This window comes from Mytilus edulis, chromosome 6 (genome assembly GCF_963676685.1).
Source record: "Mytilus edulis chromosome 6, xbMytEdul2.2, whole genome shotgun sequence".
In the NCBI taxonomy this organism is placed as follows: domain Eukaryota; kingdom Metazoa; phylum Mollusca; class Bivalvia; order Mytilida; family Mytilidae; genus Mytilus; species Mytilus edulis.
In genome coordinates, this window is record NC_092349.1 from 68216114 (window position 1) to 68272821 (window position 56708).

Genomic DNA, 56708 nt, shown 5'->3' on the forward strand with positions numbered 1-56708 from the left:
TGTCTACTGGATGTAGAGTACATCTTCTTCTTGGAAGCAGGACAAATAGCACCACACAAAATCACCACACTTTTTCACAAACTCTCCCCACTTTTAAAAAAATCAATTAAATTTCTGTAAATAAACGAATATCAGTTATTGAGGCCATGAGACATGGAGTATACTTCAATGAGACATATATCTGAATGCTGTGATTGAATGACTATCAGTCACTGGGACCATGAGACATGGAGCATACATCAATGGGACATCAATCTGAATGCTGTGATTGAATGACTATCAGTCACTGAGGCCACGAGACATGGAGCATACATCAAGACATCAATCTGAATGCTGTGATTGACTGACTTTCAGTCAATGAAACCATGAGATATGAAGCATACATCAATGATACATCAATTCAAATGATGTGATTTAATGACTATCAGTTACTGAGGCCATGAGATATGAAGCATACCTCAATGAGACATCCATCAAAATGATGTGATTTAATGACTATCAGTTTACTGAGGCCATGAGACATTGAGCATACATCAATGAGACATCAATCTGAATGATGTGATCAAATGACTTTCAGTCACCGAGGCAATGAGACATGGAGCACACATCAATGAGACATCAATCTGAATGCTGTGATTGAATGATTATCACTCACTGGGACCATGATACATGAAGCATACATCAATGATACATCAATTCAAATGCCGTAATTAAATGACTATCGGTCACAGTGGCCATGAGACATGGAACATACTTCAATGAGACATTAACCAAATGATGTCATTAAATGACTATTGGTAAATGGACCATGAGATATGGAGCATGCATCAATGATACATCAATCCAAATGCTGTCATTAAATTACTGTCAGTAACTATGGTCATGAGACATGGAGCATACATCAATGATCCATCAATCCTAATGCTGTGATTAAATGACTATCGGTCACAGTGGCCATGAGACATGGAGCATACTTCAATGAGACATCAATCCAAATGCTGTCATTAAATTACTGTCAGTAACTGTGGCTATGAGACACGGAGCATACTTTAATGAGACAGCAATCCAAATACTGTAATTAAAGGACTTTCAGTAACTGTGGCCATGAGACATGGAGCATACTTTAATGAGACATCAATCCAAATGCTGTCATTAAATGACTATTGGTAAATGGACCATGAGATATGGAGCATGCATCAATGATACATCAATCCAAATGCTGTCATTAAATTACTGTCAGTAACTATGGTCATGAGACATGGAGCATACATCAATGATACATCAATCCTAATGCTGTGATTAAATGACTATCGGTCACAGTGGCCATGAGACACGGAGCATACTTCAATGAGACATCAATCCAAATGCTGTCATTAAATTACTGTCAGTAACTGTGGCTATGAGACACGGGGCATACTTTTATGAGACAGCAATCCAAATACTGTAATTAAAGGACTTTCAGTAACTGTGGCCATGAGACATGGAGCATACTTTAATGAGACATCAATCCAAATACTGTAATTAAATGACTATCAGTCACTGAGACCATGAGACATGGAACATACTTCAATGAGACATTAACCAAATGATGTCATTAAATGACTATTGGTAAATGAACCATGAGATATGGAGCATGCATCAATGATACATCAATCCAAATGCTGTCATTAAATTACTGTCAGTAACTATGGTCATGAGACATGGAGCATACATCAATGATACAACAATCCTAATGCTGTGATTAAATGACCATCGGTCACAGTGGCCATGAGACACGGAGCATATTTCAATGAGACATCAATCCAAATGCTGTCATTAAATTACTGTCAGTAACTGTGGCTATGAGACACGGAGCATACTTTAATGAGACAGCAAACCAAATACTGTAATTAAAGGACTTTCAGTAACTGTGGCCATGAGACATGGAGCTGTGGCCATGAGACATGGAGCATACTTTAATGAGACATCAATCCAAATGCTGTCATTAAATGACTGTTGTTAATGAGACCATGAAACATGGAGTATGCATCAATGATACATCAATCCAAATGCTGTCATTAAACTACTGTCACTAACTGTGGCCATCAGACATGGAGCATACTTCAATGGGACATCAATCCAAATATTATAATTAAATTACTGTCATTAACTATGGCCATGAGACATGGAGCATATATCAATTCAAATACCGTCATTAAATGACTATTGGTCACAGTGGCCATCAGACATGGAGCATACTTCAATGAGACATCAATCCAAATATTGTAATTAAATTACTGTCATTAACTATGGCCATGAGACATGGAGCATACATCAATTCAAATGCCGTCATTAAATGACTATTGGTCACAGTGGCCATCAGAAATGGAGTATATTTCAATGAGACATCAATCCAAATGCTGTCATTAAATTACTATTGGTCAATGAGACCATGAGAGATGGGGTAAATGCTGTCATTAAATGACTATTGGTCAATGTGACAATGAGACATGAAGCATACATCAATCCAAATACTGTAATTAAATGACTATCAGTCACTGAGACCATGAGACATGGAGCATACACCAATGTGATATCAATCCAAATACTGTAATTAAAAGACTATCAGTCACTGAGACCATGAGACATGGAGCATACACCAATGTGATATCAATCCAAATACTGTAATTAAATGACTATCAGTCACTGAGACCATGAGACATTGAGCATCACTAGAAAAACCAAAGAGCTATCAAGCCCGCTTACTGCCTATGATGCCTGTTAACAGCTATTATTATTGACTAGATCGATTTTATAGACGTTCTACATTCTAAATAGCTGTCGTATTTCAAAATTGCTGTCAATCAGTTATTTTTGCCGTCTGCAGTTAAAATCGTCTTTCCGCTCGGCAGATTTGACCTTTACCTTTTAATCCCTCTGATACCATCAGATAACGACGGCCCTTTAACAGACGTCCGTTTAATTAATTAGAAGAAGTTAAATCTCGCGATCGATATCGTGAACGTTAACGTTGTTAAAGTTATTACAATAACTATATAAGTAATGTTTACATACATCAATGAGATATCAATCCAAATACTGTAATTAAATGACTATCAGTCACTGAGACCATGAGACATTGAGCATACATCAATGAGATATCAATCTAAATACTGTAATTAAATGACTATCAGTCACTGAGGCCAAGAGAAATGGAGTATACTTCAATGAGACATCAATCCAAATGCTGTGATTTATTTATAACTAATGTCTTGGGACAAGCCCATAAACATACAAGCGGCATTAGGTAGAAATTGACAACCAAACATATACATTTACATTATCAGAATTTTATTAATTTCTGAGGTTTAAGTGATATATATTGATGGCTGTGTTGTGTTTACTGTTCAGTTCATATAGTACTGATTATTATTTATCCCTTTCTACAAAGGAATTCGAAGACATAGATTCTATTGTAGCATCGAGTGTGATAAGATATACATTTGTAGCTGCACTTGAGACAGTTAAGTTTTTAAAATTTAAAACGTGAGGCTTGGATCATACATCCATGAGTCACAGATCTTCAAAAAGATGTGTTCTTTATAAGTGACGTCATCAGACATGGTTGCCTGTCTACATGACGTCATATGATAATAGAATATACAGAGGACAGCAGGAATATATGATATTATAACCAATATAATGGTAAGTATATTTTGGCCAACTAACAACTAAGATTGAACTCACAACAAGTTGATAATAAAAAATAATCAACAAGTCAGGAAAATAGAAATGATCTGCATATAAGATTTAGAGAAATATAGATTTTACCACATCACACTGATAATATTTATCAACTCAATGAAGTCAAATATTTCTTTTTGTAAATAAGATGATATGGTAACACCATAAAATCATATGACTACCAATGGTTTATTTGAGTTGTATGATGAATACTAAATTAAAAAGAAACCATTCTGTTGATTAATTCCAATTTTATCTGATGAGCTTTACCATAAAGAAACAAAAGCAATTGATTAAAGATAGGCAGTAACTAAAGGCTCAACTGGGTCTATGTGCATATCAAACAAAGGACACTCTCCAACATTGTAGACAAGAATATACTTCATGCCAAAAATCTTTATTTTTTTTTATCTTGTATTACTGATCTTGTAGTCTGTTTGGTTTCTCTCTATCTTCTTCAGTTTTTGCTCAAAAGACAAAAGAGGGTGAAAAAAATTCACATTTAAGAGTAATCACTCCTATGAAGAGTGACGAACGATGACAGACGACAATGGAAGCCAAGTGATGAGAAAAGCTCCCCTTTTGGGCCAGGTGAGATAAAAATGATTCCCACATCGTTCAAGTTTGGCACTCTAGTAAACCTTTGTATTTCATTTAGGAATGACTGTAATATTTATTCTGTCTATGAAGAAATAACGTAAAAAATTTGGTGCACACTGAATAACGCGTGTAGTGGGTTTCTTAACAGTGTGCACCACATTTTTTATGTTACCTCGAATAGACAGAAAAAATATTACAGTCATTTCTTATAATTTAATTCTAAATTCCATTTTAAACCGTAGAAAACCATGTAAAAACGTTGACAACGTCACGGTCACATGACTAAATTATGTCTACGGGCTGATAACAAAATAACGTCATTCAATCAGAAGACTGATTACCTCCAAAATTAAATTATATGAAGATAAAATGTATAAATAAACTAACAAAACAATTTATATTTTATTTTGTACATATAATTCATTAATTTTTACAATTCAAGTAAGAATATATAATGTATTAGATATGGATTATATATTTAAGTAGAACCATGACGTATTATCACCAGGCATATCCTACCTTCAACCATTAAAGTCTGATGTTTGACTTCAAAAACATTATACATATCTCCTCCTGTTGGTACATTGTATTAATATCTATAAAAATTGTAAAGACGAAAAATTACAAATAACAATGCATCAGACTTATATAAATATATCTTTTATTAGACCGCCAGTAAGAGAAAATTTTTTTGTTTTGTTTTTAAAGTGAATAAAGAAAAGTGTAAGGGAATAAGATATTCATTTATTAGTAAGATACAAGTTATCACTGCTGAAATCTGAAGGGACAAAGGTGCTTTTAGAATAAAGAGTATTTTAAAAACAACAACTATTAATGGTTTTTTGATTGACTCAACTCCAATGGACAAATTGCCCTATATGCAAGTACAGTTTTGAATTTTTCAAAACCAAAATGTGTAACCAGTAAATAATACATTCCATCAAAGGAACTCAAAATAATATTTCATATGTAAACAGTATCAATAAATACAAATCTGGTTTATAAAGCAACACTATGCAGATCGTTACACGTAAGCACTAATGATATATAATGCATTTTTAAACATGAGCCATTTACAAGAAATTCACTGTATTAATCTATCAAGAAAATTCTCTCACAGGAGAGGAAGCAGTTGAGAGTAACCCAGAAGTAACAAGAATGTGTCCATATTACAGCAGAATGCATTGAGCGTGTAGGCAAATTATGCTTCAAATAAAGAAAATGGTATATAACAAATGTTCAGACACAAAAAGTTGACTAAGGAATAAATAAGGCTCACTGCTACTCTTTTTCTAAACAGAATCCATACTTATAAATTTTTAAAGAAAAATTCACAATGCAACCTTACTATAATTTCTGATCAAAACACCCATTATGATAAATGACAAATTTAATTTTCATTTTATCTCAAGTTAGCAGCTTGTCTTAAATATGCATGAAATATTTTCAACTGGAGGTTAAGCAAGCAATCATTAAGTGAGTTGATACATGCCTTTCGATATTATAAAAAATTTATGACTTGGGTTAGCACTTTTTCTTACTTATGTCTCCCTTACAATAAATTTTTGACAAAGAATACGAAAACAGCCTTTTTTTAATATACCAGTGTGTATAATACTATAAATCAAAATTTAATTATTATCTCCCCTTTCTACCAAGAACACAAGCACGTACATTATTTCATTTGCATACTGTTAATGAAAATCATGATTAAATATGGCTCATGCTTAGAAAGATACAAATCGGTTTAAAAATATCAAAATAATATATATATATATAGCTTATTCAAAATAACATGTACAATTTAAAATTCTTGAACAGCTCTTTAGCATGTAAAATCTAAATTCTGCTACTGAAATTGACACATACAAAAACATTTAAAGTTATTACAACATAAATTACATTTTTTATTTCATGTCAGAATTGACTAGAACAAACTTGCATTGATAATAGTTTCTTATAAATATGACATAACAGTAAATCTAAATCAGAAACCAAATTTGAAACTGCATTTTAAGGTAGCACAATACAAAGATTTTATAACTCCAACTCCCAAGTTTTAAAATGCTGTAACTTTCTTAATAATGCTTGAAAATTTATAAAAGATGTAGTTTTAGATAGCTAACAGATTACTCTTTCAAATTAATGCAATGTTAGTATAATGCAACAATTATGTAACCAATTATAATGTTAACTGTGTCTAAAATATTTTTCTCCAAATTTCCACTTTCAAATGAAATTAGCTTCTGCATAGGTATCCCTAGAGGGTTGATTTTATTATATGTTGTTCCTATGGCCATTATCTACAAAAGGGTGTCTCAGATTTCAGATAGAATGTATAGAACAAATTTTACACCTAATTAAACATTATCTTCTTTTATGTGGTTAGGATGTTTACACTAATTAGAGATTTTTGAGAGAATGGAATACCATAGAGACAATCTGAGACACCCTTTTGAAGCCCATGATGTGTTGATTAAGATTTCGTTAAAATTTTCTATATAGTTAAAGAGATGATAGAGCTAAATTCATTCAAGTGAACCTACCCAGATTTTGCCACTAATTACATAATAATTGATTACATAATGATTGCATAATAAAAATATTGCATTCATTTAAAAGATTAATCTTTTATCTATCTATATATACCTCTTTTATTATTTTCTCTGCATTAATAAGAAAGTTACAGCATTTCAAAGGTTAGTGATTGGAGGTAAAAAATTCTTTGTATTGTGCTACCTTAAATGAAATTAAAGTCAGTTATTATTTTTGAAGTACATTCAATTAATGAAGTTTCAATGGTATTTTTAAACGAATTTATTTATAGAAAGTAAATCAGATAATAAAAATTAACATATATAAAGGTGGGTATATCAAAGTCTACCACTAAAAATTAATGTGACTATATTCAAATATATAATACCATGTTTATGGCAAGGGTTTTATCTACAATGACAAAAATGTTCAATATCCTTTCTTTTTTTGCAACTAGCTGTGGGAGTTGAAATTTGTTTAACAAATGTTTTTTGTTTCAACATGAGATTCAGTCTTTCAATATTTTATGATTTTATTTTTATAGTTTCCGTTTTTAAGACGTTTTCATCAGAATATATTAACCTATTTTTAATTTCTTAAATTTGTTTTTGAAAGTAGACTTCTGTCTTTTCAACCTTGATTGGAGATAAACAACCTTCATGAGAAAAATTATAACATACATGTCCATGATCGTAAGTGGCTATAGCTACAAGCTCAGGGATGCCTTACAAACATGTAAAAAACATATGGCACTTTGTCATTAAAATTCATTTCTAAAATTAAAACATAAAGAATAATCAATTTTAATGGAACTGTATGAGATTCAAATGATTTTTTTAATACTTCTCTATTCAGGGGTGGATCCAGCCATTTTAAAAGGGGGGTTTCCCAACCCAGGATAAAAGGTGGGGGGGGGGGGTTCCAACCAAATGTCCCTATTCAAATGCATTGATCCTCCAAAAAAAGGGGGGGTTCCACCCCACCCCCCTGGATCTGACACTGCTATTTTTGCAGGGTTGAATTCTGGGCAGTATACAGATATACTTTCCCTTTGGGCTAACCTATATGTAACTCACCCCAAAATGTTCCTTGCAAACTTTTTTGACAATAAACTTATATATTGTGGAAATCAATGCCACAACTAACATTATGCCTAAGTCTCTCTTTCTCTACTTCATTAAGGCAAAAATTACAGATTAAGACACAAACTTTTTGGTAGAGCAAGTAACCCTTTCTTGGTTATATTTGATGTCAACCTTTAAATTACATATAGTCAAGGTGTTGGATACCCTCCTTAATAAGCAATTTATTGGATACAGAATAAATTGAAATTATATATTGTATGACAATGTGTTTTACAGGTTAAACAGACTTCCAGTTTAAATATAGTTTGGTTAAACCAGGTTTAACTGCATCTGCACTCACAATGACACATTGTAGATCTTAAAATATACATAATTATTTTAAATACATTTTTTGTGTGTATAAAAATGATACTTCTACTGCTATGCAATTATGGCAAGATGTTATACTTTGTACAAACATGACATATGTGTATCTGTTTACTAAAGCACTATTTTTTTTACATTTCAAGAAAATAAAATACAAGTTATAACAATTCAGCTGCTCGCCGGTGGACTAGAATTTCTTTCACTACCAGAATCGGTACTAGAAGTCTTTTCCGATGCAAAGTGGTTGACTTCAGCAACGACATCAATGGTGCGTACAACAATCGGCTGTCTGTCTATTCTCGTTATGTCTTCTATCCCATGTTTCCGAAGTAAACCTCGCAACAATTCTATTTCCTGTTCTTGCGCAGTGCAATATTCACGATATTTTGTCAGTTCTTGTTCACATGCCTGCCGTAATCGTCTTTCTCTCTGTAATTTCTTTTCTGCTTGTTTCTTTACTGTAAGGACAATGCCTACAAAGAAAGAATACATACATTATTCAGTTCAAAAATATTTAATTGCATGAGCCATCATTGTTTATGCATTTAAAGGTGGCTGCTTAATGTCATGTAAAAAATAAACACTCTATTCATGCTATTGTTAATTTAAGAAATTTAATTTTGTGTGCATTTATCAAAGAATAAGTTTCAAAAATGCTACTTTAATACAAATAATGATATTAGAATTCAAATGAATATTTTAATATTCTAAATTCACTTCTGATCAGGATTTGTCTACCTATTTCAAGGACCTATTTTTATATGGTTACTCCAGAATAATTCATTGTATGTCACTATTATATTACTGTTTCTTATTCTGTCGTTTCTAACAAAATGATCTTGTCGATTTTATTGGTTGTAGTAAACATTTATTTTCATTCAGTTCTTTTAGTGTGCACTGTTGTGTGAAAATTCAAATGTTTCCTTTTTATTATTGTGGTTTGATCATAGCTCTGTATCTAAATAACTATTCCAAAATTAAGTACCACATGCAAAATAATAATCAAGTAAATTACCATTCAGTATCCTTGTGACTCTCCATAACCTGAGAACAACCAACAATCCTAGTCCACTTTCTGGACCCTCGTTTTTTCTAAATACAATGTCAAGGACAAATGAGACAATCACAATAATGGCATCAAACATTTCCAATTTGTGTTTGAAAAACTTGAGTCTTAATGCGCAAATGCGTATTATAATTTCAATTATGAATAAGGACAAGACAGCTAAACTGCAGTAGTGGAAAACCATTGGTGCAACATTTGCATGGTGGTTCGGCAGAGTGATTATTTCCATGTCGATCAAAAGTTCTGCTATTACAAAGAGACAGTCTAAAATGACTAAACACACGATAACAATCTGGAATTTACTTGTGTTGAGAACATATTCAACTTTCTCACGACATGTCTTCAGGTCAGTTTTTGCGTCATCAGAGTCCGAAGTAATGGAACTGTTTGTATCTTCTTTGTCGATAACCTTTTCAAGGTCATCATAAATTTTGTGAAATCCGTCCATTTGAATCTGTAAAGTAAATAAAAACTTTTAGTAAAATCTTCATTACATGTACATGTACACTTCATACATATTAGAACACAGTATGCATATGTATGTATAAATGCAAGTTTTGATATATAAAATGAGGGGGGATAGGACCTTTATCGGGACTCCGGGATCGGGTGTTTTTAAGCTCGGGATTTCGGGATTGACCCTTTCGGGATCCGGGAATCCTTTTTTTCGGATTTCGGGATGTCAGGATTTGCTTTATTTAAATTCGGGACCTCGGGATTTTGTTTTTTCAAGTCCGGGATTTCGGGATCAAGACCCCTCCTATCCCCCCTCTAAAATTGAACATCATCAAAACGTTTTAAAACTCTATAAATGTGTTGGCCAATATCCAATACTATCTCTAATTTGTTTTAATTAACTGGTCTATGTTCAACTTGAATTGATGTCTGATTGAGGTATATCCCAGACCATGGCCACATCTCCAAGAATCCTTTTTATTAACATCTATATGTATATATAATAAGTGATGCCTGTCCTTTCTGACATAAAAATATAACTAAGCATGCTAAGTATTCGGAGTACAACATTTTGGCACATCACACAAAATCCGGTATTTTTTAAAATTGGTTGATTTTTGGAGTATGAGTAGAATAATCATTATCTAAAGTTTGATGAACTTTATAAGCCCTGGGCTGATGGGATATACACTATATAGTTACTTGTAACACTTAAAGCCAAGAAAAAAATCAAAAATCAACATATATATAAAACTGTTTAAGAATCTAGTATTTAATACATTATTCAGTATCAATGTTTTTAATGACAGGAAACAAAACATCACTAAAAATTTATATATATAGTAGTCAATAAGTACTGACAATTTAAGTTGGGGTGTTAGAACTTTGATTATTGATTTCATGCTGTTTAACACCACTTTCAGCTTTCTTGGCTTTTTCGTAGTTGCCATGTTCTTTTATGGTTGAGGAAGCTGACTTGGCCCGAGAGAACCTGGACCATTGGTACATTAGGAAAGCTGACAAATCTAGTCACTTATGTATGCTTTTTTTATTTATATTTATCAAATAAATATAAGCATGCATTGTAGATCTACATGTATTAAACACTTCATGGTAAATGTATACCCATTCTATAAATACATGTACATGTATATATTTATGTCTAATTAGTAGGGATGTCAAAAGATCTGAAATTTAATACTCGGATACTCGGTCATGATACTCGAGTACTCGCAGTAATTGGAAGAATCTTAAACGTCTATTGAAAAGTTAATATTTTAGGTTGGATGCAGTGTTTTTGTAATAACCTTTCATAATATGACAGTTGGGAATGCTTTCTTGCTAGTCCAATCTGGCTTAACAAAAATATGAAGGTAGAAAATAAACCTATTTTTTTATAAAGATTTGTTTGAAAATGGTATAAGATTTATAAATGATATTGTAAATGAAAAAATTGAAGAAATGTATCAGATAAATGTGAATTTCATGAGATATAATAGTATTATATCTACTACACATCAAGCATCAAAATCATTTGTGGGAAAAATCACAAATTAGAACAACCTCTAATTCCAAACTGTACTCAAGTACTCAGCATTCCAATCGAGTACTCGAGTACTCATTGCCATCCCTACTAATTAGGGCCAACCTGGGAACAGTACATGTATATCTAATATATATGTTCCTGGGCGAACAGATTTAATTAAGGAATATACTCATCAACAATACACAATCATGTTGCATCATGACAATGGCACTGTGCTTTATGTGACTGAACATGCTGTCATTGCTCAACATCAAAATTTTATATATTCTTAAATATATTTATAAGTTGAAAGAAAGGGAGTTTCTGTATCATTGAAAGTTGTCAGATAATCAAATAATTATATGATTTTAGACTTACAAGTGTCATCTCTTTGTTTTAATGTCTACACTCTTGAAAACAAAAAGGATCCGCCCCCTTATTTAAGTGTCATTCTTTGTCTTTAAAACGAACTGAATTCGAGTGAAGATTATATTAGAGTCGCATAATATTACCTTCATCTTGGTTCTGTATTACTTCTAGTCTTAAGTATAGTCTTCATACATCTGACCACTTCCCGAGAACAAAAGCTTTGCACTTGATAAGCACTGTCATACTATCAAATCCTTGTCCTCATTGATTCTGCACGCTGACTTTTGTTCTGTTGTTTGCTCGCATTCGCAGGGTCAATGACACCCACTTTGTTTACAATTTGATGCCTTTGTAGTTGCTTCCCGCTATGTCGAGATTTAAATCAAAGGACATTTCTTTTATAATCTTTCTTCAAAAGTCATAAGATTTTATCACAAATTGAAAAAAATATAATTATCTAAAAATCTTTTGTTTATTTTCTTCAAAAAAATACTAAAACTGAAACTGATTATCGGACGCGGGGTGAAATTCCGGATAGCAACCTTAACGTGAAAAGTCGGATGGGGCGCATAGGGGGCATTAGAAAGATGCTCCTTTTTGTATATAAAAAAAATCCCTTTTTTCTTTTTTTAGAATAAAATCATTATAAAAATATTAAAGTTTGGGCTTTCTTAGGAATAAACTCATCATAGATACCAGGATCAAAATTGTTTATATACGCCAGACGCGCGTTTTAACTGCAAAGATTAACAAAAAGATGGAGTATGGCTTATTTTACCCTGAGACTACTGTTATAGTTGTCTCAGATTTACCTAAAAAAATATTCTGATCCCCCACTATGATGTAAAAAATTTTTAGTCAAGCAGTAGTCTGAGGTCTATAAATTTAATAATAAACCATTGCAAGTTTATATCGATAACCTTTGTGAATACAATGGTATACAGAAAACAATAACAACAAAGTTACCCTTTGTCAGAATCAGAATCAGAATCAGAATCAGAATCAGAATCAGAAGAAGAAGAAGAAGAAGAAGAAGAAGAAGAAGAAGAAGAAGAAGAAGAAGAAGAAGAAGAAGAAGAAGAAGAAGAAGAAGAAGAAGAAGAAGAAGAAGAAGAAGAAGAAGAAGAAGAAGAAGAAGAAGAAGAAGAAGAAGAAGAAGAAGAAGAAGAAGAAGAAGAAGAAGAAGAAGAAGAAGAAGAAGAAGAAGAAGAAGAAGAAGAAGAAGAAGAAGAAGAAGAAGAAGAAGAAGAAGAAGAAGAAGAAGAAGAAGAAGAAGAAGAAGAAGAAGAAGAAGAAGAAGAAGAAAAGAAGAAGAAGAAGAAGAAGAAGAAGAAGAAGAAGAAGAAGTACTATCGGAACATGTGTATTGTAGTTTGTTGTGGAATATTTTTCCGATGCATGATACTATCGGCACATGTGTATTGTAGTTTTTCGTTTCCAGCTTTACCATTCATCGATATACACTGTATGATACAACCGACTTGTCTCTAACCAACAATACTTTCTTTTTTCCCTTGTGGCCTGTTTTGTCACCGGGTGTAATATTTTTCGTTTTCGTTCTATTTCTTTTGGAATATTCTGAATCCAGATTTTCCCTATATATATACCTCATTGTGTAAATTTCAAAGAAAAAAAAATAATTTGATCAACAGCATCATCTTTTTTAAATGTTCACGCTCTGCTTAATCCACCATTTCACGTCTACATAAGAAAATGCCTGTACCAAGTCGATCAGGTCTGAGGAATATGACAGTAGTTATCCATTCGTTTGAGGTGTTGAACTTTTAGTTTTGACATTTTATTATAGGGACTTTCAGTATATTTTTTGTGATTTTACTTTTTTCTCGGTACAAACATTTCTGACTCTTTTTAACCACGCCGCATTTTTGCGACTGTCCTAAGTCAGGAGCCTCAGGCCTTTGTTAGTCTTGTATGATTTTAAATTTTAGTTTCTTGTGTATAATTCAGGCTTTAGCAGGGGCGGATGCAGGAATTTTCGAAAGGGGGGGGGGGGGGGTGCTAACCCAGGGCACCCAGGGCAAAGGGGGGGGGGGGTGCAAAACATATGTCCCGATACAAATGCATTGTTCGGCAAAAATAAAGGGGGGGGCGCACCCCCGGAACCCCCCCCCCCCTGGATCCGCCACTGCTTAGTATATCGTCCATTATCACTGAACTAGTATATACATATTTGTTTAGGGGACACTGAGCTGAAGGACTCGAGTCCTTCGGGTGCGGAAGAGTCTCGCTGCTTGGAATACCCATTGGTGGGCTTCGGCTGTTGTCTGCTCTACGTTAGGGTTGTGGTCTTTTTTGACACATTCCACCTTTCTCAATTTTATTTCCAAACGAAATAACTTGAATTCTGTGTCCATGCACATTTTCATGTGTATGAACAGGCTACAAACTATTATAGCAGTGTACGTCCAAAACTGTAGGAGGAGATAGCCGGACAAATCATGATCTCTTTATGCAGCAAGTACCCAAAATAATTAAGCCCACCTGCCATTTTCTGAATAATTAAAAGAAACCTAAATCATTTTGTATAGGCGGACCCAGGAGGCTAGGGCCCGACCCTCCCCCTTTTGTGTGAAAAATTTGATTGATTTAGAAAGGAATTACTGAAACATGCTTAGAACGGCCCCTCAGTATATATGTCAGTCAGTCAGTCCCCCTCCCCTTATGAAAAGTTCTGGATCCGCCACTGTAACAGTTGCGTAGCGCTATAAAACCAGGTTCAATCCATCATTTTCTACATTTGAAAATGCCTGTACCAAATCAGGAATATGACAGTTGTTGTCCATTCGTTTGATGTGTTTTATCCTTTGATTTTGCCATTTGATTAGGGACTTTCTTCGCCGAGTTCACGGTATTTTTGTGATTTTACTTTTTGCAATGCGCACGCCTTCAAGATGTGTATGAACATCTTACACTGAAATTATTAAAGTTATAACTTTAGAACTGTTGGAGGAGATAGCTGAACAAACCCTGATCTCTTTATGCAGCTTAAGGATGTACTTAGGTGAGATGAGGTAAAAATTAAGAAATTAAGAAATTAAAATTGATACTATAAGCTGGTAGAGCATCAATTAAAGATAAAGATAAGCTGAAAATATTGATAGGTCATGGACCTCCTTTTCGAGATATTTGAGATTTAAACTATGGAGGGAAAAAGCTGAATTGGACTTTTACCCTATATTTGCAATTGGTATTAGTTGGGTCTCAAAATAAAAGAAAGAAAATCAAAAATCTTCTAAAATTTTGATAAATTGCCTATCATGAGCTATTAAGTCTTATATGAAAAAATAAATGGGTGTTATGGGGCAAAATATTTTACATTGTATTGTATGGAAAAACACCAAGGAGTCCAAAAATTTGACACAAATTCCAAAACCTCACCTAAGTACATCCTTAAGTCCAACTGCCTGTCATTTTCAAAATATTTGTAAAGAATAAAAATCATGCAAAACCTTCAGCATGTGTATTAAAAAAAGAGCATCCTACAAAATATTAAAGTTGTACCTCAAAAACTGTAGGAGGAGAAAGCCGGACAAACAACCATGTCCAAACATGGACAGACGGACAGGGGTCAATTATTACTCCCCCCCCCCCCCCCCCCGCCCCGACATTTTGTTGCGGGTCATCAAAAGTTTTTGAATTAGAACTAAATTTGGATTTATGAGATTTTGATATATATATTTCTGATGTAAGAGATGCAATCAGTCTAGCTTAGAGAAACATGGTAATAAATGGCCATCATGTGGCATGTAGATTTAAATACTGAACAAAGACTTGTAAATAGATAAGAGGTACGAAAACTCAGTTGTGAAGGATAGACATTTTAAATAATGCACATTTTGCACAAATTAAACATGCCAAGAAATTGCCTCCGTTGAAATTCTGCAAATATCCCATAGAGCAAATTACATGGATGATTAATATTGACCATTTGGTATAAATGGTCGTGTTCTTAGCGAGACGTACATCAAGGTCATAACAGTGGCGGATCCAGAAATTTTCATAAGTGGGGGCCCACTGACTGACCTAAGAGGGGGCCCGCTCCAGTCACGCTTCAATGATTCCCTATATAAGCAACCAAATTTTTTTCTCAAAAAGGGGGGGCCCGGGCCCCCTGGCCCCCCTCTAAATCCGCCTCTGCATAAATTAATTTGTTGAATGAAATTAAATCTGTATCTACTAATGGGTGCCGTAGGAGGTCCACCGGTATTTTAAGCTAGGATTTCTTGGCATGATTGAAATAATTATTTAAGCATATTTCCATTCTCAATATTATATTTAACGTTAGCCCTTGAACTGGATCATATAGTATTCCCTATAAAACAAACATTGATATAAATCCTCATTTTAATCTCATTTACATATCTAATTTAAATTTAACTTTTGTTTTAAAAATATCTTAGTCGAGAGGTTCATACAGAGACTATACTGAATTCATAGTTGCCTGAACACACAAAATGCCTAAAAAAGTCCTTGAGGGGTAAGAAAAAATATTTGAAAAACACTTTGACTTTAATAACTCCCTCCCCATTTTTTTATTTCATAGTTTGGATGTTTTCAAGTAAGGGGTCATTCTTAATTAATTAACATATTTTCCCTTATGGACCTTTAAATTGCATCAGCCTTTGGTTACCCTGTTGATAAACATGTGATTAGCTAAAAGGGATTTTCCAATGTCATTTTCTAAAAATATTAACCGGAAGTAGTCTACGACCAATCAAAGCTAATAATTCTAGATACGTCAAAATGAAACAAGCCAATGAGAAAACACCACATCAGCTTTACAACGTTGACAGAAAAGAAAACAATAATGACTTGAGCAATGAAGAATAATATTTTGTCGACTTCGACGGCCAATTGACCACACATTCCTTACAAATGGTTACTACGAAAGACATAATGTCAGGAAATACAACAAGAACCATTGTTATAACCACATCTAGTGGTAATGTTCCAAAATTGGTGACCGTCAACGCCTCTGCTGTCGAAGACATTTTCAGTGATGATGGGGGAGGACCACGTAAACGGCGTCGGCTGACAAACCTTACCCCGGAGGAGAAAATGTTGAGAAGGTATGCATCCTTTCAGTTAGTTGTCATTCTCATTTAATTTTAATTAATGACAAATCACTAATTTGGTTAAAGTAACTGTGCATATGGTCATGGTATAGTCACAAACAGTACACACAGTCACTGATCATGATGTGAGTGATGTAGGGAGGGGTAGGCTGATTACATTTATACCTTAGTGAATAATTAATTATATTTATATTTTGACATTTCTGAACAGTTTTGAGGTGGTTTTGGAAAGGGGTTTTCTATCAGTACTTTTTCATCATCTTTCATGTGCAACATATAATGTATATACTATATATTGCATAAAAATTTATGACTTGTGGTCAATTAAATCAAAAGTTTCTCAGGTTACTCACCATTGCATACTCACCTGAAGTGCGGGAGGTCAGGGACTTAATAAAATTTTTACATTTGTATATATGCTGCTCCTCTGCATAGCTGAAGAACCATGTAGCTCTTAATTAGGTCTTCTATGATATTTGACTATTTGCAGCTACTTCTCTGCTAATTAAGCACACAACAATGAGCATGCATGATGCTCAGTATTTGATTAGCTTTTGAAATTATATTACATGCTTACATAATTGATTTTCATTGTTATGTTCATTTCAGAAAACTAAAAAACAGAGTAGCAGCACAGACAGCTAGAGACAGGAAAAAAGAATTGATGGGAACTCTGGAACAACAAGTTACTAGATTGATGGATCAAAACAAACGACTCCAAGATGAAAACAAAAAACTCAAAACACAGTCATCATCATTAATTACAGAAAATCAACACCTTAAAGAACGCCTGGGCCAACCTGGTTCATTGGCTGAGAGAAAGTCTGAGTCCTCGGGATCTGCAGTATCCTTTGACCTCCTGCCGTGGGGACAAACTCAGAAGTTGTCTCAGTCAATGATGCCATACGCAACCTCTGTTCTGACAATGAGGTAAATATCTTTATATCATTTAATTTACCTTATTATTTAAAAAAAAAAAGCTAAAGAGACAGACAATGCACAAGCAAATTTTATACTTAAAACAATCACAATTGTTGATATTATTTTATACCACATGTTTTGATTTATCAAACACTTAAAAAAAAACAACATGGTTTGCAGTTTGCAACCATGTACATTTGACACTACAAATTTGACTTGTACAATATGCTTACTGTGATTTTATGTTGCAATTAAAATAAAGAAAAAGGAAACACAAGCCTCTTTAACATGTTTAATAAGTTTGTGTAAACACTTAAAATGTAGCTATTATTTTTACAAATTGGAAATCTTGCTTTAAATTCAATGGTCCTATTTTTAGCATGTTTAACATCTTTATATTTCATAGTAAGATTACTTTCATTGTTTCAACATGTAGTGTTAGCAATTATAATTTAAAATTCATTTTCTACCTGTTAAAAAAGGTGAGAGAAAGTTGTGTGTGATATTTAAGTAGCATTTCATCACAGTAATCATGAGAATTTAGCCATTAAAATATTTATAATGTAAACTTCTTTTGTCTTTTCAGTCTCTGCTTAGCATTGTTCAGCAGATCAGCTCAAAACCAGACACAGATGATGCCAGTAGAGGAAGTGACTCTTCAATCCTCACTGCCCAAGGAAATACCCCCAAAATCACTGCCAGCTCTGGCGTGGTGGGGCCCACATCAGCAGAGTTGGAATCCATCAATGAACTCATAAAATTTGATCATGTTTATTACAAACATGAGTCCTCATCTGTTGAAACTGGACTTGAAAAACCTGTTGTCAAAACGAACTCTCAAACTAAAGTGAATGTTCATATTACGCAGGAAATACCTACTGAAATCTCAATAGAAGAATCAGTTAAAACTGAACCCGAATTAAGTGCAATAGACATGATAAATGAAACTGACCTCAATGATATCAATTTGGAATTGTTAAAAGACATTGAAAATTTAATTGGAATAGATTTTCAAGACCAGATTGAACAGGACTCTTTTGATTCTATTTCACAGAATGGACAATGTGTTAAAAGCAAACAGGAAGTTTCAGTGACAAAAGACACTAGTTTAAATCGTAAACGCAAGAGATCAGAAGACGCGTCACCGCTTTCTGTTACAGATATGTATGAATCAACAGACAAATTAGGACAGGAGACATCTATATTTAAGGACTCAGAATTCGGTAGTGATTTCAGTGATGTGTGTTCTCCCTATGGAAGTGACATTTCTGGAGACTTAAATGACAACCCATGGGAAGAATCATTCATGGAATTATTTCCCACCTTAGCATAAGCTAGCCATTTTGTTTGTTGATTTGTATATAGATGTATATATTATTTATTCTTAATCATTGAATTCTCTGTGAAATAAATTCATTGGGAAGAGGACTTAATTTAATGTCTTTTTAATTTTTAAACATGAAAAATGATTTCACATACATGATATACATTGTAAGTAAAAAAAATGTCAGTTGGAAAAAAATAAGTTGTCATGCAAATGGTATACCAAGCAAATCCTGCATCAACACAAGACAACTGAACAAAAAAAAAATGTGTTAATGCAAATTCTATACCTCAAATGTAGCAAATCCTGCAACTCAATAAAAAAAAAATGTTTTCATGCAGATTTTATACCCGGCAAACCCTGCATCTACCAGTACATGTACAACTCAAGACAACTCAACAAAAAAAAATGTTTTCATGCAAATTTTATACCCTGCAAATCCTGCATAAACTCAAGACAAGAAGACAAAAAAAAAGGTTTCGCAATCATTAATTTGATTCACTAAATGGGATATACATGTACATGTACAAAAAATGTATGTATTCTTGGTGAATTACTTGCACCTAGCATCCAAACAAACACATATAACAACATAAATGTACTTAAAATGTTTAACAAATTCATCATTCATGAGGATGTAAAATGTCATTACCTAAGGAAGTTTGAATCTGGTTTTCAAGGTCAGACACAACATGGCAAATATCATTTTAAACTTGGTTAAGAGGCACCTACATTGTATAACCTTGTCCAAGTTGTTGTTACTCCAATCTTGTATCTGATCATCATCTAAAATAAGGAACTCGGACACAGTTATTATGTTACTGTGAATGTATATCCAATGTGGAGTCTTTGTTTCAAGGCTATAAATTCATCATTCTGAATAGCCGATTTAAATCTGATCCTCATAATGGGATTAACAATTGTCTCAGTTTTGATCACAGTGCAAACATGATGACACTGGGGTCAATCATGTACTACATGGTTTGGTCATACAGGTAGTCTACAACCCTATAAAAAAAACGTACATTTTCTCATCACTTGGCGTCCGTCGTCGTTAACTTTTACAAAAATCTTCTCCTCTGAAACTACTGGGCCAAATTTAACCAAACTTGGCCAAAATCATCATTGGGGTATCTAGTTTAAAAAATGTGTGGCGTGACCCGGTCAACCAACCAAGATGGCCGCCACGGCTAAAAATAGAACATAGGGGTAAAATGCAGTTTTTGGCTTATAACTCAAAAACCAAAGCATTAAGAGCAAATCTGACAAGGAGTTAAATTGTTAATCAAGTCAATATCTATCTGCCCTGAATTTTTCAGATGAATTGGACAACTGGTTGTTGGGTTGCTGCCCTCCAATTGGTAATTTTTAAAGAAATTTTGCCGTTTTTGGTTACTTTGAATACTATTATAGATAGCGATAAACTGTAAACAGCAATAATGTTCAGCAAAGTAAGATCTACAAATAAGTCAACATGACCTAAATGGTCAATTGACCCCTTAAGGAGTTATTGCCCTTTATAGTCAATTTTTAACAATTTTCATTAATTTGGAAAATTTATGTAAATTTTTACCAAATATAGTTCTCTGTTACTAATGGGCAAAGTTCATTATAGATATAATTGTAAGAAGCAAAATCGTTCAATAAAGTAAGAACTTCAAACACATCACCATCACCAAAATACAATTTTGTCATGAATCCATTTGTGTCCTTTGTTTAATATGCACATAGACCAAGGTGAGCGACACAGGCTCTTTAGAGCCTCTAGTTTAGACTTGTTGGTGCAGGTTGATTTGTTTTTAACAAATAACAATAACTCTAATTGGCAACTTGGGGAACATAGAAGACTAATAAATGGTAAGGGTTTAGATTTTCAATGAAAAGAGGATATGATGAATAGGGCAGCTTTGCCAATGGTCACAATTGACCCATCAAAAGCAAAGAAAGATACTAAAGGGATATTTGAAATCATGCAAACAAACTGACAATGCCATGCTGAAAAAGGATAAAAAGACGGTCAACAAAACACAACATAGAAAGCTAAAGACTGAGCAATACCACCACTGAATTGGGGTGATCTCGTGCTCTGTAGATCCAACCTACATGTGGCATGGTTTCATTTTTAAATGCAGAGAACATGGCATCTCCCTGCATGATGATTCTCAAATAAAATATATCATTTATGTTTATATATACAGTTTTTTTATACACACAGGCCTGTAACTTATATATACTGCACAGCTAAATGGACATTAGGTTTACTGTCCAATTTGAGAATTCTAGTTGACCATATTTTTTACTTATAGCTGAAAACTTTTGGTTGTGTTGTGTGTATAAAAATCATAATGATTTCTTACTGTTGAACTTCATGTCAATCACCTGACGAGATTTTTTTTTCAAAATGTGAAATACTGCATCGATTAATACCGGTATTGGTTGTTTCATATAAAAATGCATTTAACGCTTATGTTAATGATAGAGCAGTTTCATTCAATCTGGTTGAAATAAAGTACAAGAAAAATTACACAATAGGGTTTCAGAAATGAGTTTTCTTTTATTTGTGGAGACATCTGCTGTTAAATTAAATAAATCAATAAGTAATACATATTCTGAGCTGCAACAGCAAGATTAACAATAAAATATTATTTGCACAAGTTCTGACTAGTAACACCATTTTTATTATTATAAATATATGAAAGACGTCATAGTAATAATGCCTATAATTTTTGATTTGAATAAACTGGAAGGTACCTACAACAATAATTATCCCTGAGGCATTCATCAATTACATTGAAATATTAATAACAAAAAATTACAAAATAATCAAACAAACACACCCGAGAAAAAAATCAAATGACAAATGGAATATGAAATATATCATTTTTCAAGCAGGTAAAAATTATTAATTCAAATACATGTAGCATAATTCAAATGACCTCAACAATAAAATGAATATGCAAATTTAAAGAGTGCAAAAAATTATTATGCATATGAAATTACTCAGCACCTTGTTCCAACAAGGAACTACAAAACCTCATTATTAAACCGATTCATAAGCAGTATCTAAAAGGCAGAATCAAAAAATAATTCTTATGTTTTATTTTTATCTTGGTCATCTTCAAGTTTTATATACCGGTATTCCTCTATCCTCTGTATCTATCAAATTTTTTAATGTTTATTGAACCATCAAACATAATTGGATCAAATTTGAAGATATCTGGATGTCCTTGGTGTGGAGTTTTAGGTCCAAAGTCTGACTTACTCCATTGGAATGGTGGTTGTTGGTCATGGGTTGGACCACCAATGGCTATGAACTGTAGATCCTTAATCATAGTCATGTTTGTTAACTGAAAATTTTAAAAAATCACGTTAAAATTGTTCATGGTTTGAGATTAACTGACTTAAACTACAAGTAATTGAGGACACCTATTGGTCATTATCATCTATATCAGTTTTAAAATATTAATCACTTATTCTTACTATGTTGACACTGATAAATGAATATACAAATATCTTACTGACAATATAAATGTTTACTATCAATGTGCCATACAACTTATATTCCAGTCAATATAAGTTTGAACCTCAAACAAATTGCAACAGAAAATGTTTCAGTTCTAATCTATAGCATTTAGACCCAAATACATACAGAAAAAAGTCCCCAAAAATCTAACTTGAGGAAAACTCAAAATCAGCATTTTAAATTTCTTATGGAAATAAACATTGGAAAGGGAGGTAACTCCGCAAAAATGAGTCTTTTTTTGTCAGTTTTTGGTTGATTTTCTTAAAATTCATGTAAAGTGTGCTACTTTAATGGGGTAAGTTCGTAAGGGAGCTACCATTTGATTTTTATGGGGGGGCTAGGATGAAAAATTTTGTCCTGCATTTTTTTTTAGCTGTAATCTCTGTCCTGCCTTTTTATTTTTCACTCTGTTCGGTCCTGCCTTTTTTTTTTTTAGTTTATCCTGACTTTTTTTTACCTAAATTGTCGTCCTGACTTTTTTTTTTTTTGCAAGAGGGTCATCCTGCCTTTTTTTTTTACTCAAAACTCCTGTCCTGCCTATTTTTTTCAAATTTCATCCTAGTCGTGTGATTATTTGGTATTGTTTATACATGTATCTGTAAATTATGTTTGTTCAGCATCTACCTTGTTTAAAGAAACTTTACACCACGAAAAGAAGAATATATACTTAATTAGTTTTATTCAATTTAAGATTCTTTACCTTGATATGGTGAAAAATTTAATAAATGGTCAACTAATGAATTATGAAATCTAGGTTGAAGCTTGATAAAAGATATGAAACCACCTCTAAAGTTGTTTGTTATACTATAAAGACGGCAAAAATATCAAAAACAACACATTCTTTTGAATAGAAGCAGTAAAGTTATGATTTTGTATCAATAATTATTGATTTTTCTGCCTTTTTTGCAGAGTTATCTCCCATATCAATGCAATCTCAATAGAAATTTTAAAATCCTGATATTTTAGTTTTCCTCAGGTTAGATTTTATAGGACTTTTTTCTGTGAATATTTGGGGTATAATGCTAAAGATTAAAACTTTAAAATCTTCTGTTGCAATTACTTCAAGGTTAGGGTCAAATTTATGCTAGATTTACTGGACTATTATTGACAATATCTTATTGATGGTTTGTCAATATTTTGCTCTAAAAAGTAAATACCGTAAATTGGGTTATTTTGGTTGTAGTTTTATTTTTGGTTTATTTGGTGCCTCCAATGAAAATGCCAAAATTAAACACACGAAAATAAAACAAACACTAAAAATGGAAACTACAAAATTGTGTACCATTTCGACAATATCGAAATTTTAATTGTTGGGGAAAATATTTTATGTTATTATATCTTCCGTATATTTTGTACAATTCTATACATTACAAATTTAAATCTGCAAATAAATACCTGGTATGATTTGACAACAACACTATATAACATGTATAATTTTAGACTTAATTGTCAATTTTTAAGAAATTGTTAAGAAAACACAACATGAATTTTTATTCACATATGTCATTAATATGCCAGGCTATTGCTGATTGGGCGTATGACATTTGCGCCGATTTAAAACTAGAGGCTCTAAAGAGCCTGTGTCGCTCACCTTGGTCTATGTGCATATTAAACAAAGGACACAAATGGATTCATGACAAAATTGTATTTTGGTGATGGTGATGTGTTTGAAGTTCTTACTTTACTGAACGATTTTGCTTCTTACAATTATATCTATAATGAACTTTGCCCATTAGTAACAGAAGACTATATTTGGTAAAAATTTACATAAATTTACCAAATTAATGAAAATTGTTAAAAATTGACTATAAAGGGCAATAACTCCTTAAGGGGTCAATTGACCATTTAGGTCATGTTGACTTATTTGTAGATCTTACTTTGCTGAACATTATTGCTGTTTACAGTTTATCGCTATCTATAATAGTATTCAAGATAACCAAAAACGGCAAAACTTCTTTAAAAATTACCAATTGGAGGGCAGCAACCCAACAACCAGTTGTCCAATTCATCTGAAAAATTCAGGGCAGATAGATATTGACTTGATTAACAATTTAACTTCTTGTCAGATTTGCTCTAGATGCTTTGGTTTCATAGTTATAAGCCAAAAACTGCATTTTACCCCTATGTTCTATTTTTAGCCGTGGTGGCCATCTTGGTTGAATGGCCAGGTCATCGGACACATTTTTCAAACCAGATACCCCAAAGATGATTGTGGCCTAGTAGTTTCAGTGGAGATTTTGTAAAAGATTACTTAGATTTATGAAAAATGGTTAAAGATTGACTATAAAGGGCAATAACTCCTAAAGGGGTCAACTGACCATTTTGGTCATGTTGACTTATTTGTAGATCTTACTTTGCTGAACATTATTGCTGTTTACAATTTATCTCTATCTATAATAATATTCAAGATAATAACCAAAAACAGCAAAATTTCCTCAAAATTACCAATTCAGGGGCAGCAACCCAACAACCGATTGACCGATTCATCTGAAAATTTCAGGGCAGATAGATCTTGACCTGATAAACATTTTTATCCCTGTCAGATTTCCTCAAAATGCTTTGGTTTTTGAGTTATAAGCCAAAAACTGCATTTTACCCCTATGTTCTATTTTTAGCGGTGGCGGCCATCTTGGTTGGTTGACCAGGTCACGCCACACATTTTTTAAACTAGATACCCCAAAGATGATTGTGGCCAAGTTTGAATTAATTTTGCCCAGTAGTTTCAGAGGAGAAGATTTTTGTAAAAGATTAATTTACGAAAAATGGTTAAAAATTGACTATAAAGGGCAATAACTCCTAAACGGGTCAACTGACCATTTTGGTCATGTTGACTTATTTGTAGATCTTACTTTGCTGAACATTATTGCTGTTTACAGTTTATCTCTATCTATAATAATATTCAAGATAATAACCAAAAACAGCAAAATTTCCTCAAAATTACCAATTCAGGGGCAGCAACCCAACAACCGATTGACCGATTCATCTGAAAATTTCAGGGCAGATAGATCTTGACCTGATAAACATTTTTACCCCATGTCAGATTTGCTCTAAATGCTTTGGTTTCTGAGTTATAAGCCAAAAACTGCATTTTACCCCTATGTTCTATTTTTAGCCGTGGCGGCCATCTTGGTTGGTTGACCGGGTCACGCCACACATTTTTTAAACTAGATACCCCAATGATGATTGTGGCCAAGTTTGGTTTGATTTGGCCCAGTAGTTTCAGAGGAGAAGATTTTTGTAAAAGTTAACGACGACGGACGACGACGGACGACGGACGACGACGACGGACGCCGGACGCAAAGTGATGGGAATAGCTCACTTGGCCCTTCGGGCCAGGTGAGCTAAAAAATTGATTCTTTCATTTGCGCCGATTTCATTTTTTCATTTGCGCCGATTTTATATTTGCTCCTAATTGGATTTACAGGTAAGTTAATACTTGTACATATACTATACCGTGCAGGTATATTGGTAAAATCTGTTTATAAACAAAGGTTTTAGTTAATTTTGATTCATATTGTTCTGAACTTTGCTGTAATTGATGGACATATTGCAGACTGCAACTATTCTAGGAGTCAATTTTTATAACCATCAACGGTCATACACATAAGTACGTTAATAGCAAGACAAAGAAAAGATAGATTTCGTTATTGACAGAGACGAAATCACAAGAAAGGAATATATTAGATATGTTGCCTATAAATACTCAGCAATAACAGATTTATGATTTTAATGTATTCCGTTTTTATGGATTTAAATGCTGTAAATAGATTTTCAATTCGTCATTTTAGTATAAACCAGAGTGCTTTTATCTAAGGTTTTTACTTCTTGATTTTAAAGTATATGAATATAGTGTACAACTTGAAGACGGAAGAGGTCTATAATGATAAATGAAAAATAACATGACTTGGATGGAGAGTTGTCTCATTTGCACTCATACCACATCTTCTTATATCTATTCACCTGTAATTAACCTGTAATTTACCTGTAAAAAATCGGCGCAAATGAAAACAAAAATCGGCGCAAATGAAATGCAGATCGGCGCAAATGCAAAACGCCGTGCTGATTAGGTGCCTTTATTGGTAATCCTTTATCTTCAATAAATTAACAAGTACTGTCAGATGTATACGGAAAATTTTAATCCTTGATCTGCAATATATTAACATGTACTGCAATATAGATGATTAATTTTTATTGCATACAATATTTGTAAAAATAAATAATCTATTTAAAAAGTGATTTAATGTTTAATATTTTATTTTATATTTTCTTTTAGCTTTGAAACTCGAATTATATGCAATTGCATCTGTATGCGATTCCTTTATTAAAGTTTACTTTGTTGTGTTTCTAGTCTGAGAAAGTCAATTAACGGGTAAACAAAAACAAATATGAATGAGCTTGCTCACTACTGTTTGTCTAAAATTAAACATATCAATTGGAGAAAGCACCAAAATTACACACACACCAAAATAAAACACAGAAAACCGCCAAAATTTCCCAATTTACTGTATTGTTTCAAATGAGTCCTATCCTTTAGTAAAGATTGTGATTCAATAGTAAACATATTCTTATTGAACTGCCTAAAACTTGGTCAATTTCTTTTTTATAGTACACAATCTAGCTCAATGTATTATTTTCCAATTCCAGCCAAAATTTTTAGGTTGTCAATTTTAAATGATAGTGATGTTATTGTGATAGAATCTTAACATTATGCCAATGGACTTAGCATTATGTTTAAAGTTATCTATGTAGAATAAAACTATTGACAAGTTAAGCCAAATATTCTTAAATAGGCAGGGGTGTCAAAACTCATTTATCATATTTTGTTTTAGAGAAATTGTTTTACTTTCAGTGGAAATATTTATATATTTCTTTGCATCAGTAGTTAGTAGAAGTTGTCACTTGGAGTTCACAAATTCTGAGGGCAGAACAGATCTTATATCAGGATATAACTACACATTCTTCAGTTTAAAAAATTTCAGACATTAAGCTATGTATGCTTTGTTGTAAATTATTCTATATTTTAAATATAAGATATAATGTTTTTTTCTGAGTTTCACAGAACTCTGGTGGACTACCATAAGTTATCCTTCATTTCTTAAGATTAATTGTTTGAAGAAAATATGAATGGAATCTAACTTGTCTCTTTGACACATTCCCCATTTCCATTCTCAATTTTAACTTCAATAAAATAGCTCCTGACCATCAACTAGCAATTCACTTGTTTTTTTTTATTGTTGTGATGGTGATATCTAAAGGATCTATGCATGACAACATTGACAATCTCAGATCACAGACATCTAGCTGGTAAGTTTCCCTTCAGATCTTACCTTCATATCAGTTCCACCATGCGACCTATGACCTAGCGCTCCAAATGGATAGGTACCATTAGCAGGATTTAGGTCTGATCTAGCAGATATACCATTTTCACCACTGTATGGGGGACTACAGGCACACTTAGAGAGAGGGTCATGTTGAAAATCATTGTACCTATAATTAACATCAGAAAAAAAATATAAACAAATTTGATAATTTAACTTCATCATTTGAAAAGGAAGAATTTATACACATTCGTTTGTTACGTCTTTGAATTGGCCGTTTCAGAATCAAAAGGACTATGGGTAATTTCATTGTTCGTACCCCAAAATGAAAATAACGTTATGTCATTGGTTGAATTTCCATTGTTTAGGATGTTTTTAACCAATCACGACATTTTAGTGTACACTTTTGAAAATATTACCCAGAAGGCATTAGATTCTGAAAAGGCGAATTACTGAGGGAAATATTTCTTATTCAATTGAAAATAGGTTGTAATTAAAAGTGGTTATCATAGTTGTTTTCCTATTGGTTTTAGTTCCTAATAGAACTTCTGAAAATTCAAAATTCTTCATAACTAAGAAATTAAAAAGCTGAATTTCAATAAAAATATGGCAACTCAAATAGAAACTCAGCATCATGAGTAATAAAGATACCTGAATGAAAAGGAGAGAAGTTTAACATTAAATAAAGAAAATAGATATCAGAATGTTCTGATATGAAAATAACTTAAGGTTTTTGAAGGCAAGTTGAGGGAGTCATAAATTTTTGGCATGGAGAGGCCAATGTTGAGAAGATGAAATTGTATTGCTACACATTTATTGTTTCAGTCCCCATGACAAAATAGAGTAAGGAAATGACATCATCTTTAGTTTATTTTGAAACATTAGCTAACAAGAACCCCAAAACTCAATTGCAGCCTTTCCTTTGTAGTAAGAAACCGTGTAGTATAATTTCAGAGATATCCATACACTTAAACATAAGTCATTGTCTGTAAATTAGAAATTTTGGCCCTTTTTTGGCCCTTTCTTGGCCCCTTATCTCTACATGTTTGTGGAAATTAAACCCCAACTCAACCAGCCGTTCCTTTGTTATATGGAATGTTGTGGCACAATTTCAGAGAGATCCATACTTGTTTTTGGTCCATTTTTTGCCCTTAATTCCTAGACTGTTTGCCCTAAAACCCTTACAATAAATCCCAACCTTCTACTTATGGCATTAAACATTGTGGTACAATTTCAGAGCAATTGAAATACATAAATACACAACTTGTTGTCCTGAAACTAGATAAATGCTTGTTTTAGGCTCTTTAGGCCCCTAATTCCTAAACTTTTGGGACCATAACCCTCAAAATCAATCCCAACCTTCCTTTTGTGATTTTAAACATTGTGTTAAAACTTTATTGATTTCTATTTACCTATACTAAAGTTATTATCTGGAAACCATGCGTCTTCGGACGACAACGCAGACGACGCTGATGAAGCTGACGACGCTGACATGATAGCATTATATGATGCAAATTTTTTTTGCGGTTGTATGAAAATGATGATAGTTGTGCTCAATTTATATGACATTTAACAATCTTGATGCAGCTATGAAAATCAAAAATCATGGACTCGTTTTAGTGAGATCCCTGACAATGATTACCTGATTTGCTTATTCATCCCAAGTGCAAGCATAATTTGAAGAAACTTTATTATTATGAACCCTGGTACATTTCATTTTTATATTCTTTCTTTGAAAAAATAGAATTTATCAGTGTGAACTCACTGTGAAGTATATTTTTTGATTATGATTTGATGTAAATTTATCTCCCCTTCATAAAAATTATTTTATCAAAGAGTCTCCCTTACAGATTTCTGACATGTTGTAATACTTACTTTAAAATTTGACACCTCAGTTTAAAAAGTAGTTACTATTCCCAGTTTAAACAATTTGAATTGTGAAATTATCTCCCCATTGCTTTGAGAAATCATCTTTCATTTTGATGTGCAATTATCTCCCCTTCATAAAATTTAGTTTATCCAAGAGTTTCCCTTACCGATTTTCAAATTAATGAACTAGGTGCTTCAAAATATGACACCTCAGTATAAAGAGTAGTTATTATTCCAGTTTAAATAATTGAAATTGTGAAATTATCTCCGCATTGATTTGTGAAATTACAAAATGTATCTCCCCATTGAATTGTGAAATATCTCCAAATGATTTGTAAATTATCTCCCCTTTACAACAGTTCCTTTGATTTCTAATAAACAATTCTGGTTTATTTCATGCATTTAAATACAAATTATTACTGTCTTGAGATGCATAATGGAAACAGAAAGACTATTCTTTAAAACTTTCCAAAGCTAGAAATTTTTAACCTGCATTCTGTACTTATCATCCATGACAAAGTGTAATGTTTTTTTAAATAGACAATGTAAGAAAGTTTCAATAGATTGACATATCAATAATTTATATCACCTTGAAACCCCTAAAATCTTATTCTATTATAAATATTTCTTTATCACTTAATTTAATTAAATCTATTGTGTATAATGTGTCAGAAGTGTTTTGTTTTTAAATTTTGATAGTTTAAATTGAGACACAAATGCATCCTTTAGTTATTGCAAATCATTCATTACTGTTAAAACTGTAAAAATCACTACTAAGATTATGAATGTATTTTTTTTTATTGCAAACAGTGAAACCTGAATCTGTTGACTTTTTTTAATTAAAAAAAAGCATCAAAATAAATGTTTAATTTACAGAATTGTATTCAAACATAAAATTCTGAAAGAAGAACCGATGTCCTCACATGAAGAATTAACATATTAAAACTGACTGGATATTTTCAGCTTATATTTATTTACTGGTTGTTAGTATTTAATGCCACTTTCAGCACAATTGGACATTTTAAAGCAGAGTATTTCTATTGGTGGAGAAAGCAGGAGTTGCCAGGGTTGCGTTCAATATTGTAGCAGCTACGTAGTGCTACATAGATTTTTGTCTACTGAACGAGTAGCTAGCCTAGCTGCTATCAATATCTATGTAGCAGCTAGGCTAGCTACACGTTCAATAGTCATAAATCGGCGTAGCCCTAAGTAACCGCTACGATATTGAACGCAACCCAGATAAAACCCCTGACCTAGGCAGGAAAGCTGACAATCATAGACAATAAAGATTGGAGTTGAACCTACACCTATAGGGTCTGACTCAAAAACCACAATGGATAATGATACAGTAAGTGAACTACTCATAGAGGCTCCTTTTATATCTAACATATATTAAAACATATAATCTGACTAGACATACTACCTCATTAATTTCATCATAGTTTCCATACTGACAACTTTACTAAAATCTCTTTTGAATATTTTAGCTCTTGGTGACCCATCATATGAAAACCATTCTCCATACTGAGCTACTGCAGCTGGTCCTCCACTGAGATTAAATATGGTAGGATAGTACCTATTAAATGTTTTAAAAAAAAAAGAAGAAATAAGTACTGTCAGAGTATCAAAATTACTTGTTTGAGGAATTGGCTTTGTTATTTGGATGACAATATTTGAATATTCTTATTTTTTCAAATGTTATTACAATGTACAACAAAAAACCCTCAATGGGTCATCATATTTTCTTGTGAGCAGTCAGTTCAATTTGATTTCTATTTTGCGTTAGCTAAATAAAATTTTCAGTATTGAAAAGCAATATACTTCTGGAAAATCACCGTTGCATTTTCCTCATTATAAAGTTTCCTAGTTAAGTGAACAGAGGAAACCTTTTAGTTTGGACAATGTTTTCTGCATGATAACTACCGTATAGAAAATTATCAGTTTGTGGAACATATTCCTGGATCACCTTTTAAGATAAATACCCTTCAATACATTATGAAACCCCATGATGAGCAAATCTGAATGCATAATATTCTGCAATTTCTGGTTTGCAAAAAATCAGCTATAAATACTGACATTTCTACACAGATTCAATAATTCAAAATTGAAGTTTTATTGATTGCACATGTTCTACTTACGGAATGTTATAACTTGGCCAGTATCCTTGTTTCATTAAAACGTCTGAACGATCTCCATATTCTATATTATTCCTGTGAATGAAAAAAATATATTTTGATTGAAAAAAAGAAAAGATATAATATGATGAAGAAAATTCTACTCTTAAATAATAGTGTTTGACTTTGCAATTCACACAATCTTTGTTTTTAGAAGAATAAAAACACATTATTTCACAAAATTTATACATTTTTCCGTTCTACCTTAATGATTGTAAATTCAGAAATTTTTGTAATGTTTATTTTTTTTTACCAAAATTGCCATGGTCTCTGATAAAATTAATAGGTATTTCAACCTTGTACTGTACATATTGCTGTGAGTTTCATCTTTTTGATTTATGTCAATGAAAATATTACAAAAATGTACCAAGAATGCATAAAACCTTAAATGGGAATTGACAGGTTTTACTGTACTTATCGCTGTGTGTCTGTTTTTTCTTAATTGGCTAGAGGTGTAGGGAGAGGGTTTAGATCTCACAAAACATGTTTAACCCTGCTGCATTTTTGTGCCCGTCCCAAGTCTGGAGCCTCTGGACGTTGTTAGTCTTGTATGATTTTTAATTTTAGTTCAATTATATATTTCGGAGTTGAATATAAAGTCCATTATCACTGAACTAGTACATATTTTTGTTTAGGGGCCAGCTGAAGTATGCCTCCGTGTTTAGAAGTTTCTCTCTGTGTTGAAGACCCATTTGTGGCCTTTGGCTAATTTCTACTATTTGGTCAGATTGTTGTCTCTGACACATTCCCAATTTCCATTCTCAATTCTATTAAAAAAACACACGTTTTTCCTTTTCCAGCATTATTGTATGCATAATTTCCTGAAATCCTTATAAAAAAACAACTTACGGAATTTGTTCAAGAACATACAAAACATCTGTCATATTGTAAGAGCCTGATTTGAATTTGTTAGAATCCACTATCATCCACTGATTATTATACCTGTAAATATATAAACAAAACTTTGTTATAAAATATATTACTGATGTCACCTAATGTTTATAAGAACCTGGAGTAGATTTCACAAGCAATTCAGTATACTAATACTATCAATCTTAGTCGTAAGTTTTATTGTGAAATCGACAGCTGAAACCAAGGATGCTGAGGAAAGGAATGGTTTTCATTTTGTCTACTTGTCCATCTGTCCATCAACAATTGAGAGTTGAATTACTTCAGTGTAGGTAGGACTTGGATATAATTGTGTACATTTAAAGTCCATAATATTTAGATGTGCATATTATTTTTGACATTGGAAAATTTATTTGGATAAAATTAAAATTCTTTTTGTGTACAAAATTCTTCATGAGTGTGAGTAAGACAAAACACAAGTTGTACAGTTGTTGTGCTTCATAAGTTGATTTGCATATCAAATATTTGTTGCAATTGTAATATTAATTTTGGAATACCGGTAAACCCAATTTTTGCTGGAAAATTTTTACATGTTCATTCAAATATGACGTACAAAATTTTGACCACTTTTATCTTTTCACTTAAAAACATTATAAAATACCTATAGTCCCTGTGATGATGAAAACAATAAAATTAAAAATATTTTGGTTTATGTAAGTGAAATAATTACCCAGAATGCATAAGTGAATTGTCCTGTTGGAAGATATCGTGGTTGGTATGAGCGCTACTTACGTTCCACTATTGTATGCTGAAAAAATCAATGACCACGTTCTACCACTGGTTGCAAGTCTATTAGCAGCCATGACTCTGATACCTTCAAGAACAGAATTTGTTGGCTGGACATATTTCCATAAGTCACTGTTACCATTACCTATAGTTGTTTCTAAGGTTGCCTGTGAATATAAATAACAATTTTATAGAAAGAAGGATACAAACTTATATGGATTCATTATTTCTTGTAGGATATAACTTTCATGGATTTCGTGTGTATTTGTTATTCAAATTTTCTATAGGGCTTGATGTGCAGATATTGGCAAAATCACAAATTCAAGTATCCCCAAAAATGCAAAATTTCCTCATAAAAATTCACGAAGAAATTCATGACAATGAATGATTCGTATTATCCACAGATATTTTTTTTTGTCTTTAAAAAAAATACATACGTTCCATATTTGCAGTTAAAATGAGGGAATCAAATATGTCAGTATAATATGGTAAATTTGGCATGATCGTAAACAATAATACCAAGTATGAGGTCTTTCAGGTCTATCAGAAATTGCATAAACAAGGTTTCAATGTTGAAAAACAGATGGTAAAACTCCAATTACTCCAATATCTTTTTTTTATTATTAAAATGGTGGTACAATATGATCAATTACACATGATGGCAAACAATTGTGATAAGTATGAGAGATTTCTGTCAAACAGTCTCAGGAGATGCGTAAAAAAAAATGTGTTTTTGACAGACTACATATGTTACTATTACCATATGCTTTGAGGAGGTGACATAAATTGTTAACAATAATGAACACTATATGTATTTCTGTAAACTGAAGCAACTGTAAAGTAAAGACAAAAATATTTAAAATGTAAAGGGAGATAACTCAAAATTAAATAATCAACTTACTAATCCAGTACTCATGAGATAATAATCATCTCCAGATAAAATAGTCCCTGGGTAGGAAGAAAATGTCATCATGTACCCTGGTATATATACACCTGAAAAAATATAAAAATTGTTGAATGCAGTTCTGTTAAGAAGATAAAGTACAAACATTGGTATATCAATACAATGTAATCGACCCATTCTGTCAATATCTGTTTGTTCCACAGGATTGTATATGCGTCTAGTGTGGTTAGGGCCATAGGCTCTCTATCACCACTGGCTAGCATACATTGCAGGTGAAAAGAAAGCCGAGTGCGTAAGTCTTTCTGCCAGTACATAGCCTCTACACTATTCAAGACTTCTACAATGCCTCCTCGCGACAGCACATGGTAACTAGGGTCTAGCATCCTAGGCATTATTGTAGAGGATCTCGGAGCAGCAAGGGCCCCAGAGATGCAATGTGAAGGCCCACCGGCATGTGGACATGCCCTTGCACCCATCAACTTTGTCCCAGCTATGGATAAATAGTTGGTAAGATGAAGATCATAGCTCTGTTAAAGCAGTTCATCTAAGAGAAGGACAACTGGATACAAAACCAATGGCTAGATTGGAGTCATAAGCTTTGGCTAGCAGCTCATCTAAAGGAAGGAGACCTTGATGAATACATCCCTGGTCCTCCTGGTAAGGGGGTTGTGTGCTGGGCTAGCTACTCAGCCACGGAAAGAAACTTATGCTATAGAAACCGAAACAAGGGTGTTGATGCCTTATGTGTTCAAGGATATGAAGAGGATTTATAAGTAAGTAAGTAATGTCTTGGACCTAATATCAAATGCAAACAAGGGAATTTTGGATTTAAATCTGTGAAAGTTTAAACAATTTGTTGCTGAATGATGAATATTTACTACTATACATTGTCATTTTTTTATAAAGACTGCTTCAGTCAAATGCAATATCATTTGTGCGGTATTACCTTTGTGGATTTCAGGGTTATAAACAAACCACAAATTTGATATTGTTCAGTAAATTCTGTCAAAACCAAGAAGTAAAATATCCATGATGTTTTGTATAAACAATTAAGATCTATATTAATTAGACTTTAAACATACCTAATCCATCTTTAACAGTATATGCAAATTCATATCTCTTCAGAATCCTCAGCATGGACTGATATGTTGACCAAGTGTCATGGCTGACATACAAATCTTTGTTACCAGGGAACATTTTAATCATAGCAGAACAAGAACCAGAACCAAACACTCGAGATTTCTCAGGTTTGCCTAGAGCCTCCTCTAGATCTTCTAAATCACCTCCAACTTGGAAAAGGCTGAAAATTGATGAAGAACTTCATACATGTACATAATGTTAAACAGATAGTTAAATAAATTAAATTGTTAAAAGTAAAAAAAAATAATAAATAAGACGCTTTAATTGTTTGTTGTTCATTATTTCGTTGCTTGACATTTGTCATTTCGAGGCCTTTTAAAAGTAACTATACAGGATGGGCATTGCTCACTGTTGAAGGCTGTACGGTGACTGGTTTATTTTAATTTCTGTGTCATTTGGTCTCTTGTGGAGAGTTGTCTCATTGGCAATCATATCACATCTTCTTTTTAATAATTTATTTGAATGCGTTTACATTTCAAAACAATTTGTAATATAACAAATAATTTATAATCATGTTGTATGACTGCTGTTTCAAGGACACCTTATTATATCTGTGCCATCTTCCTCAATGTATTTCAAGGAAATATATTAATAATGTTTGATAAGTTAGAGTCAATTTCCTAATACATTGGCTCGATTTGTCTTGCTTGCTTTGTTTGTATCAAAGTTTTTTTGCTCAAGCATTGTAATTTAGATTGACAACTGCAAACAATAAAAGTAGGCTGAGTTAAACTTGTACACATAAGGCGGAAACCCAGTTGAAATAGAACAAAAGAATCAAAGCTCTTTGTTAGAGAAGACGATAAATGCTTACTGTGATGTTTACTATAGTAACAAAATTTTTAGAAGTTAATAGAAACAAATAAAACGACAATTTTCTTCCCAATTACGAAGTGTTTTATTTTAAAAGCACCATTTGCGTAAGTTTCAATTTATCTATTACATAATAATGCAGAACAATAAGATATCAAGTCGACGACATGGGTATATATCAAGTTGGATGTAGAAAATGCATAACCTCTGATTTTTTTTTTTAATTACCACGGACGCAGAACCAATCAATCTATTAGTTCAGTTATTTTTGTGTCTGCCCTTCCATTGTGACTCAAGAAATTTTTAAAAAAAATGGGTAACAATTGTATCGAAAAGAGAAAATCAAGGGCCTGAGGTGTATATTTTGTCTTTAAAAGGTACAAAGCAAGAGTATTTGATATATCATCTCGCTTCAGACTCTATCCTTTTTATATATCAAAGCTACAGGTTGACTTTATAACATAAAAAAATAATCACAGTATGAAAAGATGAAATATATGGGTCAAGTGTAATACCTATCTAATGAATCACAAAAACAGAGTAGGTGTGTTTGAATAGCTATTTTTTTACTAAAAGAACTTGATGACAGTTTTTCAAGTTGGATGATGAAAATGCATATTTTCGGAAAAATATATTTTTTTGTGTGTGATAACTAGGGTTTATAATCTTCAACCACTGAAAATTTTTAGTTTGCCCTTCCACATATATTTAATTAGAATTTTTTTAAATGTTTAAGAATTTTCGAAAAATTCCAAGCCTGACAACTGATCAGACAATAGTTTTAATTTGAATCAATGCAGACAAGATCATTAACTGATGCTCATTAAGCTAGTAGATACATTTGTCTTTTAAAATACAACTGACATATAAGAAACGTAATGGTGCTGTGTGGATAAATTTATCGGTTTTCAAGAGCAAAATTGGCAGCACGTCACCCCTGCAATGGCTTCTATTTCTATGATTGTGAAAATGAACTGGCGCAATGGGGAGATAATTTTGGTGAAGTAGAATCCTGACTGACATTATATTTAAAAATTTGATAGGACATTATCAAATAATCAAAAGGTTTAACTATACACATACCTATATTGTTTGCAGATGTCAATCTTAATTACAGCAAAAATTAATAGAAACAAGGCAAGCAAGGCAAGCAAGGCAAGCAAGCTGACCAAATTCTCACTCTACATGCATTTGGAAATTGACTCTAAAACAAAATAGGATCTAGTATTCTTACTAAAAACCAAACGGGTCAAGGTTTGTTGATCCTGGTCCAGAATATTTCAATGATGACCAGTCAGGTGACCTTCTTGATAGTTCATAACCTTGACTCAAACCATCAACTTGTAATAAAAACAACTTTACCTGAAAAATATCATCATGTATGTATATTAGTACTTACTTCAGTTTTGGGGAATTTGTATGTTGCAAACTATATAAAGAGCACACTCACAACAAACTAAGGCCAATTGTTAGCATTGATCTTTACTGTGTGCTGTTCGTATTGAAGATAGTCATCGCACCTGACAGTCTCTTTAATGATGTATGTCTTTATTAATACAGAAATAATTTCATTGCAAATATTTGAGATATATATATTATTTTCTTGGTTGGTATTAGGGTGTCGTCAGAAAATAAGGAGCCAATAGTACATGAATGAATTATTTATCGGTTGAACAGAGTGAATTAAGAAAATAAGATGAAAATCATTCAGTTTTAATAAGGTTTTGATTACATGAAGTCTATATTCAATGTAGGCAGTTTAAGTGTAAATAATTAAATATCATATCTATTCTTTACTGTATGTAATTTTGATAAGGTAAGGCATGCCAAAAATTATATTTTATTTTCAGTACATAAATGTGACATGTATGACTTCCTTGATTCACACAAAATGTGCTTTGGTCAACACTTTTACACCTAAATAAAATTAATAAAAGAAGCATTTAATTTTTCAATAAACCAGATATTCAGGACATAAATATAATGAATATACAAGGAAGGATTATTGAATAAAAATGATCTAAATAAATGTTATGAATTGATTTATTACCTAGTTATTTGTCAAAAAATTCCAATATTGCTTAAATTCAGAAATCATTGCAATGCTTTTTTTATTATTGAGAATATTGCAGCTGCGGGAGTATTACAAAAATATAATCTTCATCAATGGGTGAAAGGAGGGGGACATGCTAATTGTTAATTTTCTAGAGACACTTTTTAAATTTAAAAAAGATAATATTTTCAATAGCATACAGGAAATAGAATCTTTAAATTTTTTTGGAGACTCATTTTTGAATTTATTTTCCCCAGGAAATTTGGAATCAAACAATTTTTTATAACCCTTTTCACGTTTACACTAACAAAAGATGAATTGATGATAGTCTAAAGCTATGTAAAGACATTAACAGAGAAATTTTTATTCAATTGCATGCTTATAGATTATTGTTGATCATCTCAACGAGATTGATTTTCTCACTTGAGCCGGGACGACGAAATCGAGAAAGGCAATCAAGTTGAGATGACCAATGATAATCTGTTTATCACTTTTACCTATGAAAATGTTGTTAATTTCATATCAATTTCATTAGCAACACCACGTGCCTCCTCAGTTTCTAGCGATAATTTTCCTTCTCAAGTGAGTAGCATGATATGAAAAATTATATCAAAAAGATATTAAAGGAAAAATGCACAAAATGGCGATAAAGCTCTTTATTTCTTTATTTATCAAATATATGAAATGTACATCAAGTTACTTTCATTTATCTCCTGGAAACAATTCTGTAAAACATATGTATAGATTTAATTGAAAAAACATTTACATTAAATGAAACTAATTGTCAACATGACATGTTTGCAGTGTTGTTCATGATATGTTCATTCAAAAATATCATATAAACCAACAACTTAATACATTTACAAAGCCAAGAAGTTTCCTTTATAAGAAGTAAAGAAAATGTTTCCAGAAAACTACCTCTCAAATCAATTTATTTTTCTTATGTGAAATAATAATCTTTTAACATTATTCCTACCATGTGCCAATATGTAGATGTATTTGTTTTAATCTGTTCATTCATCCAGTCCAGGTTAGTTTGTAAGAATGTATGTAATTTTGTACAATATGCACTGTATGGTTCCGTACAGTAACCATCCACAGTATTCATCCAGTGATCATGCATAAGGTTGGCCGAATGTGAGGCCTCCGCCATTCCAGCAGCAAAGGCTTGTTGTTCATCATCATAATTTGTAGATGTTTTTATATCAAGGTATGCCCATCTATTCCAAAATAAGTATACTTGTTAAAATAGATATAGATGGGAGGAAGAAGTCACAACTAAAAATTAAAAGAGCATTTCAAGACATTATTCTTAAGGAGGCTCGCGGGTAAAACAAATCAGAAAAAAATTAAACATTCATTTTATTTTGTTACCTTAAGTAGTGTTACTTTATCCTATGGCACAAAAATCTTTCCAAAAACAATTCCTGTTGGCCCCAGGTGACTTTTAAAATGTAGATATCATTGAAAAAGCTCCAAATTATCTCCCTTTTGTGCAAAAATGCCATTTTTTGGCATTAAGGGCATATGATACAGTCACAGTCACTTGAAAACGAGTTCATGGACCCCTCTTTTTTAAAATGCCATTAGGTTTGATTAGGTGAGAAGATTATGTGTGCCAATTTTCATGAAAACGTAAATAGTGCAATATTTTTAAATTTTATAAAATATATACAGCAAAAAATGATGTTTTTTTTCTACATTCATAAACATTTGATAAATATTAGATATTTCTGAATATAAAATGTATAAATTTTTAGGATATTTATAAAATACAGAAATTACAAATTATTTAACAAAAAACAATTTGTGTTTATCTTTTAAAACCAAAAATTAAGTTATGTCTTTCTTTTGAAAGAGAAAATACGGCCACAAATCCAAATTTTGATCAAATTTACAAAATTTCAACCTCATTTTACACAAAAAGTAGCACATGAAGGTATATTTTTTATAACATATTTGATTTAATCAGGCAAAAAATAGCCTATATGGAAATTTTCATCAAACTGTAAATACAGGATCAAAACTGTATAGTATGCCCTTTAAATTGAAATATCTTTTTTAACTCATTGGTGACCTAATTTTTTTATTGTTGTTTTCGAATAAGCTGTACATAAACTAAATAATTGTAAAATTTAAGCGATTTCTGTTGTTTAGTTCTTTTTTATTTCGATATTACCTCCATTTCTCCTATTAGTTCAACAGAAAAAAGGACATTAACAAAATTGTATGCTTCTTTCGATGGCAGATTGTGAGCGTAAATGAAAGGTGACCCCATTTTTTTATTTCATTTTTCTATTAAGTATAAGATAAAGTTCATTTATAGAAAAATAAAGCGAAATCTTATTTCCCTCAAGTTTTGAACTGGATCTTTGACCTCTGACTTACATGACTTATAGACAACCAAACAGTACAATGTAGGAGCAATTGTGGAGCTCCAATATAAAGATATCCAATGTAGAATTCTAAATTTAAAGTCTCTTTTAACTAAACAATGAATTTTACCCCTATAATGAGTCTGAATGTTTATTGAAAATGTGAATAAAAATGATAAACTTATCATTTAAATAGACAATAAACAATATTTATTAGCACAAACACATTTACATTAAATAGTTATGGCATACAAAATTAAGACAATAAACTGACAATATTCAAATTGATTATAATTATATTAGAGTGACAGTGGTATTTAAATTAAATGTAACTTCCTTATAAGATTACATTCAACATGTTAAAAATAAATCTATATGTACATAAAGAAGCTAGACATTATTAATATTATATATCTCTAGTTACTAGTATAGTAATCTCAGAAAAATGTAGCTTCCTTCATAAGATTACGATCTGAATCAGACAAAAATCCTATAAAAATATGAAGATATGGTATGATATTCAATGAGACAATTATCCAACAGAGACCAAATAAAGTGGATTTCATGATCATGATGATGTGTGATCTGTGAAGGATGACAGACACAGGGATAGTGAAATTTATTGTATTATATTATGTGTTGTATTGTTATAAATGTTGTATTGTTAAAAATGTCCCATATGTCGGTTAAAAGCTCATTTATGCACTGCTAGCCAAGGGAGGGGGGACTAACAACTAGAAATGGTTCTAAGGCACGTGTACATTTCTAAAACATTCTTTTTCATGAAATTTAGAATCATACAATTTTATTGTAAAGATTAAATTATGGTATGTTGGCTTCAAAAATAAAAGACAAGTTCTATTGTTAAGGTGGTACCTAACACTACAGGGAGAGAACTCTGTAAAATCAGCTTAACATTTTAATGACGTTGTGTTGTTAAAGGAAAATCAAGCTTTTCAAAGATCAAAATAAGTTTTTGTCAAACTGCTATATAACCAGTGTAATTTTTCTGATAAAACAGTTGGTTCAAATAATTTGAATTTTTTATATTTTTGTCAAAGGGTCAAAGTAAATACTTTTTCAAAATTTTAAGAAAATTAAACGAGCCAAATTAATTTTAGTTAAAGTGTTGGGTACATGTACCACCTTAAGGTTCATAACGGACAAATATGCCAAAAATTACTCTGAGTACAGAGTTACCTGTAAAGTTGGAAAAGTTTTAATGCCTAGTATCCACTAGATATAATAAAGTTAAATGCATTTTGTGTGTCAGAAAAATAAAATCTCTTTTGGATTTTGATGGGCATTTTTTTTCCTTCATGCAAAAGGTGTGAAAATTGACTAAGTTGTGGTACATGTATGAGACAACTATGAGATGCTCCCTCAGGTAAAATACCGGTTTGTATTGTTTTCATTGTCCTTAATTGACATGGACACCAGGTATCTTCACAACTATAGGTGAGTTAAAGAGTTTATCTGAGTCAGTGAATGGACAGTATCAAAGTAATTCAGGTGTTTGTTAATTTTTGCACCTTCTGCATGTTCTGCAGAAAAGAAAAAAAATGCCCATCACAATCCAAGAAAGATTTTATCTTTCTTAAACACAAAATGCATTTAACTTTTATATATCTAGTGGATGCTAGACATTAAAACTTTCCAAACAGCACAGGTAATTAGTCTGTACACAGAGTAGTTTTTGAGGTGAAAATACGGCCATATTTCAGTGTTCTAGGATTCCCATTACCCGTTACCCGGGGTAAGTGGATTAGGACAACGGGTAAGTCATTTTTTAGCCTTTGTCACCCGGTGGTAAGTCAATTTTCAAGTTCGGGGAAGCCGAAAAACTCTTGAAATTTCCCGGTCCTCTTCAATTTTCCCATATCTGCTTTTTATTTTTATTAAATCACGAGAAAAAACTTTGATAAAAGATCGAAGATTTTGTCGATGTCTATCGGCGCTTTTATTCAAGCACTCGTTTACTAGGTGTAATCAAGCGCAAAAGAGACCACATTCTTCTCCTATCATTCTAAAAGTCGGTCACGGTGTCGGTAAAATCGGAAAATCCGGATTGATAACTGGTGCTTAAATCGGGACATAAACGATTTTTTTTCTTGTCATCGGAGGAAAATAAACTTACAGTTGCATTTATTATAGCTCTTAATAAATGACATAGTAATAACTATAACATATTTGTCAAATTTAGTAAGAAATCGGTTTTTTTAAATTTTGTACAAAATTCAATCGTATCCGAATCCAGCTTTGTTCAGACAAACTTCACAACATATAATTTAAAGCATGTCATAAAAGTTTTTAAATTTAAAATCTATGTGCAACAAATGACTTATCCTTAATCATTAATGTTCAGTGAATCAGCCTGAAAAATATTCAGTATTTTGTAAAGAGCATGTCTGATTTTTAAAAAGAGTTGCATGTAAGTTTTTTACAGTGAATTATTGGTATGAAAGTCAGTGAAGTACTGTTATAGTTCAATGTACTTTTCTGGTGGTATAGGTATATAGTTACAATTAAGCCATATATTTCAAATACTTTTCAATACACTTTAGTCATCATTGCTTCATACAAAACATCATTTGACATCACAAAAAAGGGTACTTTCTGAAGCATGAAAAAGGTGCCAGGAAATGGCTAGAATGCAGGATTTTGCATCATTTACCCCAGAGCTTCTGGGGGCCTTGAGCGGACCCCAGACCCACGGCCATAAGGGCGGCGAGCTAAAGCTCGCTGCAGCGGACGGCGCAAAATTGGTTGGCGGATTTAACTTTTAGATGTGGGTAAGTAATTTTTTTATTGATCTTACCCGTGGTAAGTCAAGGTGCCAAAAAAATCCTAGAACACTGTATTTGTCCATTTGTTATGATGAACCTTAATTTCTTTAATTCTTGCAACACTTAACTTACCCAGTGTTATTGATGTCATTTTTAAATTCTGCTAAGGCAACCCATTCCGGTACTTCATGCCGATGAATTTTATATTCCTGACTATTTTTATCGTATGTAACTGATACAATTTCACCACTGCACATGCAAATAAATACCCCCAAAATACAAGCAACCAAAATTCTGTCGTCTGCCATTTTGCAAAGTCATGTGACTCCACAGTGCTTGGTCACCTGATTTCGATGTAGAAGGTAGAATCCAACAGTTTCGTACATAAATCTTTTAAGCTTCTTAACATTTGTAAGGCTTAAAAATAATTTTAAACTTTTTTTTAAAAGTTGAAACACTACAAAAATGAAATATTGTAATTTTAATCAACTGTTGTAGCCGTAACATTCATATTGAACCTTGAATGCCACGCCCACTTTCACTTTGAAAATGAAAGTAAGAATGAATTGCTCCATGACTGTGACATCACTGACACAGTAATTATAACCTAAATAGGAAGTTGCTTGGTGTATTCATAAGCTACTTAAACAATCAGGTCATAAACTGTGAACTTTCCTGTTAATCTGATGAATAGGCACAAGGATAAAATGAAAATTAATGACAAAAGTTTAACTAAATTTGCTTCTTCTGGAGCCCCAGCAGACAAAGAAGGGTATTTATTGAAAAGAGGAGACTTCAATAAAGGGTATCAAAGGAGATGGTTTGTGTTAAAAGGGAATTTATTATTTTATTATGAGAAACGCAGTGATAAAGAACCCATAGGAGTTATTATACTAGAAGGATGTACTATAGAGTTGTCAGAGGATACAGATGGATTTGTGTTTCAAGTAAAATTTAGTGCCTCAGGTTGTAGGACTTACATTATTGCTGCAGATTCACAAGAGGATATGGAATCATGGATGAAAGTACTTTCTAGAGCAAGTTATGATTACATGAAACTAATGGTGTCAGAACTTCATCGACAGTTACAGGATCTAAATGAAGATGCTAAACTTGTTGAGGATGCTATGAGAGATAGTCTTATTTTATCAGGAACTTATGGAAATTTGTCCCAAAGGAACTCATTGGAAGATAAAATGGAACAATCAGTGGAAAATATCACACAACCGATGAAAAGATTTAACCCGTTCAATACCTCAGAAGAAAACTTGACATGCTTGACTGACTCTGCTAATTTTCATTTTTACGAGGACGCCAAACCAAAACATAGGACTTTTGCTCAATTGCATGAAGAATACGGGAATCAGATCAAACATATGAAAGAATTATGGGGTGCAAGGACTTCATGCTTGATTGAAGATCTAGCAAGTTCAAGTGCATAGCCAAAAACATCATTATAAATCCGTTCATGGAATATATGTGTGTAACACATAATATAATGGTTGTATTATTTATGTTTCCACTTCAGTAATTTAATGTTTTATATTTAAATTTAAATTCACATGATAGATATATTTATTTTAATGATTACCAAATTTTTAAAATCTGTCACATAGCTGGAGGTATACATGGTATACAAGGTAAATCCTTTCTATTAATATACTTCAGACATTCATTTGTCATTGAATTGGACAGGTTATGCATTTATTATTTTAAAATTTTTAAGTTTTTACTACTGTAATGACTGTAATGCAGATCTTTTGTCATGTTCTTTTTGTAAGTGTTGAAAACATATCTTACATCATCCATTATCATGATAATCACTCTTGATTCACCCTTGGAAAGTAAAATGCTGTTTTCAATCAGTTACACAATGTATGTTTACAACTATTAAAATGGTCCTAAAAGAATAATTTAATGTCAACTTCAATTTTCTCATTCACATGTATTTTGCTTTTAAAATATAGATATATGACAAACATTTTAAAAATGAAATATATAAATTAATTATACATTCCAATTTTTGCTAAAAATTAACTTTTATTTATATTCTACATTGGATGTGAAAGGTCAGAAAATATCATGACTATTTTCATACCGATTTAACGCAAAAGCTTCCGCAGTGATTTGATAAATATTTGGTTCTTATTTTACAAAAAATCTGAAAAATGCATTTTTACCTACAAAACTCAAAAACAGATTCAAACCCATTATCCCCTTTATATCATTTTTTTGTTTGAGATATGTTTATATGCAAGATAGTAAAGCAAGTGTTGTGAACATACTTGGCAAGATAGCGTTATTGGCCACCTTCGAATCGATATTCAGTGTCTTTAAATTTAAATGAGTTCTTTGTGTTTTTTATTCTATTAATCAGTGCATTCTCTATGCAAAACAGTTTTGTAACAGAAAATGTGTATGCTTATTTTATTTAATATATAAATATAATGTAACCATTATTAGAACAAAGTATTTATTGTACTTGAAGTGTATTTTTTTTAGTGTACTTGAAGAATAATACATGTATGTATTCATTAAAATCTATAAGCACCTCTTACAGCTGATATTGTTTAGGTCTGGACCACTCTTATGACTGTTATAAACGATTAACAAGGATTCAAAACACAGGCACTTTGGGAATGAACTGCCTAATTTTGAAATATTATTTTTTATTTATTTGAAAATTAATTTTTTTGTCCTTTTTCAATTTAACTTTTTTTCACTTAATTATTTGTTACATTATTGCTCTTTTCCATATGATATTACAAATAACATTAGTTTTTGATCCTCTATTTTTATTTCATTTAGAAAAAAGGGGGTTCCTTTCTTTATGTGCCTTTTGATTTTCTGTTATGGATCATATAAATTCATGTAATTTGACTTTTGGGAAAGATCAACTGGAAGTTTAGATTTTATAGATTTTTGTTTGGTTACAATAATCAATTGATCTTGTCACCAGGAAGGATAATTAAATGTTTATATCATTTGATGTACTAACCAGATAATCGTATAACTATTTTAATTGCCATTTCCTATAAGGCCAAATAAAAAAGTATGGGTGGTTCCAGTTACATCAGAAAAAAAGTTAGGGTAGGTAGGTAGGGATTTTTTTTTAATTTTATGGTTTTTTTCACATTGAGTCTATGGGAGCAACATTCTGACTTTAACAGTGCTTAATGAAAAATGACAATAAAATCTTTAGGGTCATGAGGGTAGGCTATTTTTAAGCCAAAAAAGTAGGGACGGTAGGGTTACTGGAACCACACATATATTTTTATTTGGCCTAATCATGATAATCAGATAATGCACTCCTTTTTAGGTGCAAACTAATACTGTATCATGTCATAAATTTTCACAAAAATTCTATAATCATGCTCTTCTATTGCTTTCATTTCTGCAAATACTGAAAAATCTTTAGAAAAGGTTCTTGAAATGATCAGGCATAAAAATACATACCTGCCATATTATTACAAGTCTTTAATTTTTCTGAGGTTACACAAGGAGGCTTTAAGTTTCAAAATACAGGCAATATAAACTAACATGGAGATAACTAGAAAAATAGTTGATTAGCTTAATACGTCTCCCATCTGCCATAAACATGATAAAGTGCAGGAGGTACATTGATTTCATCAGTGGCGGATCCAGAAATTTTCATAAGTGGGAGCCCACTGACTGCTTTGAGGATGCCCCCTCCAGTCACGCTTCAGTGATTCCCTATATAATCAATCAAATTTTATCCAGATAAGGGGGGGGGGGCTCGGGCCAACTGCCACCCCCACCCCCACCCGCCTCTGGACGTATTGGATGTAATGTTATAATTTTTAGAACCAGAATAGTATTTTAAATCCATGTTTACCAGGATAAAGTTCAAATACATGTATTTAATAGTTAGCTTTTTCTGTCAGAAAAACATACAAGAAATTCAAATTTATAGAAGAATTGCTTTTATAAGAATTTTTAAAAATGTACTGTTTTAAATTGCTTTTATATTAAATGTATTATCTTTTTTTTTATTTTAATAGTAACAATTCTATTGTTTGGATTTTACATTTATAAAATTTATTATCTCATTTTATGTAAGGAAATAAAAATGAACATGTTAACACATAAATTATTCTTGTAATAAATGTCACTAAATTTTGATATGTTAAAGTGCAGATACTAAAATATTTTCATTTTATTCGGTAGTACATGTAGCAATATATCAGAATTCAATTTCACTTTGTAACTCATTCTATATGATTATTATTTCCCTTGATCTCTATGTGTAGCATTTTTTCAGCTTTATTTTTTAACATGTTTCTTGCCAATTATAGTCATTCAGTAAATTAATGTAGCTCATTGTTTTTAATGTTTTCGTTAGTTCTATTAATTTATTAAATACGATTATTGATGAAATAATTGCAATGTTGATGATTTTATGATATTGTTTGATAGAAATGTTCTAAGGTTGGTTGTATTTCAAAGAAAACAACAAACAAATACTCAATTTGGGGAACAACCATTTGAATTTCATTGGGAGGGGCAGAGTTTTGAAAATGAATATTCTGGCCTTGTAAGAACTGAAGAAATTCAGTGAATTATCTTGCAACAAACAGGATGAAAATGAATGTTCTACAACATGAAATGCAGGATACAATTGTTAACAAAAGTAAAAATAAATGATAAGATTGGATAGCAACAGATTAAACATTGTTAAAAGGAATATTCATACTGCAAAACATCCTTACTTCCCACCCATAATATCGTATGGTTGTTTCCTTAGCCCTTAAATCACCATATAAAATGATGTACAAAAGTAGTAGTTAATTAGGCTCCTATAGGGTACCCCCTTAGGTCACAAGGTCACTTGTAAAACTTGCACCAGGTCATAATGTCAATTCAGTTTAGAAAACTATAAAGTTCTTTAACAGATCCAATTCAAACTTACTGTCCAAGGCAAAGCTGTGGAAACATAACAAACATAGGAGTCAGAGCATGCAGCAATTGTTAATGATATAAAAACTATTTCAGAATCAACAAAACATTTCTGTAAATTCAGAATTTTTTGTGATAGGTATAATGATCTGAAATTTAACTTATAAGATCCCTACCACCATCATTGATCATAGAACAAAGCTAGCTGTGCCACCTGTCAAAGTATGTTACTGTTATTAGCTTCAATCAGGCCATTGGTTTTCTCTTTTTGTTACCCATGACCAATTTATACCTTTCTATACTTATGGGTTTTGCTTCTTATTGAAGGCATTACATTGACATGTTATTGCTTACATAATCGTTTGATTGCCCATAATACAACTATCTGCCACAGACTGACAGATGGTCAAGAATGATGATGTCTCCTCATTGTTGTATTAAAACTACTAGTATATATAAAACTATGAAGAGAACATAATTATTCTTCTACTGTTGACTAGAAGTCCAGGAAGTTCCCTATCATGTAACTCTTTGTGATTTCATAATAAATAGGTCCTTACAACATAGCTTTTATTCTCCTTGTGATTTTTTAACATGTCATAAAGATTCAATTTATATTTTGTATAAGTGTTAGGTTGATTTTATTCTTGAATAGAATTCACGATGGTTAACAAATATCACATAATTATAACCTCATAATATTATCAATGTATGTTAAATACTGAAATCTAAATCAATCTCTAGACTGATGCTTCGTTGACATCGTTAAATATCTTTATTATGAGTTCACTGTAATTATTAATATTGTCTCATCAACGTGATAATTTTCAAGTTATCTCAAATGTTAGTAGCTGGCACATATTTTCTCTGTAGATGATTTGTGAAGTTCATGTAAAGAGCCAAGTCCAGAAAGCCGTGGTTTGAAATCTACAAACACAACTTGCAATACTGCAGTGAACTCCAGATACTTTTTTAGTATTTAAAGCTTATGTTGTTTAATTGCTGTCTTGTGTAAACAAATATCTCCCTCTTCTATTGGTTCCTGCTTTGGTATTTATGTCCACTTGGTAGAGCATCAATGACTACACATTTTACATATATATAATTACCGAACCATAATTATCAAGATTCTAGCATTGGTTTGCTTTCCTTTCATAGTGTTCAGTATGGTGCTTATACTTCAGATTTTAAATATTCTCATCTTGATATTGTGACATATCTAAACTGTATCATACATTGGGCTCGTACTCTATTTAGAACAAATATTGTATTTTTATAGTTGTTATCTTTTTTAATATCTCTGTTTTACAAGTTATATTTAATTAATGTAAGAATGTTTAGTGTTTTTTATGTTGCCTTTATGTAATTTACTCCAGCGATCGTAGTTTTAATTCCCAACAGGCCACGATCAGAAAAAAACGTTAAAATTGGTATTTGCTGCTTCTCTGAAAGGCCAATTTAAGAGCATTTTGAAAAAGAGAAAAGATTCGTCGACTCTGAATCAATTTATTGTATCCGAGTTTAATAGTATGTCTTCAATAAACATATCCTAATCATTGTGTTTTTCTAGTTCATAACAGGTTCCATTCTTAACTAATCAAAACGTCAATCAATCATGGTATTTTGTCGATGTCAATCCTTTTTTCTCCATAAACGTACCTTATCATTTGATTTATTTTTTGTTTGAGCTGTATTTCTGTCACGTAGAGTCGTCATTTTGGCAATACGTGTATATTTTTTACCATGGTCATAAAGCGGACGGTTTGGCCATTGCCATTAAACCAGGTTCAACCCACCATTGTTTTTTAAAATGTCCTGTACCAAGTCAGGAATATGACAGTTTTTATCAAATAGTTCGTTTCTGTGAATGTTGGTGTTTGTTGTTGTTACACTTAAGGTTCATCATAACCTTTTGTCTAAAATGGCCATATTTACATCACAAATTTTACACTGAGTACAGAAAAACCTGTGCAACTGCGAAAGTTTTAAGGCATGGCTGGACCTAGATATTTAAATTTTATATGCATTTTATGTTTCAGAAAATTATAAACTTTTCTGGTTTTTGCTATTCATTTTTTTTTTCATTCCGGCAGAAGGTGCAAAAATATACTGAGTAGAGAAATCGTTTGAGAAGCTCCCCTCATTTTAATCGATGTTTTGAGTAGTATTGATTCAAATGGACAATAGATGGACAATAGACGCCTGTAAACAATAGGTGATTTAAACTGTGTAACTGAGTGGACCGTGTTTTGTTTATTTTGCTATCTTCTGCAGACTGGAAAAAAATGCACGTCAAAATCCAGGTTGGTCATTAATTTTCTGAAACAAAGACTTCATATAACTTTTATATACCTAGGTCCAGCCATGTCTTAAAACTTTCCTAGATGCATCAGTTTGTCTACTCGTAGTAAATTTTTGGGAGTAAAAAAACGGCCATATTTTTCAATTCCTTCAGATGAACCTTAATTGTTCCTGTTGTTCCTTTGTTTTCCTCTTATAGTTGATGTGTTTCCCTCGGTTTAAGTCTGTAACCCGGATTTGTTTTGTTCTCAATCGATTCATGACTTGAACACCGGTATACTACTGTTGCCTTTATTTTGTTCTCAGGTTCCACTGACCAAGACTTGATTCAAAGACAATGAAACATGATACATGGTTAGTTGTAAAATCGGATTCAGATACGCGAGAAATCGATACAACAAATACATCAGTGTAGGGTCATCCTACAGATCTTAAGCAACTCAAATCAGATATGTCACTTTGACCTTAATTTCATCTCTTGTTGACTTGGATTTCAGTTTGTTTTCTCTTTTGCCTTTGTTTGCTCAGTCTTGGTTGTTAGTTTTGTTTTAGTCTTTTTTTAATGATGTTTTTATTGGGGTTATAAACATAAATGAGTGATTGACACTCTTGTTATTTGGTGGGGTTTACCGAGTCTACCATTGTCAGCTTAAAGCAAAAACACATTTCTTTCTTCACTGGGTTTGCATACATTTTACATCTTGGTTTTGTCGTTCGATATTTCAGTTTAGGCCGTATTTCATTCGATAAAGTTGTTGATTGGAAGCAGTTTCAATCAGATAAGATGTTGTCACTACTGCACACAGGCACTTGTTTCTATCCATTGGAAGACCCACTATCAACGTACATTTACGAGAAGGTACCCAACTACTTTTTTCACCTCTCCGCTTAAAACCCTTATTTCTCTGTCAATTCTGTTCCTGAATTTAACTCAGTTTACATTTTAAACGTTTTAATAATAGTTGTAAGGTTTTTTATTTTGACAAACTTTGGTGTAAGATGTCACATTCTAACGTAAGACAAAGAGATGTACAATCATATCACTGTGGAATGGAACAGATATATAACCTTTGATAATTTTACCAACATTCTCTCTTTTATGAACAATAGAGAATTCACCTTGTGGTAAAAGGTATGATCGTTCTAGGATGTTCCATTACGGTGACGCACATTTCACCAATTTTACGTAAATGGTTCGTTTTTTAACAAGAAATATATTTAGTCATTTTTATACATTTAATGTTTGCAAAAGTATGACTTATTCGAAATACTAAGGATTTTCTTATCCCAGGCTTAGATAATCGTAGCCGTTTTGGCACAGCTTTTGTAATTTTGGGTCATCAATGCTCTTCAACGTTGTACTTGTTTGGCTTTCTAACTATTGTGATCTAACCCTCACTGATGAGTCTTATGTAGACGAAACGCGCGTATGACGTTTTAGATTATAAGCCTGGTATCTTTGATAACTATCAGTGCACAATATTGTTGTAAGAATCTACTTAGTGTACAGCATTGCAAGAAATACTTTTTTGTTAATACAAATGGGTACGTGTGAAACCTTTAAATAACATACATATTTAAAGTACTTTTAGGTTTTTTATGGTTTAATTTCTATATACATATATAATCATCGGACATACGTTCAAATGCGAATGTAACTTGCAACATAGCCGATAAGCACATTATATGTATTACATCTATGCTTACACTAAGTGACTATACATTGTGTCGTTGCGGTTGATATTTTTGTTGACTATAAAACATCACATACTATTATTTTTTCAAAGTGGAGTCATATGATAAAAAGATCATCCATTACATGACAGTTTTCATATGAAATGTATAATCATCCTGCGGTCGATCATCAGCCCCAGTTCCGTTTTTTGGCTGATGCTTTAACAAATGATCTAATATAAAAACTGTCATATGATAATACAATAATACGCATGTCATATCATATTATTAATTATAACGAATAACAGAAACACAAAGAGAGAGTAGGACCTTCAAAATCACAATCGGAAATAATCTGACAACGCCATGGCTTAAAAAAGAGACAAAGAGAAAAACCATAGAACACGAAACAGAACATACAAATCTAAAGACTGAGCAACACGAACCCCACCAAAAACTTGATCGATCTCAGTTGCGCCGGAAGAGTAATCAACTCCTGCTCCGACCTGTGTAACCGTAGTGTAGACTGGGATCCCGCTATATATAATCACCTTGTTCTATAATGATATATGAAATATGTAATATGCACATTGATCTAGACAGGCGAACCAGTCTAACCGTAGTGTTGCAAATGTAAGTACAAACCCGAAAAAAACAAGGGCACTTGTCTCAGAATTTCCTATATACCGAATTATACTGAACACTGTGGATAATAGTCTAATTCGGTAGGTAACATTCGGGAAATGGAGACGAGATAGCAAATACAACACTAGAAACATATCCGCTAGCATCTGTGAAACAGATATTCAATAACGGTCCACCAACTCATAAAGGCGTCTTTGAGTAATTGATTCCTTCTGAGCAGTAAACCTCTGTCACGGAAATCGTGATATAGGAAATACAAGCCCTGGAATATTGTATCTACTGGAAGATATATACTCCATATGCAGGCGCGGCTGGAATGTTGCTGCATAGAAATGGGAAAGTTCACTCCTGACTGAAATCAACTCTTTTGTCGTAAAGTTTTGTTTTAAACGACCCTCGTTGTCAATTTCTAGATGTTAATGAAGATATGAGGCAGACTTCACTGTATCTGTTGTGTCCTTTATTTAAAGTTCGATGGGATAGATGTGTTTAACATAGTCACCAAATTCTGAAATATTAAGTGAGAGAACATCATCTATATATCTATATAGCTGGAGCACCTGATTTCACTCCCGGTTTTTAGTGGAGTTCATGTTGTTTCTTATTTATTATTTATAACTGTTGATGTAAATGTCCTTTGGTTTTGTGAGTCTTTGTTTACTCCTTGGTTTTGATTGTTATTGTCTATAATATCATACATATATTTTTTTTTATAGATGGATATCTGTTATTGTGTACTATTGTTTGTATGTTGATCTTCATGCTCATTGTTTTTTGTTAGGGGATTTCAATTCGTATATGCTATTTCTCTATGCAGAAGAACAGATCAACCTTTCTTATAGTTCAAAGGTTTTCGCCACAGATACTTGGCGAAGATATCGATGACTATTCAAACAAAGTTATAAACATTGGTGTTTTGTGCAAATTTAGTCATGTCCATCAGATCAACATGTCGCATAGTCATTTATTCCAGTTACGATTATCTAGTTATTTGTTTACAGGTTTTGGCAGACTGTATGGTTCTTGTCGCTGAAGCCTTTTTCAAATCGTGTTTTTACTAAAAAAGAATTTCTTATCATTTTTCACTCATCAGTATTATCAGCATAACTCATCAGGACCCGCAACGCTAGATGTATACGACATTCTTTGGTGGATATATGTTTGTTTTATTAAATTTGTGCTAACATAGGTTATACAAAACAGACTTAGGATTTGGTATGCTTGATTTGTCAAAAATGCTCATGTATGATTTTCATTATAAATTTATGTAGAATACGTACGAATCTAGAAAAAAAATACTCTTGTTTATGAACTCATAATACTCTCAGACTATTAAACATAGTAGTCTCAGTAATAATACACAATCAACACCGATTATACAAACCAAGATATGAGGGAGGTAAAGTACTTGGTTGAAAAATTAGAGTATGACGCAAAAATATTAGTTCATAGCACATGTAAAAAGAAGTTTTTATGCAAAATGAAGGATAACATCCGTGGTTTTCCCATGAAGGCTTTTGCCTGTCTCAAGTCTAAGTTGTTCTTGTTGACATATGAAGTAAGTTGAAATTTTAGTGAAAGAAAAAACAGTTTAATAGGGTTCTTCGTAGAAGTGCCGCACATTTCACTCAACAATTTGAGCCTGTATTAACGTCAAGAGTATAGTTTTGTCAGTAAAAATATATCATTGTGAAACCGTTATGTAATATCTAAGTTGACTTAAATATTCTACGGTTTACATGTAATAATCTTCGGACATACATTCGAATGTATGTTGTTGATTTTCACTCCGCTGTATAAACACACGGGTATTTCATCTATGCTTGCATTTAGCGACTATGAATTGCATAGTTGTGGTCGTTTTTTCTTAGAATAAAAGATCCAATACACATATTTTTGAAGTGGAATCCTATGATAAAAAGATCATCCGTTACATGACAGTTTTCACATGAAATGTATTGTCATCACGCGGTCGATCGTCCGGTTTTTGGCTGATGTCACAACACATGAACTAATATGAAAACTGTTATGTAATCATTTAATAATATCAACAGCATATAATCATAACAGAAACACATCATAAAATGCAATTATAACTAAACATGGGGAGATAATAAATTTTTCGTATATTTAAAAAGACTAATGATTTAAGGTTATCTCCCATGGACACTTATTAACAGAATATTACAAACTATCTCTTAAGGTTCATCATAACAAATGGACAAATATGGCTGTATTTTCACCTCAAAAACTCCTCTGTGTACAGACTTACCTGTGCTGTTTGGAAAGTTTTAAGGCCTAGCATCCACTAGATATATAAAAGTTAAATGCATTTTGTGTTTAAGAAAGATAAAATCTCTCTTGGTTTTTGATTGGGCATTTTTTTTTTCCTTTCTGCAGAAGGTGTAAAAATAAACAAACACCTGAATTACTTTGATACTGTCCACTCACTGACTCGGATAAACTCTTTAACTCACCTGTAGTTGTAAAGATACCTCTTGTCTATGTCAATTAAGGACAATCAAAACAATACAAACAGGTTTTTAACCTGAGGGAGCATCTCAAAGTTGTACCACAACTTAGTTAATTTTCACATCTTATGCATGAAGGGACAAAAATGCCCATCAAAATCCAAAAGAGATTTTATCTTTCTGAAAAAACAAAATGCATTTAACTTTAATATATCTAGTGGATGCCAGGCATTAAAACTTTTCCAACTTCACAGGTAAGTCTGTACTCAGAGTAGTTTTTGGCATGTAAATATAGCCATATTTGTCCGTTTGTTATGACGAACCTTAAATCGAAAAAAAAATTCGGTTAGACGGATTTTTCATAATATCATTAAAATAGAATAAAAGTCTTATAAAAAGTAAAATCACAAAAATACTGAAGTCCGAGGAAAATTCAAAACGGAATCAAATGGCAAAATCGAAAGCTCAAACACATCAAACGAATAGACAACAACTATCATATTCCTGACTTGGTACAGGCATTTTCTTCTGGTTTTATAGATAGCTATAATAGGGCTGTAAGTATGCTTTATTTTATCACCTTGCACTTCCACGACTTGACTGTGGTTTGCTACAGCAGTTTGTTAAAATTTCTAACATGTTGAACAGTTTGATTTATAAAACAAATTGCAATGTGTTCAGAATTTTTAATGAGTTGCAATAGATGGAGAGCAACAATTCCAGTAAGGTCACATTAAAAGCCAAAAACAATTGACATAAAAAAATCATACAGCAGAGACAAAAATCAATTAAAACACATCACAGGGATTAAGTGCAGAAACGCCATAGACAGTCAAAGATGACATGACTGGTGCAATGCCAAAATAAATGTATCGACGGGCAGTATGATCCTTTGGATTTATCTATCATGTTATATATAGATAAAGCAGTCTCTAAATAGAAAATTAACGTTGATTCAAAACAAATACAAAACTTATGTTTTAATTTGTTGATGACAAAATCGAGGTTTGTTTAATTGTAATGTAAACAATATTCAAAGATCTT

At 32.2% G+C, this 56708-nt stretch overlaps 3 protein-coding genes and 1 pseudogene across 3 annotated transcripts; 2 read left to right on the plus strand and 2 right to left on the minus strand.

Moving 5' to 3' along the window:
• Window positions 1-7296: 7296 nt before the first annotated feature.
• On the minus strand, window positions 7297-12225 carry LOC139528231 (voltage-gated hydrogen channel 1-like). Its single transcript, XM_071324113.1, has 3 exons — window positions 11869-12225; window positions 9325-9829; window positions 7297-8782 (listed from the first exon to the last, which is right to left on the minus strand). Exons 1-3 carry the CDS (start codon window positions 11872-11874, stop codon window positions 8478-8480), a joined length of 816 nt encoding a protein of 271 aa, XP_071180214.1. The 5' UTR covers window positions 11875-12225; the 3' UTR covers window positions 7297-8477.
• Window positions 12226-16504: 4279 nt separating this feature from the next.
• LOC139528234 (M protein, serotype 6-like) lies at window positions 16505-19175 on the plus strand (annotated as a pseudogene).
• A 2425-nt stretch (window positions 19176-21600) lies between these two features.
• Window positions 21601-44254, minus strand: LOC139528232 (putative phospholipase B-like 2). Its single transcript, XM_071324114.1, has 11 exons — window positions 43789-44254; window positions 39472-39715; window positions 37677-37804; window positions 35572-35789; window positions 34487-34578; window positions 33592-33752; window positions 32800-32892; window positions 31915-31986; window positions 31200-31352; window positions 27917-28076; window positions 21601-22413 (listed from the first exon to the last, which is right to left on the minus strand). The coding sequence occupies exons 1-11, from the start codon at window positions 43962-43964 to the stop codon at window positions 22210-22212; spliced, it is 1701 nt and encodes a 566-aa protein (XP_071180215.1). The 5' UTR covers window positions 43965-44254; the 3' UTR covers window positions 21601-22209.
• LOC139528233 (sesquipedalian-1-like) lies at window positions 44211-45225 on the plus strand. The gene has a single exon (XM_071324115.1). The coding sequence runs from the start codon at window positions 44343-44345 to the stop codon at window positions 45096-45098; it is 756 nt and encodes a 251-aa protein (XP_071180216.1). The 5' UTR covers window positions 44211-44342; the 3' UTR covers window positions 45099-45225.
• The last annotated feature ends 11483 nt before the right edge of the window (window positions 45226-56708 follow it).

What these genes read in the sequence shown, in the direction of transcription:
- LOC139528233 (XM_071324115.1), top strand. Translation starts at nt 44,343, where the DNA reads ATGAATAGGCACAAGGATAAAATGAAAATTAATGACAAAAGTTTAACT.
- LOC139528231 (XM_071324113.1), bottom strand. An exon ending in AGTCACAAGGATACTGAATG is followed by an intron (nt 8,783 to 9,324) that starts GTAATTTACTTG and finishes CTTTCTTTGTAG; the next exon opens with GCATTGTCCTTACAGTAAAG.
- LOC139528232 (XM_071324114.1), bottom strand. Translation starts at nt 43,964, where the DNA reads ATGGCAGACGACAGAATTTTGGTTGCTTGTATTTTGGGGGTATTTATT. An exon ending in CATCTACATATTGGCACATG is followed by an intron (nt 37,805 to 39,471) that starts GTAGGAATAATG and finishes GATATTTTTCAG; the next exon opens with GTAAAGTTGTTTTTATTACA. An exon ending in ATCTCATGAGTACTGGATTA is followed by an intron (nt 33,753 to 34,486) that starts GTAAGTTGATTA and finishes TTATATTCACAG; the next exon opens with GCAACCTTAGAAACAACTAT.